The sequence below is a fragment of the Cupressus sempervirens genome, chromosome 1 (assembly GCF_028749045.1).
Source record: "Cupressus sempervirens isolate cs-2001-9-10 chromosome 1, ASM2874904v1, whole genome shotgun sequence".
Taxonomy (NCBI): domain Eukaryota; kingdom Viridiplantae; phylum Streptophyta; class Pinopsida; order Cupressales; family Cupressaceae; genus Cupressus; species Cupressus sempervirens.
In genome coordinates, this window is record NC_143118.1 from 23329703 (window position 1) to 23401791 (window position 72089).

The 72089-nt window shown below is 35.0% G+C and overlaps 1 protein-coding gene across 2 annotated transcripts; it reads left to right on the top strand.

The window, feature by feature from the left end:
* The first annotated feature begins 4393 nt into the window (after positions 1 to 4393).
* LOC149575979 (U3 snoRNP-associated protein-like EMB2271) lies at positions 4394 to 49813 on the top strand. Of its 2 annotated transcripts, XR_016360709.1 has the most exons (8): positions 4394 to 4976; positions 12303 to 12627; positions 12715 to 12939; positions 13532 to 13790; positions 14905 to 15083; positions 22857 to 22922; positions 49313 to 49456; positions 49556 to 49813. XR_016360709.1 is itself a non-coding variant. In XM_089816110.1 (7 exons), exons 1-7 carry the CDS (start codon positions 4519 to 4521, stop codon positions 49388 to 49390), a joined length of 1590 nt encoding a protein of 529 aa, XP_089672236.1. In that variant the 5' UTR covers positions 4394 to 4518; the 3' UTR covers positions 49391 to 49813. The 2 variants fall into 2 exon arrangements, 1 of the variants encoding a protein (XP_089672236.1); XM_089816110.1 differs by having other exon boundaries at positions 49313 to 49813.
* Positions 49814 to 72089: the final 22276 nt, after the last annotated feature.

The following is a 72089-nucleotide window of genomic DNA, read 5'->3' on the forward strand; positions in this document are numbered from 1 at the left end:
GTGCTATAGCGCCCACCGTGGATCTATCAAAACTCAGCGCTGGAGAAACAACAAGGAAAGGGAGGACCCACCCGACACATGGCCAAAAGGCGCTATGTTCCTATGGAAAAACAACATGCAACTTCCCATAGCGAGATAGCACCAATCGTTGATCTTCCTTAGATTTGACGATGGGGACTTGCGGGCCCGTAGAAATATTAAAATGCGCAAGGAAGAAATATCATAAGGTTAGCCTAAAGTATTTTGCGCCCTTTTGAATATTTGAATATTTAAAACTTGTGAACGTTACTACGTTGAATTCAAATGTGGTGATTCTGGCGGGAAGGCAAAAATGACCAACATGCTTCTTATTGTCACCGCAAATGCATAATTACAAAATTTTGAAATACAATATGCAAACCCACATGGGCACTTTCCTTTCAGTAATTTGCAACATAGAGCTATGAACTATCACCCAGAGTTGTCCTAGACAATGTACAAACATTCTTTAAATAGACATATTTACACCAACCGAGAAGTTTCTAGACCAATCTTATTAGATTTCCACAATCCATTAAACATATAATTTTTGCTTCTAGATTTGGTTGTGTTGGCTTTTTTTAGCATCAACATTTCATATCACACTCTGTGATCCATCATCAGGATGAGAGAATGCAAGAATGGAATAGTTCTAGATTTGATTGTGTTTGTTTTGTTTAGCATCAACGTTTCGGATCACACTCCGTGACCCATCATCAGGATGAGAGAATGCAAGAATGGAATCGTATATTCTTGCATTCTCTCATCCTGATGATGGGTCACGGAGTGTGATCCGAAACGTTGATGCTAAACAAAACAAACACAATCAAATCCATAAGCAAAAATTATAAGTTTCTAGACATCAAACCCCTACCCTTGAGACTAATTAACTTTAAAATTCCATATAGAATAGGCCCGATACACTTTTGACACTTATTTTGGAAATTTTGGTCAACCCTACTTCAGAAGGCCATAATTTTTGAACCGTTGCTCTAATTGGCTATTATAACCACTTTTCATAATCCTTGGCTTAAGATTTGCAAGGCTTTACACACAGAAGGTCAAATTGACCCCATTTCAAAGCTCATCTAGTGTCTCCAAGGGCTTCAACGGTGAGCTTGAAGTTTTTATACCAAAATTACACACCAAAAATACCTAATAAATCCACAAATACTTATCATATGGCACTAAGCCTTAATTGATAGGCTGATATATCCAAGATGAACATCCACCTCTGAAATTAGGACATTTCGAGCTTGTATGACTAATTTACTAAGTAGAAAATCTCTAGAAACAACAACTCTGCAGTAAGACAACCCTTATTCAATAAATAGAAAGGAAATATTTTTGGGTGATGCAAGATTGGTCTTACACCCACGATGGTCCTCTGTCACAACCTTGTGTAATGGACCCAAGAAGTTTAAAATAATAGGATCTAGTGCCATTCACTTCTAACCTTTTGAATTTATCTTTATCAACATAGAATCTATCCAATTTGCAAAAGATTGTTTTATCCCCTAGTTAAAGATTGGACTCAGTATACAATATAGCTTTGTTGTTAGTCTTATTGCTATCCAAACTGCCAAAGAGCTTGTGTTTATTGATCTTTTTATACCAAAAGTATCTGTCTGCACCATTCTAGTCAAAATGACACCCTTTAACCTCATTTTAAGGGGGTTCAATCATATTAATGTCATTTCCAAAAATCCATGAATTGTTTCTTAGTTGGAACATCCATTTCCACAACTCAGTTCTTTCTATGTGGTCATTTTCTGCATATACATTATAGGTGCCAATCTTTTCATGACTATATCTAAAAATGATCCAAATTATTTAGATTAATCCGTGACAAGGAGGACATTCCCAATTGGTAATATGTTTGCTCCACTTAGGGCCAACTAAAATGACAACCCCACTTTTCCTTTATGGCGAGATGTGGTGAAGTATTTGAGATCTTTTGAGATGCATTTTAGGGATACATCTGATAAAAATCAACAACTTTAATTTCTTGGAGAAGGATAACATCTTTTCCTCTATTCATCATAAGAAATCTTTTAATAATATATTTCCTATTAGGGGAATCAAGGGCCATGACATTCCATGACATACATTTCAAGTCCATAGGCAACCTTAAAAATCAATATCCATGAGTGTTATAAAAGCTCTTATAGAAGCTTGGGAGTTGTTTCCTTGGTATTTATTCCCTTTATTGTTATTAAAGGAGTCCTTCAATCCCCCTCTCTTCTTCTTAATCACAACCTCTTAGGGGTCCAAGTATTGAATAGGGGTTTCCAAAGTGTTTCTTAACCTTTTGATCCTTTCCCTCCCCTTCTTTTTTAGAGCATTAAAAATAAAAATGCTAGGTTCATCTTGAGTGGCATTGACGAGAACAATAATGATCTCATTAATATCTTCTTTACCTAATTTTAGTGCATGAAACATCTCTTAAGGAGCATCACTTGGCTCTACCTCTTGAATCTTAATGGTACCAGGGTTAGAAGAGACATAAAGGGGAAATGCAAAAATGAAATGCTTGCAAAGGGGAGGTGGGGGAGGAAGATTCAAGATGATCACAAGGGAGAAATTAGAGAGCTTTTTCTCTTTAGCATGCATATTTTGAAGGGCTTCCAAGCCATCACAAGAAACTACAATATTAGTATCGTTGTTTAAATTCTTAACCCTACCCAAAATCCTAGATTCGTTCTTAGTCACCTTGTGGACACTTCCAACCTTGCTACCATTCTTATCTAGGACTAAGGGTGAAATGACATGTTTTTCCAAAGATGCCTAGTCCATGGAGGTAGGATTTGTGGGGTGAGGAACCTTCACCTTTGGAGGATCTGTTACTAATAAACATAGGATCAAGGACCCTTGTGATTTTTTCAATAGAAAGTTTTTGAGCATTCTTAGTCCCGTGTTTAGGATGAGGATCATAGGGCTTCAAACCAATTTTTCAAGAGTTGGCCTTAAGTAGGGTTTGACCCCTAGGGAGAGTCTAGCTGGTGTACAAAGTGACAGGTTCACCTTTTTCGAGAAAGCAACTTTGAGGTGGTCAAGTTTTTTAGAAATGACCATAAAGTTTGATGGAAGATGTCTTAGAGGGGGTATGAGAAGCAAATTTAAAGGGCTATGTATTTGGAGTATTCTTGGCAAGATTATTAAGGTAAGAATTACCATTGCAAGTCTCTAATGATTTAGGGTTAGCAATAAGTTTCTTTTGATTAGTGGACAAGAGCTTCACATACGTCTTGTCCTACACAAGAAGCACACATTGATTCCTCCAAGGAATGTAACAAAACAAGAAACCAATTGATCATCCAAATCATTTCCCCCCCCCTTGGCGATGTCTAGACTAGGGTTGAGAGATATAAGGACCCTTGCATTAGTATGGAGGAGAAGATAATTAGTTTTTATCAACCCTTATAACATTTATAATGAGTTAAAGAGCACGAGGTATAATATTGAACAAAAATGGAGGAATGTTTTCATTAGAGAGCCACCAAGGGCAGGATAGGGCAAAAATCTCCTCTTGTATAGGTTATGGAGACCATGAGATGACCCAAAAGTTATAGGCACCTATCCTCCAAAACTGTCTTAATACTTTTCTTTTCGCTATTATTGTTTATTGAAAACCCCAAAACAATCCTTGCTGTAACATACGAAAGCATGAAAAGTGAAAAACTAATATTTTTCCCCACACTTTATGAAGCCACTCATTTTAAAAAGTTTGAGAAGGCAGATTAGTTAGTTCCTGGGTTGCTAGAAATACAATAGAGCTCTTTAATTTAGATTTTTCTACATCAATAGCCATGACCATTTGTTGGTTAGGTTTAAGCGTTGGTAGGTAGTTCCTTACACCCATTGAAGTCCTTGGTAGAGGTGGATGTGGTTGATCACTACTTGTAGAAGCGTGCTCCATCTAGGATTGAGAGGGTTTCTTGTAATGCTTCCTTGAAAGACGCATGTTCGACCACCAACGATTTTTGGAGACATTGAACACTTTGATTATGGTTGGCCATTGGGAAATAAAGACCCTATAGAAAAAAAAGTTGGATAAGGAAATAAATGCTATTAATAGAAAATGACCTTCTACACACAAGGAAGGCCTACTTGAAGATCATACTCAACTTACAACCAATAGATTTCTTATTTATATGTGAAACTATTTTTAAAACTAGTTATCAAAAATTAAATGAAAACAACTTCAAATTAATCTGAAAAGTATTGTAATATGTCTACCAATATTTATATAGTTATGTAAATTTGTAAAATTTATATAGTTATGTAGATTTGTAAAAGTATATGTTAAATAATTTTAAAAAAAAAATATTCCTTCCATCCAATTTAATTCTTTTCGGTCGCATAGGCAAGATTCAGTCCCCCAAAACCTAAAATTTATTTTCAGAGGTTTAAGCCGATGAAAAAATGCAGTGGCAGTCACAGAGTTTCTGAAGGAAGGTGCCGCCATTGTTAGAGCTGAAAGGATCAAGATTTCCGACAATGTTTAATATGAAGAAAAACCAGCAGCGCCATAAGAGCAATGTATCCAGAGGAGGAGGAAGAGGAGGACGAGGAGGAGGAAGTAACAGAAAAAGAAAAACTCCTGCAATTGGCAATGACCCATTTTTCAACGATAAAACCTTTAAACGACAAAGAGGGAAAGGGGAGGAGATTCACAGCAGCGAAGAAGACGACGACGATTTTGTTGACAGAAATGGGGAGGAAGAAGATGAAGACGTCGCCTTGGAAGATACAGAGACTGCTGATGATAAGCGACTTAAGTTGGCCAAAGCTTATCTGGACAAAATTAGGGAAATAACAAAAGATCAGGATGAGGAAAACGAAGAAGATGAAGATGAAGAAGGGCGGAGGGGTAAACGGGATTCGCTTGTTGCCGAGATTCTTCAGCAGGAGCAGCTCGAAGAGAGCGGCCGTGTGCAGCGTCTTCTTGCTTCGAGGTATTTCCCTTCTTCATTTAAATTTATTTATCGGATTGATAAAATTCTCTTTTTGGCTAAGGTAATAATTGGGAGGATGATTTTGAAGGTATCACGTGCGAGAAAACTTTTTCTTGATAAGAACATCGAGCAATGGAGTTCATGAAATCACTTGATTTTTGTTTTGGTTAAGAGACAGTCCTAAAGGTAGAAATTGAGCACGACAGCGTTTTAAAGAAGCAAGATAGACATTGCAAGGAGCAACAGAACTAGTGTCAGTTTACATGGGCAATATTGTGTAGTTTTCTCTTTAGGGACATTTCCTATTTTTGCCCTAGAACAATAGTTCCTATTTAGGTTGAAAACTGTATTGTATCTTAAATATTAAAAAATGATGAAATTTAATTATCATTCAACTCAATAATTCTGAAAAGAAAACTCATCTGAGTTTTCTGCTGTGTCATTGCTGATTGCAGTTCTCTTCCTTAATATTGACTTGTCTTTCACTCCTTAATAGGTCCTCATATATAATCCAAATTGCTGATCTGCTTATTCGATTTCCATTCCAAAAATGTCTTGAATGCTCCCATCTACAAATGCATTTTGCTCACCCTTGTAGCTTCCAGAGTTGGGGGACTCACACCTTTCCATAATGGGGCACTGCTTTTTAATTAGAGAAATGGCAGAAAAGCTTCTGATCTACAGCCATGGGCTGGTTGTCTGTGCAGTACATAGGCTTTTGGGCGGGGATTTTCTCTCATCTGAGCATTGTTGTTGTGTGAATATGGATATTACGACAATGTTTGTTGCAGTCTTGAACAATGTTGGTGAAGCGAAGGATATGGTTGCATTGTGTACGAAGCTTTTCAAGAAAATTTCCTTGATGAATTAGACCATATGCAGGAGAACATTGATGAAAAGAAGATGATCGCTTTGCTAAAAGTCTACTATGTGATATGTCAATGAGGGAAGGAAGTGAAGAGATATCCCCTTTGCTGGGTGGATGGTTCTAGAATTGTGTAGCGGTGGATGGTGGCAAGATGCAATACTTTTCTGAAGAAATTGATGGACCTACTAAAGGAGTGTGGCCTGGTTGGTTGCAGAAGTAATTCGTTTTGGAAGGTCTTGCTAGGGATGAGGAGAGTGTTCAGGTCAAAGATATCAGTGTTGCCTCCTCTAGTTTGGAGCTACTTGTGAAAGAGGATTTGGCCATTCATTCTAAGTGTGGCCCTGGATGCCTAGTCAAGGTTTGTGCTGCCAAGGAAATGCCTGGATGGGTTGTTGTTTAGTAGGATTTATAGAAGATGTTCGGTTGAGGGGTAGATGAATTACAGATAGAAGTAATAATCAGGACATTTTGAATACAGTCTCTTGCCCAATGATGTGATTTTTTAGATATTACTACAAGGGCGCTGCCCCTAGCCGCTATTTAATGATAAAAAATATTCCAGTCAACCCTATTAAAAATTAAATTGCTTTATAATTTCTTCTAACTCTACTTTCCCTTTTAAAATAAATTTCTTCTGTTTAATTCTTGTAGATATGGTTGGCGGTGGCCTATTATAATGAATTGCCATTATATTTTATTGTATATCCTAGGTTTATTTATTAAGAACATGATCTCTAGCATGGGCATGATATATTGCAAACGTAAAGTTGTATCATATGGTTGGTTGTAGTAGTTGTCTAAATTCCTTCAGAAATATGGAAACTTTTTGTTCCTTTGAATCTGTCAAGATGAGTAATACATACAAGCATGCAATTATATAGTCATAGGCATGAAGAGTTTTCATAGTTCAAATCAAAACTGTATTCATTAAAAGGCAACTTTCAAACCTAAAACAATCCTCAAATATAGTCGCATATGATTCTATAGAGGAAAACATGCAGAAATCATACAAGAACTGTGAAATGAGGTAAAAGGGGGTAGATAAATAGTTACAGAAGTCTGTGATAGAAGTCAGCTGTAGTGCTTGATGTATAGGAGCATTGCTTGTGGAGGTAGACTTGGCCATGCTGTAGATGTCAATGTTTCACATCCAAAACATGTTGAGGCTCTCGTTAATACTAGCGGTGAGCTTTTAGCATGTGGGGAATATCTCAGCTGTGCTGTATAACACTTTTTGGTGATTTATATACGTGGGGAAATGGTAGTCATATGGGTTCTAGAAGAGCTAAATGGACATTTGGAAGGAATATCCTCATCTTCAATTTCTTGGGGACCACGACACACTGTTATAGTAATCTCTATAGGCTAGTTCTTTACATTTGGTGATGTAACATGTGTTTTGGGTTGTGGAGAGGGCCTCAAGAAATGAGCCCCCTTGCTCCATCTGATCTTGAACTTTTGGTAGAGGAATTGCCCACTTTTGGCCACACTTAAAGAACAATCCATGGTTCTTACACGAGACCAAATCAAATAGCTGGAAATGATATTTTACAAGAGTTTCAAGAGATTGCCAATTATCACATTCATAGATGTATCTATGCAAAGGGATTGACTTTCAACATTTTCTTCTCACCATGTTGGCAAAAAATGCTCAGATAAATTAATGAAGATTGAAAAGGGTACAAGTGCCTAGGTTTTGAGGTATGTGACAACTAATTGCAAAAGACGAACCTCGTAAGGGATCCATTGAAGCCCATAAGTAATTTGTGGGATGAGGTAGAGGTATCCATATCATGGATGGAATAATGGAAACCTTTAGTTGTTGATCAATCAAAGTCATTGAAGTGACTTGTAAAAGGAAAATGCATCTAATAATAGTGGATTTTAAGGGGGAGATGAAGATGGTGCATGTGTTGATTACATCTTTATCTTGACCATTATCATAATAGACAACACCAATAATTGTAGAGTAGTTGGCTTTTGGTTGAGGAGCATTATTTGTTGGTTTTCGCGAAGGATCGCTGCAAATGTACTAAGCGCTGCCAGATTGGTATTTGTGTTCCAAATGCCAGCAACCTCTAATTTATAATGAGCAAAGGCTATGAAGAGACGGGGATGCACCGGGGACTTGGGCTATGAAACTATAATTATTATGCACTATTATCATAGTAACATGGAGACACGTCCCTCCCCTTTTGCCCCACATCTCGAAGAAGGGGATGCACCAGGTACTTGGGGACTTTGTCCCCCTATCCCAAGCGACACCGTCAATTTCTGCCACCTTCACTGAGGATGGGGGGATGTCCAATGTTTACTATGTGCTGATTTGACTATTTATGTTCAATGTTCGATGTTCCAACTCAATGCAATGTTCAAGTATTGACACTTTTACATCTTTATATCTTCTATTGCAATACATCTTTTCATAACTAGCATTTTAAGTATCGTATGTATAGTATATACAACGCCCCGTCCCCTGCCACCGTCTCCCCGTTGTCCCCAAATTGAGGCCCCTCTGTAAGCCCGTCCTAGGAACTTGCCCCCCAATTCTGCCGTCCCCCCGTCCCCGAAGGCGGTGTAACTATGACTATTATAGATTGCCCGTTTACAAGAAGCAACAAACTCTTATAGTTTATAATTAATATTACAAAGTAGTTTCAAAATATTAATTGTTATTGTCTATTAATAAATATTAATAGCATAGAAGCAAAAAATGACAAAAAATCACGATTATGTGTGATTAATCATTAGTTGGCATGTGCAGTGATTCATTCTCCCAAAAATCAAGGATTTTTGGTCAACGACTTTCAACTTTTTTTGCAATTTATTAGATGATTAATTGGCAAAAAGTGACAATTTGATAAGCAAAATAATTACGGGAAACTAGCGAAAACTCTAATAGCAATTGTGATGGGAAAAACTTGCAAAAATATGACGTGTTTCTCTACGAAATTGATGCGTGGCGTTCAAGATGCAATTGGGAAAGTGGGGTTGAAAGTTTTGCGTAGTCGCGAAGTATTGTAGATTCGGGAAGTGGCATGAGAGATAGGCAATTACAAAGAAATTTTTCCTCTCTGCATTGAATATATTGTATAACTTGATTGATAATATTTCTTTTCTAACATTGATTTTGTTTATGTGAATTTCAAATATTTAAATTGTTGCAATATGAAGCAAAAGAAGATCATAACAAAGCTTCCTTATTTGTTGCAATATATCTAAAAGAGCAGGGTAACATTGTTTTTCACTATCTATTTTAGAGAAAACAAAGAACCCGTCGATAATTATATAAATCACTTTAGGCTTGTCAATTATGACATATAAGTTCTTATGATTTATGAAATTGCTCAATATTTATAACTTAAATTAAATTTATAATTCACGCAGCTCAGTCTTTATGTTCAACATATATAGAATTGTTTTGTTATATACACGTGTATGTATCACTTCACATATGTGTATGTCATGCCAACTTTGTATACAATTGTTTGTTGAGTGTATATAATGAAAGGAACTTGAGAGAGTTCTAAATAATGAATTTTCCTTCTTATCAATTGATGAGATTAAGGGGCTTCCTAATGAATGCTTCATAAGGCACAATACTTGTTAAAGGTTTTGCAAACAGGGTTTCAAGCAAAGTAGCCTTAACTTTGGACGAAACTCCATGGTTAAGCATGTCTAAGCTATAATACTAGGATGAATGACCTCTCGAGAAGTCCTAATGCTTCACCTCTACGAGCTTCACCTAGATGCAACGAGTGGTTAGTGCTCCATTCATTTTCATGAGGGATGGGCTCTTGTGAACCACTACTCACAAAACATGGGTCAACGAGTTTAACTCAAAAATTATTAGCAATATCAAAATTTAACTTATGGAAAATATCTCCAACTTATCATTTGATGAGCTTAAGGGGCTTTATAAGGAATGTTTCATAGGGCAGAACACTTGCTGAAGGTTTTGTGAATGGGGTTGCAAACAAAGTGGGCCTAACCTTGGAGGCAACTTTGTGGTTAAGTGCACTTTGAGTTGGAATAGTACTAGGATGGGTGATGTTTTGGAAAGTCCCGATGCTTCACCTCTGCTCATCACCTAGATTCAATGAGTGTTAAGTGTTCCATTCATTCTCATGAGAGATGGATTCTTGAGAACCATTACTCAAGAAACTTGGATCAATGAGTTTGACTCAAAAATTACACTGATGAATTTTGATAGAGATATCATAGTTTGACTACTTGTGGAAAATATGGCCTACTTATTATTTGATTTGTATAAGGGGCTTTCCAATAAATGGTTCATAAGGCACAACACATATTGAAGGTTATGTAAATGGGGTTGCAAGCCAAGTGGGATTAACTTTGGAGGAAACTTCGTTGTTAAACACACTTGAGCTAGACCGCTATTAGGATGGGTGACGACTTGGGAAGTCTTGGTGCTTCACTCTTTATCACTTAGATGCAATGAATGCTAATTGTTCCATTCAATCTCATAAGAGATGGGTTCTTGCGAACCACTAATGAAACTTAGGTCAATGAGTTTGACTAAAAAACTACATAGATGAATCCTGATAGTAAATATAACGATTAGATTTTCTGTGGAAAACATCTCCCACTTATCAATTGATGAGTTTAAGAGGCTTTCTAAAGAATGATTCTTAAGGTACAATCATGGTTAATTGCACTTATGCTTGGAGTAGTACTGGGATGGGTGACCTTTTGGGAAGTCCTAGTGGTTCACGTTTGTGAGCACCACTTGGATGTAATGAGTGCATAGTGTTCCATTCATTCTTATGTGAGATGGAATATTGTAAACTACTACTCATGAAACTTGGGTCAATGAGTTTGACTCAAAAACTACACAGACGAATCTTGATAGCAATATCACAAATGAATTCTACTTAAATGAATATGAAGATTTTCGTAGCTTCATTCTGATTTTGAAAAATAAGAAAGGCCACATCATATTTTGTTGTTCAAATCATAGCTTGATTGAATTCTAAACAAACAATATCACGGTTAAAACTTTGAGTACTCCAAGTTTAAAATATATCAGGAGGTTGTGCAAGTGCTTTGAATCATTATGTATGTCCCTTTTCATCCATTCTATGGAAATGTCCTTTAATTAAAAAAGAAGCGCAGTTCTTGACTGCTTTTCTTGAGTTTTTCACATTTTTTTGTCTATATCTGATTTTTGTCGATTTTTTCCAAAATTCCACTCCTCTGGTTTGCGGATTTAAAAATCCCACTCCTCTGGTTTGTGGATTTACTCCCCAAACGATTTATGCTTTTATGGGGCTCTAAACCATGAGATACTCTGCTTTGGTTATCAGTAAGTTTATACATTGCAAGTTGAAGTTATGATTTTATAGTACCTAAATTTTTGTTATAGTACTTCGCATTTTTGCAGTACTATACATTTTTTATTTTAGCTATGGCCTTAGTGGAACTTAAATTTAGGGACATTGCAGAAATTATCTTTTTGGGACAAGTTCTGCACGTTTTTCTTTTGGGTGTGGATCCAACTCTAAATGATGCCATGGATATACAGCTTAAGCTTTTGCACCAGAAATAAGTACAGTTGACTGTATGCCGTCAAATTACAATGATCTTTTAGTTATTTTTATTGGTGTCTGGAGTTCTCAACTGTATATTGGTTTAGTTGTGTATTATTGTTGATGCGACAAATAAGAGCAACTTGATGGCCTGGAGATTCAAACCTCTTGTGTTTAAATTTTTTATTATAAGAACTTTTTTTCTTGAGGTGATTCTTTGTGTTTATTTAGACCAGGGCTTTTATTTTAAAGTTTTTGAGTTTCATTCACCAGAGAATGGTTCAAACACTTAAAATTAGTAGTTATGATAATCTGAAATATTAACAGAAGATTGTTAATCTAAAAATACTTGCTTGTTTACTTGATTGTCAATGAAATATTAACAAAATACAATTTAAAGATAATTTTTTCGTAGATGTTATGATAGCTTGCTGGTGCATTTATCTTTTCTCTACTTCCAGAAAAGGCATTGTATTCAACTGAACTGCCTAGTCGTTTGATTCTGTTACATGTGTGCATACTTCATTCAAGGAACAAGTCTATGCGCATGAATGTTTATAGCTGTTTTAGTTTCTTTTTTTGATGTTTATATCATGAATTTTGAATAGCTATCCAGCCTATTGGTAATATTTTTTTTTTGCTAAAGAAATGTTGATAGTGTGGTTGGTGCTGAGTTTTGTAAAAGAGTTCAATGCATAGCCTCGTATGATGGTTTGAAGTAGTAAGTAATTGAGTGGACAATTATTCCAAATTCCAAATTTCTCTAATAAGTGCCACGGGAAATTATTGATTAGCCCTTCAAAATTTTGAAAAGAATTCATTTAGTAAATGGAAATTCAAGACAATATGTTGTGGTATGTTAGTTTGGTTCCGTATAATAAATGAATGCTAAAGGTCAATTCTCAACAGGGTTGTGAAGCCTTCCAATCAGGTAGAGTGGCGAGTTGTTAAAAGACACAAGCAGTCTGTAACAGCTGTAGCTCTAAGAGAAGATGATTCAAAGGGTTTCTCAGCATCAAAAGATGGTACTATTTTTCATTGGGATGTTGAAACAGGTGCAAGTGAGAAATATGACTGGCCTAGCAAGGAAGCCTCTACAAAAAGTTTAAATAGGAAGCAGCGCAGCAAACATATTCTATCAATGGCTATCAGTTCTGATGGCCGGTACATGGCTACTGGAGGATTAGATCGTTTTGTTCATCTATGGGATACCCGCACACGAGAACATATTCAAGTACAAATTTCATAACCTCTAGTGCTTATCCATTATTAATCTGGGCAGAGCAATCATTCAATTTTTAATCTTCTCTATTTACTGCAGGCCTTTCCAGGTCACAGGGGAGCTGTGTCTTGTTTAGCTTTTCGGCAAGGTACACAGCAACTCATATCTGGATCATTTGATCGCACAATCAAATTGTGGAGTGCAGAAGACAGATTGTACATGGATACTCTCTACGGTCATCAAAGTGAAATCCTAATGGTAGATTGCTTGCGAAAAGAACGAGTTCTTTCTGTTGGACGTGATCACACATTGCGTTTATGGAAGGTATCTTTTAATGTATTGGTGGAAGGATTTAGGCACTTAGAGATATCCTGTTTCATATATAATTTTTTATATAGCAGCTCAAGTTTACATTAAAAAATAATGTCACTTCTTTTGAGGTGTTTGATGATAGTATTCTGAAATTTTTGCTATCAGTATGTGTTGTGTGTCATGAAACAAATACCAAGATCTGCTGTAATTTGCTTTGAAACTTCTTGTCTAGAAAATCTGAATGATCTTATGGTGTAGGTGCTTAGCTCATCATATCATTCTCCCAATCTAGTGTCTATATTATGGAGCATTCCCGTGGTTGTGAAAAGTTCGTTTTATCTTTCACAATATTTTACCCCTTTTTTCTAGCTTCCCTGTATAGTTTTAGTATTTTATTTGTTGACATTATATAAAATGATGGATCATTTATTACTAATGATGTTCAAGGCAGATAAACTAGAAATTCCCATCACCATCCATTCAGTGGCTTCAACTTTTATGATGAAATCTATTTATGGCCTTTTTTCTTTAGAGTGCTTGTGTGATGGTTATGGTTTACTGATTATTTAATAGATTCTCCCCAATGACTAACTTTGGTGTGCAGATTCCTGAGGAGACACAGTTAGTGTTTAGAGGACCTGCAGCATCTTTAGAATGTTGTTGTTTTGTCAACAATGAAGAGTTTATATCAGGTTCTGATGATGGAAGCATAGAACTTTGGAGCATGATGCGGAAAAAACCGGTTTTTATTGCAAAAGGTGCACATGGGCATGCGGGTATTCAACATCTCTCAGAGAATCATGGCGCTGAGGAAAAGCCAGAAGAAATGACATCATCACAAGTTAATGATGGCAATGATATTGGTAAGCAATTTGTAAATGATAATTGGAAATTTGGGTTTAATGTCATGCCACTGTTTGATTAAAATGCCAACATTGAACAAAAATAATTGATCTATTGAGAAAGGTTAAAAAAGACAACATTGAACAAAATGAATTAATTTGCATAGGAAGGTGCAATTAGCAATTATGCTAGGCAAAATAAGTGTCACAACTGCAGCTCTTCAAACTTGAAGTCTCTCTCTCTCTCTCTATACTATTCCGGAATCTCTATGGTAGATATTTTTTTAAAAATCAAGGATGAGTGGACTGTAAAGACAACCCCTGTAACTAGCCAAATTTGTTGCAAGAGAAATAATGTCATTTATTCAAAGAGATATAATTAATTGATAAATCATTGGTGCCTTTATTATACTGTTCAGTTGGAGAGAAATTGGGTTGAGAGAGAGTATTGGGTGTTTGATCATTTTGCTGCATAGATATTTACTGGTCTGAAATATGAGTAAATCTTCTGTATCAAGCGCATCTTATGATATTGTATTTGTATGTATGTGATCTGTGATAAACCAGATTTGAGTGAGTTAGTTAATCTCATTTGAAGAACTTTTATATTCTGTATCTGCATAGTTGAAGTGATTGAACTTCGTATACTACTGACTGATCGATTGTTTGGTATTGATAATCAGAAGTTTAAGAGCCCTGTGTATTTGTTTTAGCTTTCTATAAAAGGGTCTATATTTTGTGGGGCTGGATTTTCCACCCCTGAGTAGGAGGGTTTTCTCAGGATAAGTTATTGTGTCATTTGTTATCACATTCCTGTATTCTGGTTCGAAAACATTAACAACCAGAAGTCGTAAATAACATGTGAAAGTACTAATGACTCCTTTAAACCATCTAAGCTCATTGGTAAATTATTCCTCTGATCAGGCTGACACTAACCTGCAAAGCCAACACCAATTGCATTGTAAAAAAAATCCAAAATGGAGACATTACACGACCTGCAAGTTTGGACCTTGTTACTGCTTTTTGGATGTCTATGTTTTTAACACGCTTTTGTTTTGGTTCATTTGTTTCTCTTTCTTTTCTTCTCTAGTTTATGTGTTTAAAACATTGTGTTGAATTTTTTGCTTGGATGCAGGAAATGGTAACGTAACACATAAAATGGGAAGTAGCTCTTCTGTAGAGTCCTGGGTTGGAGCTCTTGCAGTGTGTAGAGGGAGTGATCTTGCTGCATCAGGGGCTGGTGATGGAATTGTGCGATTGTGGGCTATTGAGAACAGCAGTAAAAGCCTTAAAGTTGTGCATGATATACCTTTGGTAAGAAATGAGATCACCTTTTTCTGTTCTGAAGTCAATGTCAGATGAGAAAAGGCCTAATTAAAATTTAAATAGCACCAGTGAGCATATTTTTAGTGGGAAGTTCATATTGCTGAAGTTAAATGCTAAGGTTATCTAATTCGACTCATTAAAAGATGATTGTCTTGCACTATTGCATATTGCAAATATATGTTACATTAAGGGCTTGCTTTTCTGCCTTTTTAACTTCTGATGTAAAACTTTCCTTGCATTTGAGTGCATATTGTTAAGATTATAGCTACAGTCGGATTGATTTAATCATAAGATACAATGTTGATATAATAAAGATTATATATGTATAGTGCATAGAGGATTATCAAACAACAAAAATGGAAGGTATCTGCCGGCAAAACAAACTTCATCTCAGCTATGGGAATGAAAGAAGATAAGGTATCACAATTAACCTACTACCACGTATACTCGAGTCAATGGAATATAAGGATTGACTCATCAAACAAGACTTACATTGATACCTATTATTGAGCATCCACACTATGGAAGAGAATCAGGTCTACTATCATTTGAAGACTTGTTCTACAGACCATATTTTAAATACACAGTGCAGAAACTAGAATTGAACAAAATTCTCTTCACACAAAAACCTACCATTGCTGAATTGTAAAGGAAGATGAATATTAATAGAAGTTATCTCAGAGATTCATTCGAATGCTCCAGCAATATTCTCTATTGGCAGCGTTGGTACTATAAGCATCAATGATTAGACTCAATTCAGACATCAATATATATTATCCAGTTTTCTATAGCTTAGGATGACACCTCAATCAATTAATAAAAATGATTGATAGAAATAATCAAGAAGGAAGGAATCACATAAGTCAGGTCCAGTCAGAATCAGCGACCAGTATAGAACCTCACAATTATATATCATAAAAAATCTCAGTTTCTCTTTCAGCTATCAGACAGAAATTCAACTCTAGGGTAAATTCATTAGTCGCAGATGACTATGATGGAAAAAGAGGGATTACAATTTATAAATCGAATAATATCCCATATGATTGGAATATAATCAGACAATGAATATCCAACCAGGGAATACACATGGAAGAATACATAGTCAATGGTACGAATGAAGATTCAGACTTTGTGTCTATTCAGCATATGTCAGAAACTACTGATGATCATTATATACAAATAACATGCTAACAAAGCATAAGTATCGACCCAAGGAATAATATTAAATCAACTATTTTGGGTATTTGCTGAAAGGTGAAGACACAGAAGAATTTTGTGATGCTTATTATTGATATAATCACCGAATTGGAGAAAAGGGAATCGATTCATCACTTAGAACATACGGTCAGTATTTTTGCCACATATAAACAAACAATGATGGGGGTCTCATAGGAAGTCGGTCCATTTCTTACTTAGTTGAGGAGTTTAATGAAAAATCCAAACTGATCCAAATTAACACAAGGCACTATTAAAGACTGCAATTGTATCATCCCAATCTATGATAAGTCAATAACCAAGATCGAACTAGACAGCAATCATATTTGAGGACATTGATTATTGTGAAGAAAATGGTTTGGAAATGTCATCATAACAAAAATATGGTCTCCAGTTGTATAAGAAATTGATAGCATAATTTTAGTGATAAGGAAGTATGAAATGGGAATGTTGATTCAATGAGTAAGAGTGTAAGAGTGTAACGTCTATTGTCAAAATAAGATAATTATATTATCACCCTAAACAAATTGAGAGAAAACTTACCAAAAGGAAGGGGTCATCACAGCGGTAGCTGAGATAGGAAATACGTGATCCAGTTGAACAATGTTTTGTTAATAGGGATGGTAACAATCATGTTCATCTTCAGAAGAGACAAATATCATTAAACACTTCTAGAATATATCTAACATAAAGTCAAATTTGGAAAAATCTGCATATTTGGAACAATGTTCACTATCGCACCATATGATAGAGGGGCTACATCAATATTATGGGGGGGATATGACCATTCACCATAATACTTGTATCATGCATGGAGGCTTATGATGGATTTGGGGATGTTTTCAATAGCAGTTACACATTTTCTAGACCTGTCAATCTGAAATGACTTGAACACCTCATAGTGTTACTAGAACTTTTCATGTGATACAGAGTCTCAATCCATTAATGTACCTTGCAATTTTCTCAACATCATCATCCACATGTCCAGATCTGATGTCCAATCTATAGAATTCCTCGGTATATTCTTTCACAGTCATGTCCCTTTGTTTCAAATTTTGCATCTTTCTCAATAAGCTAACTTGGTAATCAGCAGAAAGGGATTTGTTCTTTACCTTGTTCACCATCTTTGGCCAAGTTCTTATCTTCTCCTTTCCTCTCCTTTGTCTATTAGTTTGCAAGTGCTCCCACCATAATGATGCATGACCTTTCAGCCTAGTGACTGCAATCTTCACCTTTCTGTTATCAGGAGTGTTTTCATACCAAAAGAACTTCTCCATATCAGAGATCCAATCTAGCACAGTATTTGTATCCAATTTCCCATCATAAGGGACAACTTCTACAGCAGGCTTTGAATTTGCCCTAGACAATAATTGCAACAATCTTTCCTCATCTCGATCTTCTTCAGATTCTGGATTATGGTCTGGTGTTGCTGCTTCATCATCACTTACATCTTCAAGATGCGCTCCTCTCCTCTGGGCTGTCTCCACATCATCTAATCTGGGTGCAATTTGTCTTAACTGATTCAATATAGCGTTATCAACATTATTTCCTCTACCACGAACCATCTTTACAAATTAGGTTCCTGCAAGATCGTAACCCTCTGCAAGTTATAGGTCAAATCCACAGATCTGCCACCCTACAACCAGATCCAAATCAGGGTTCTACACGATCCAATCTCCACAAGGATGAACTTCGGGCTCTGATACCAACTGATGCAGGCAAGGGATGAATAACTAGGGCCAAAGGCACACCCAGCTATCAAAACCACCCTACAAGAGTTAACACAACGGAAGCAAACACGAGGAACAACACCAAGGAGAGGGAGAACAAGGATATATTTATTGATTCATCAAATATTCAGCATACATGCCCAGCTGTAAGGCCTTTTGGGTTACGACCAATTACAAATGTACAACTTCCAGATCTTCAAATCAGCTTTTTAAATCCACATATCTCTTTTCTATTGAACTCTCCCCAAAAGTCTACCTTAACCCTAAACCTAAACACCCTACTTATACTTGCCAAAATGGCTTACGGATAATTCTAGAACATGGAGAAACCACAAGTCGGCCCTCATCAAATATAATTTGACTATACCAAAATTAAATGTGAGCGAAGTCGGCCCAATTGGAACTAGGCAGAATGAACTAATGTGCAGGATTATAAAGAAACCCAGGATGCTCCTGCATCACAAGTTCTCTACAATTGTATTTTTCCACCTCTCCCACTCTATTTCACTTGTTTAGGTTTGTAACTTTATCCTATTTTTCTTATGCTTTCTTATTTTCATCTTGATGATGGATAATTGAGTGTGATTTGGAACATTGATGCAAAATTATTCGACACAATTTAATCCAGAAACTCTTATAGGTAATGTTAAATTATTTTGATAATTTTGTGGATATATTACTTCAAAATAATTAAATTTATATAAGGCGATTGTAATGTTGATTTTGTTTTTTCAAATTTGTACCCTTGCATAATCTTAATTTTATTATTACAAACCCAAATTAGAACCTTGTGACTTAGCGTCAGCTCGTCGTTATTCCATACTGGAATTGAAATTTGGATCTTTGAGCCACATATTTTCTAATTCAAACGGGCATTGATCTAGGTTTTGATCTTCTTTGTGTAGTAGCTAAATTGAGAAGTGGTCAGATCCAAGAATAACAAGCATACTTTATGCACAAGTGGGAAAGATTTCCAGTTGCTACTGATCTAGTATCTTTAGTTATATTAAAAAAACTCAAATGACGATTTATCCAAGTTAAGGGTGCGTCTTTTAGTTTAGTGTTTGGTAAACTTGCTCCATTTACAAATAATATAAAGTCCAGTTATGATTGCTTCACCTTCTTAACAACCGCTAAATTATCTCATTAATAATATATTTTTGTTGAATTCTAATGTCCCCTTTTTGAAATAGGACCTAATAATAAGTAATAATAAAATAAAATTATAAGAGAACAAAAAATAATTTATATATAAAAATTTAATAATATTAAAATATAACAATACAAAATTAAGTCAATAAAGGTTCAAAAGGCATTAAATGAAAAGTTGTGACTCCTTCAAACATGACATATATAAATAGAGAAGAGAACTTCATTAGAAAGGGGAGAGAAAGGAGTAAAAAGGGAAAGGTATGAAGAAAGGAAGAATTAATAGAAGAAAAAAAAGGAAATTAAAAGATAAGGATGTGACTCCTTCAAAGGGCAAAAGTTTTGAAGGGTTGGGACTCTTTGAAAAGGTACTAATTACTAAGGCTTGTGACTCTTTCAAAGAGGCCAATTATGAAGGGTTGTGACTCTTTTAAAGGGCATAAATGATGAAGGGTTGTTATATTAATTGATAGGCTAATGTTCTCTGCAACTTGTGGTGATCTATGATAGGGACATTACAAGATGCGTCTAGTCTTGATTGAATATTCTTGCCTCTTGTGGGTTAAAAACTTAAATGATAAATTAATTACCCTAAGGGATGGATTTGGTTTTGGTTGGGCGTCCTTGCCTCCTGTGGGCCAAATGATGAATTGATTACCCCAAGGGATGGTTTTGGTCCCGATTTTATGTTATTGCCTCATGTGGCCTAAGTGGTGAATTGATTACCCTAAGAGATGGTTCTGGTCTTGGTTGGACTTTCCTACCTATTTTGTGGACCAAGTTAACTTTGGCTACATTATATTCATGTGTTCCCTCCATTTTTTTTATGTGTATGTTTTGTGTTTTAATGTTATGCTTTGTGTTTCGATATATTCACTTGTTTTCTTTGTGAATGCTCCATGTTTTCACGCATTCATGTGTATGCATCATGTTTTCAAGTGTACGATCCATGCTTTGCTTTATGTTTTTAGTTGATCTAGAAGAAGAGAATAACTAAGAGTGAACAAAAAGATATGAATTTGTGGTATGCTATCATGCGAACATTGGCATTTGCAAATTCAATTGACACCATTATGAGATGGGCTTGATCTTTTTTCTAGAAGAAGAGAGAAAAAATTCTCTCAAGCTTTGTCAAGTTTCTACTATTGATCATAATTCACTTTCAAAATAAGGGAGAGAACACATATGATAATAATTGTGCAGTGGAAGGTGGATATGGATGAGATTCCATGATCATTTAATCATTGCTTGAGGATGAGCAAATTTGGGAAGGGCATGTAACGTCCCCTTTTTGAAATAGGATTTAACATAATTAAATCAAAATATAAAAGGATAAAAATAAAATATAAAGTAATAAAATAAATATTAATATATAATATAATTAATTTTAGTTAAGTTGGTGAAGGGTCAAAAGGCATGAAATGAAAAGGTGCAACTCGATCAAACATGTGATATATAGTGGGAGGAGAACTTCATTTGAAAGGGGGAGAGAGTATAAAATGGAAGGTGTGAAGCAAGGAAGATTAATTGAAGAGGATAAATAGAAATAAGAAGAAAATAAGGAAGTGATTCCTTCAAAGGTCAAAAGTCTTGAAGGGTTGTGACTCTTTGAAAACGTGGTGATTTTGGAGGTTTGTTACTCTTTGAAAGAGGGCCAATTTTCAAGGGTTGTGACTCTTTCCAAAGGCATAATTATTAAGGGTTGTCTCATCCAAAGAGGGGTAAACTTTGCAAAGGGAGCCACGATGAAGAGGTGTGGTTCAAGCTCACATTGCAAGATATGAAGGGGCAAGTGTTTCATTTGAGGACATTTAGGGAGAGCAATTTGGGGAATATTATATTATTCTCAAAGGCAGCATTGATAAGTGTTGACTCAATTCTAATGAAATGTGGTGACCCTTTTACCAATAAAGTATACAAGAGTTATCATTCCAAGCCAAAATGGAGGAATAACAGTAAAAGAGTGTTATGCAGATTTTGAGAGTAGACTGAGTAGAAGAATAACATTTGATAAAGGAGATTGATTTAAGAGATCAAGCTGATATGAAAAATTGGACTTTCGGTATTCATACAACTTATTTCATCTTATTTAAGTAAGAATTGCGACTCTAACTGCTAAGAATTACAACTCTAACTGCATTTTTGCTCTTGCTTCATTTTGGATTTGTGAATTCAGAGCAAACTATAAGTTGTTCTGAAAAAGGACATCACGTGAATAGTATCAATAAATATGATAATTATTTTCTTGAATCCTTTTTTAATTGTGGAAAAATATTCGATTTGATATAATATTAGTTCTGAAAGGGGACATTACATGAATGGTATCAATAAAGATGATAATTTGTTCCCGAACTCTTTTTATTAGTGCATATAGTTGGGCCATATACATTTGATCAAGAAAAATATTCAATTTGAGCAAAGATATAGGTAATACTACTAATTTTACTCATCACTAGTGTCGTTCTTTTCAAGTGATTTCATGTTTGATAATTGAGGATCTCTTGTTGCACTTGTTCCTATTCTTCTCCTTGTATTGCATCCGCTTATCTTTCATTTGGAATTGGGTGGGCTGTTTGCTGATCGATTCCTTGTCCTTTTCTCATTTCTCCCTAGGGGTGAATATTCCCCTACTTTTTTTGCACCTCCAAAAAGATTCAAGGTGATATCAAAGGTAGATTGTCCTTATATATCCAAATATCCCCCTAACAAAGTATGATTTGTATGCAATATTATTTGCAAATCTCCATTTCTACCTAATTATTGCCAGGTTTTGGGGTTTGATTTTGTTTCTTATTTCTCGAGAGACTCGGTTCTTCCAAGGCTAGCAGTTGTTTTGAATTCTTTAGCAATTCTCTTTGATTTGACCACATTTTGAGCAGTTAGGGTAGAACTCTGACAACCCTTGACTTCATCCTTTTGTATTCAGCTCCTTTCTTAGGTCCGGATTCCAATTGAATATGGCATTGTGTGGTAGGTTTAGGAAGGCACAAATGTGCACATATAACCAAAATCATTTTATGATTTTATTTTATCAGCCATTATGAAAGTGTATAGGTAATTGTCTAGTCCTACCAGGAGCAAAGAGCTCCAGTTTTAGAGTTCGGTTATACATTCTAATCCACAATTGTGTATTCAAAACATTGTGGTTAGAAGGGTCAAAGTTTGGCTCCTAATCCTTGATGTAGAATCCAGCTCGATCCATTAGCCAAGGTGTCCCTTATTGATTTTTTTTGAATCTTTGATTCACACTCAACTTGGAAGAAGCCTTTTGCAGATTTTGGACTTTCACCTCTTGCCCTTCCTCTTCTTGCCTCCTGAGACTTTCCTTCAATTGATATATTATTCTGCTTTATTGCTCCATTTTTTTGTGCTCCCAATCTTTTTGTCATTTCTCTGCATTTTTCCGCTCTCTCTCTCTCTCTCTCTCTCTCTCTCTCTCTCTCTCTCTCTCAGATTGATATTTAATTATATTCTTATTTTAAATTTTTGGGTCTTCAGGCTGGTACACAATCACGATTCCATTAGTATTATGTTTTATGCTATATTTCTTGTTTTGTGCATTTCATATGCTCTGAGGCTATACTTTATTTTGTTTCAAATATTAAGCCTATGTTCATGTTATGTCAGTTATCTGAATAGATGCCTTGTTGTGCTATGTGGAAAACAGACCGGATTTGTTAATTCACTTACGTTTGCACAGTCTGGACGATTTCTTATTGCTGGAGTTGGGCAGGTACGCTTTTTATTTTTATACGCAATCTGAGTTCAGTATGATTCAAAACCATTGTATTTTTTATTTTCAGCTTATATTGAAGGTTTTTATTTGTTGTTTCTATGGTGGGCAACAACAGCTCAAGGTTGAATTCTTGTCTGTTTTTGTTCTAACTTCTAATATTCAACAATCTAGAAGAATGCCAAAATTTCTAACATACATGCATTGACATTGCATTTTTTTGGTAGGAGCATTCTTCTTTAATGATAAACGTGGTCTTGCATTTATGTGGTTGCACCTAATACTTCCTATTCTCCTACTGCTGAAACATTGATTTATAAGGGGTAGTCTATTTGTTTAATTGCTAGATTAAATGTGCATCATGCCTCTATCTCCCTAGCTCAAGGTTTCTTTTCTGATAAAGATTCACGTACCCATATACCTTGTATCTTGATTTACCATTTCATTAAGCTCAAGTATTGGACGACCGTGAATGATAAATAACCTTTTTTGTGAACACAAATTCATAATTGTTTGCACAACTTGTTATTTGGTATTTTTATGAACCTTTCTCAATTGATTAAAATTTTGAATGCAATGTTGGACCATTTTTATACCTTTCTTGAGCAACAGCAACACTAGATATCTTATGGACATGCAGATATCCAAGGTAAATGCAAGTCGACCTACACGTTTAGGTGAACATGTGATGTCTGTCCCTTTTGGGATTTACTTGGATTAAGCCCAAAAATAAAAAATCAACTTCAAGATGAGAATGCATAATGCTCAGTGACATAAACTTGTAATAAAGTTGCCCACTCTAAAGATCCTAATTGGAATTATTTTTGGTTTAGGATCTGCACTTGTCAATAGTCACTAGAAACTTATATTACTACAATAAATATTAATAATCCATAATAGCTTTTTAATTACATAAATCCATATTAATATCTAATTCCACATCAATTTCATTTTGAGCAATTATATTCCAATATTTAATCATATTAGGAATGTATTAGGAATAGCTTGCATACTGCAATCCCAAGGATAATTGTTTTTGTATTCTGAGAGCATGCGCGGAGCTCACATCCATCCATCCCAGGTGGCCTACTTGATAAGACTCTCAAGCCCAAGGGCACTCAATGCCCTTGGTCCATATGTATGACAAGCGTAAGGTCTCCTCCATCCCTCAGTCCACCCTGGAGGTTGCTGTCCTTGTTCTGACTTGGGGGCATGCAACTCGCCTCAACCCATGAGAATGGCTCCAACCATCTTAGAGTGGCATACTTGATGGGGCCTCAAACTTAGGGGCACTTAATGCCTCTGGCCTACAAGCATAACAGTCATCTTGGTGGGCATGCTTGGGTCTCATGAACTTCAAAATATGTTCCTAAAGGAAATTTCTTTATCATTGCCAGCAAAATATCTCTTGATGAATTAATAGATTTATTCTCAAACAGATGTAACAAGTACACACACACACACTCACACACCCCTATGCACGCACGCACACACACAAGTTGCTGCTCTCTATTTGTATTTCCAAATTGATGTCTGTGATGATTGATTGAATGAATTCCTTTGATTTGTTGATTTGAGGTATTGGTGGATGATGATCTAAGATTGTTGATTTAGTAAAGTGATGGTTGATTGCTGGATTGTTTTTATCTTATTCACAAGATGAAGTGATGATTGATGATGATTTGATTGACCTAACTGATTGTTTGTTTGCTTGATTTCTTTAGGGATTGTTGATTGATGGATGAATGGAGGATTTGTTTTGTTGGATTTTGGAGTGATGATTGAACATTGAATGCTTGAAACGATTTCTCATTTATACTTCATTGGTGAAAGAGTCACCTCCTTTCATAAGAATTGGGTCACAACCCTTCTTTGTGCCTTTTGATAATAGTACCAAAAGTATCTAATAGAAAACTGACCTAGCTATTTATCCAAGGTTAGAAGATTGTATTTGGGGCTTGGTAAGTGCACTCAACCCTACACCTGTTAACGATGCAATTCAAAAAGAACTTAATGTAGTCATCATGCTTACGAAGGACAAGAACTGTACAAAGACTCAAAATCTCCTAAGCCTTTTAGTTTTTATAAAGACAAATGAAAAAACCATTGATGCCTTACAAAGAAAGGAAAGAGTCTATGAAAAACAAATTGTGTTTTAAGTGCAAGGAAGAAAGGGAATAGGATATATTTGTAAAAGACAATGCGAAGACCAAAATTTGTATTTTAGCTACCAATAACAATTGATACTAGGCACGTGTGGAAAGGAAAGTCGAGCATGCTGTATGGAAGCATTATTTGGCAAAGTAGTATAGAAAGGAGGGAAAGAAAACCCTAGCAAATGAAGATGGGGTGAAGAAGGGAAGATCATGGGAACTTAGCCACCATCTCACAAGCCTCCAGATCTTGGGTAGTGGGGCATTCTACAACTTGATCAACAAAGACTTAGTTGCAAAATTGAAATTGGAGATTAAGGACTTCAATGGTTTTACAATGGGTCAATTTACCAAGATAATTCCCTGAGTAGAAATTACTCCAGGGAAACACCCTAGCGAAGAGGATTTCCGTGTAACATTAGATGCCAGTGAGAGATTGGGTACTCGGATACGCTCCTTGGGATGCTTCATTTTTGACCTTCCAAATTTGGAGATATTTTTCCAACATAATGGAGTAGTAGTCACTTTGAGAGGGTTACTTGATAGATCACCAAAAGTAGTCTCATCTCAAATGAAGAAGAGTGGTTTTTTAACCACTAGGGTTGTACCAAAAGGTCGACCTGCGAATACCCGATACAACCACTAGACTTATAGAAGACACATGAGTCAGTTAAACCATGTTGCGAATCCAGTGAGGGATGTTGGCCTATTGCTAATTTAGCCGATAGGCTATTTGTAGGAACTTTGTTCCCAGAAATTAAATTTTTGACGAAAAAGTTGTCAGTTTGGCCGAAAAATTGTAAATCTTTCCCATTAATTATTATCGACCAGTTTTTATCTCACTCCACTTTTAACTCTTGTTTTGATATTTATTAGTTGTTATATCCACTTTTAAATATTGTTTTTCTTTTTCTATATATTTAAAAAAAAAAACTATTACTTGTGATCTCATATTAGTTCATGTTGTGATCTCTATTTATTTAATTTTTGATTCTCAAAATTGATTTTGGTTTTAGCTTTTAAATTATTTTATTTTGTTCTAATGATCGAACATTGAATGCTTGAAACAATTTCTCATTTATACTTCATTGGTGAAAGAGTCACCTCCTTTCATAAGAATTGGGTCACAACCCTTCTTTGTGCCTTTTGATAATAGTACCAAAAGTATCTCATAGAAGACTGACCTAGCTATTTGTCCAAAGTTAAAAGATTGTATTCGGAGCTTGGTAAGTGCACTTAAGCCTACACCTGTTAACTATGCTATTCAAAAAGAACTTAATGTAGTCATCATGCTTACAAAGGACAAGAACCATACAAAGACTCAAAATCTCCTAAACCTTTTAGTTTTTATAAAGACAAATGGAAAAAACATTGATGCCTTACAAAGAAAGGAAAGAGTCTATGAAAAACAAATTGTGTTTTAAGTGCAAGGAAGAAAGGGAAGTAGGATACATTTGTAAAAGACAATGAGAAGATCAAAATTTGTGTTTAGCTACCAATAAGAATCGATACTAGGCAATTGTGTGGAAAGGAAAGTCAAGCATACTATATGGAAGCATTATTTGGCAAAGTAACATAGAAAGGAGGGAAAGAAGACCCTAGCAAATGAAGATGGGGTGAAGAAGGGAAGATCATGGGAACTTAGCCACCATCTCACAAGCCTCCAGATCTTGGATAGTGGGGCATTCTACAACCTGATCAATAAAGATTTAGTTGCAAAATTGAAATTGGAGATAAGGACTTCAATGATTTTACAATGGGTCAACTTACCAAGATAATTCCCTGACTAGAAATTACCCCAGGAAAACACCCCATCAAAGAGGATTTCCGTGTAACATTAGATGCCAATGACAGATTAGGTACTCGGATACACTCCTTGGGATGTTTCATTTTTGACCTTCCAAATTTGGAGATTTGTTTCCAACATAATGGAGTAGTAGTTACCAAAAGTAGTCTCATCTCAAAGGAAGAAGAGTGGTTTGTTAACCACTAGGGTTGTACCAAAAGATCGACCTATGTATACCTGATACAACCACTAGACTTATAAAAGACACATAAGTCAGTCAAACCATGTCGCGAATCCAGTGAGGGATGTTGGCCTATTGCTAATTTAGCTGATAGGCTATTTGTGGGAACTTTGTTCCCAGAAATTAAATTTTTGACTAAAAAGTTGTCAGTTTAGCCGAAAAATTGTAGATATTTCCCGTTAATTATTTACCGACCAGTTTTTATCTCACTCCACTTTTTACTCTTGTTTAGATATCTATTAGTTGTTGTATCCACTTTTAAATATCATTTTTCTTTTTCTATATATTTAAAAAAAAAAATTACTTGTGATCTCACATTAGCTCATGTTGTGATCTCTATGTATTTAACTTTTGATTTTCAAAATTGATTTCGGTTTTAGCTTTTAAATTATTTTATTTTGTTTTTTATATTAGTTTATTTTTTTCTTTAAATATTATTTTTAAGTTTCTATAATTTATTTAGTCAATAAAATATTTGTTAGAGATGTTGCTATTTTTTCATATTATTTTTTTGTATTCCTTTTATTAATTTTTCATAATAGATTTTTTGAAGGGGTTTTTTTAAATGATTTTTTTTCATATTTGATAAATTGAATTTAAATAAATAATATTTATTAATCTATTTAAAAGATTTTTAATAAATATTATGTTATTTAAATTGAAAATTATTAATAATCTAATTTGTTCACAGAAGATTATATTTTAAATCTCCATTTTTAACTATTGTTTTTCTTTTCCTACTTATTTTAAAAATAATTACTTGTGATCTCCACATTAGCTCATGTTGTGATCTCTATTTATTTAGCTTTTGATTTTTAAAATTGATTTTGATTTTAGTTTTTAAATTATATTTATATTAGTGTAGTTTTTTTAGTTTCTATATTTTATTTAGTCAATAGAATATTTGTTAGAGATGTTAGTTTTTCATATTATTATTTTTTTATTTCTCTTATTAATTTTTCATAATAGATTTTTTGATTTTTTTTAATTTTAATTTTTTTTCATATTTGATTACAAAAAATTTATCGGTTAATTATTATTATTTGTGGTTAAAGATTTTTTATTATTAGTTAAGCTTGAGTAGATTTGAACCCAAAACCTCCCAATTAAGAGGCTCACAATTTACCGTTATGTTGTAGGCTCTTGCCTTCATATTTGATAAATTGAATTTAAATAAATAATAATTATTTATCTATTTAAAAGATTTTAGTAAAATGCTATGTTATTTAAATTAAAAATTATTAATAATCTAATTTGTTCACGTAAGATTGTGTTTTAAAAAATAATTTTATTATTGAGCACCTATCAAATTATCGTTGCAAGCACATGTATGCAATTGCTAGTAATCCCCCTCCCAACATTGCTCATTGCGACCTGCAAGGATTCAAACTTGTGACCAAGTTCTGATATCACTTGTTAACTGCTAGGGGTGCCGTTGCACCAAGTGATCGACTTGTCAATGCCTGATACAAACTACTAGACTTATTGAAGACACATGAGGTTGTTAAACCATGTCGCAAATCCAGTGAGGGACTATTAACATGGTTTGTGCAATGTATGACTATTAACAAGACTTTTTCCCAAGGGAAGATAGTTCACATTGATATCCAACCCATGTAAAAAGAACATAGGAAGGTATTTGGTGATATTCCTCTAGGACTACCCCCAAAGAGAGGATTTGAACCTTTTGCATCCATCCTGGTGCTAGTTGAGAAAGTCAATGGCACTATGAAGATGTGCATAAATAAAAGGGTGTTAAAACAAAAAGACAAGAAAAACTCCCCTACTTTATCCCAAGAATTAACAGATTAATTAATGAATTACACAAATCAAAATATTTTTCCAAGATCGATTTAAGGTCTAGGTACCATCAAATAAAAATGAGAAAAGAAGATATTCCCAAGACGACTTTTAGGTTGGACACTTGAATTTTTGGTCCTACCCTTTGGCTTGACCAATGCCCCTGCAACATTTGAATTGTGCACGAATAATATATTGAGGAAACAACTAAGGAGGTTTCTATTGATCTCCGATAATATCCTTCATTACAATAGGACATGCAAAGAACATATGATTTATACTATGTTCCCCCAAGTTTCCTGTACAGGGACGGTGTTCGATGGCAGGATGGGTTTTCAGGACGGCAAATTTTAATGGTGATTTTGGGGATGGGGGGGATGGCAAACGGGGACGGCTATATATATATATATATATATAGAAAAATTAAAAATATATGTTCAAATTTGCAAATATACACATCATTCATATGAGCATGTCATTTAAACATTATAGAACCATAACATACAACATTTGAATGCCATCTAGGAAATAATATCCGATTTTAGTACCCAATTGTCAAAATGCATAACAATATCAGTGAACGCTGAACAATAAACATTAACAATTGTCAATATCAAAATGTCATAATGATAAACATGATAAATCTGAAAATCAAAATCAAAATATGCCCAAAGCTATAGGCCCAAAGGATAGAGGGCTGCCATAAAGTAATAAGTATCAATGTATCATAATCATGTTTTTTTTTAACTTAAAAAACAAAACATAGAAAAATGAAGCAGCTTGGTGCTCCTATTTTGCCTCTATTGCCTTTTAGGGCATTTGGATGGGTGGGGCCAACCTAGCCGACCAAGTTGGAGGCTTTAAAATATTTTTTTATGTTAAAACTTTTTTAATTTTATGTAAACAAAAAAGGGGGACGGCCAGCCATACCTAGTACGGAAAGGGAATGTTCGGAAAGGGAACGTTTGGACGTTCCCTTTTCGTACTGGGTACAGCTAGCCGTCCCCCATTTTTTCCCTCTAGCGTCCCCAAGTTTTCGAGATGTCCCCTGCATTTTTTCACTTTTTGGGGACGGCTAGGGGACGTCCCCTACTTGTCCCCCTCGTCCCTAGGACGTTCCTGTCCTCAAAATGTCGGGTTTTAGGCCGGGTATGCATCCCCGGGGAACATAGGAATTATATTAAGCGAGTTCTAAGCATTTTGTGACAAGAACCACTATACACCAAGACTTGCAGATTTGAATATGGGCTAGAGGAGATTTTGTACCGTAGTCATCAAATCAATGCACGTGGAGTGAGTGTCGATGAGGATAAAATTAAAGCCATCAATAAATGGTCAACTAAGAACCCTAACACATTTATGGGGATTTGTGGGAATATGCAATTATTATTGATGGTTTGTAAATGGATTTTTTGAACTGGCCACTCCACTCACAGGCTTAACTAAAAAGGGCGCTTTTGTATGGAATAAGCGACTCAATAGGCTTCTAAGAAATTAAAAGAGGTATAGGAGCTTATGCCCTATCTTAGCCATGCTTAATTTTACGTTCTTTCATAGCCATCCTTGATTTTACGTTCTTTCAAATTGGTACTCCATCTATGACAAGAAGAAGTTAGCCATCATGCATACCCTATAACCTAGTCAAGACTATTTGGTTTGTGGGAAGTTCCATGTCAAAATAGATCATAATAGCTTGAGATTCTTTATTAATCAAAGCACCTAAATGAAAAACAATATACAAGCCTATAACTTTTGATCTTGATTATGTTTGTCCCCAGATGCCCTATCATAAGGATCCCACCTTAACTCCATGAAAAACATTGGAGCCAATTAGAGGAATGACATCATTGCGAAATATGTTAAAGACACACAAGATGATAATATTCTAGAAGGAAATATGCTCAATGAAGAATACAAAGTAGTAGAAAAACTTTTCTTGTACAAGAATAGGCTTTCTTGGTACCCAATTCTAAAATGAAGGACACGATTATTAAGGAATATTGTGGCAACTCGTTAGCCGGTCACCATGGATTTGACAAAACTTACAAAAAAGGGGAAAATACTTTTGGAAGGGACTTAAAAAAAGATGTCCTTTGATGTGTACAAAAATGTATGACTATCAAAGAAACAAAACTGAAGAAAGTCATCCAGTCATGTTCCTACAACCTTCATCCAATCCAAATGAAAAATGGGAATTATCTTTATGGAATTCATAATCTGGTTACTCAAGGTTGAAGGAAAGGATTGTATGTATGTAGTGGTGGATTGTCAAGCTCTGCAAATAGTTGAAACTTCTAACCGCATGACCTTGCAAGTTATCAGTGGTAAAGATAGTTCCTGAGCCTATCTTGGTAAGTTCTCTTCCATTTAATAGGTACTAAACTTACACCCAATACAAGCTACCATCCCCAAATAGATGTACAAACAAAGATTGTAAACAAGTGATACAAGGATACTTGAGGAACTATGTCTCTAGACAAGAAAATGAATGGACAAGATGGTTGCACCTTGGTGATCATTGTTATAATACCTCCAACCACATGTCATTGTTCATCCAAGAAAGTTGAGTACCAAGGGCCAAGGACTTTGCACAACAAAATATGGATATCGCGAAGACTCTCAAGGGCATCTAGCATCGTACCTGGAACTAACAAAAGATCTATACCAATTGGAATTGCATTGAGAGAACGCTTGAAGTTGGAGGTTTGGCTTTCTTATGGTTACAACCTAAGTTATCGATTCAGATGCGGATATAGGATGTAGGATTTTTTTGGGTACGGATGTGTTTAAATTCTTTGCATATTAATAAATATGCAAAGAATTTAAGAAATTTATAAATACAAGAACTTAGAGTTAGAAACATAGAAATAGACAAACATACATCATTTGATAGTATCGTATGATGCTTTACCATTGATCAAGATTCAAGATTATTTATATGTCAATTAAATAGTTCAAACTTCAAATTTAACTTCATAGCCACAATTATTCATGTTCTAGACTCCATGTCCAAACTACAAAATCAAAAACATAGTTCACGATTCAATGTTCACTAATCAGAATCATAAGGATTCTCAAAAAATTCTGGATCCTCCTCATCTCCAACATTTGCAAGCTCCATATCATTTGAACCAAGAATGGTTCCACTTGCACTAGATGCACCCTGTGTCATAGACCTATCATCACAATCATCCACCATCTTAGTAAGATCATGAAGTGTTGCATCCAAGTTTGCACACTGAGGGAGTACATCCCAAATTTTGGCTGCCCCATCCAAGTATTCATCATCCTTATGTGACAAAAGATGCAAGCTGGTATGAATGTAGACCAAGTCCTCAGCTTTCTTTGACCCCAATTGGTTGCGCTTCACTGAATGGATATAAGAGTATGTAGCCCAATTCCTTTCAGCAGCATAAGAATTCACAACTCACATTGTGTTCACAAAATTAATTTTTAAACATACAAACGAAAAGCAAATGACAATATGATAGATGTTAAACACTAGATTGTAGAATACAAGTTGTATTCTAAAAACAAAAATCAAAACTTACTTGTGAGATGATTTTGATTGCAAGATGTTGTAGATGTTGGTATGGCTGATCATACATGTACCACCATGTGATTGCTCCCATTTCATTTTGGTCCTTAATTGGAAATGGAGTAAGTGTTGCTCCGAAAGCAAATAGTTAAACTCTAGCCTCACCTTTTCATGCATCTCATCATCTTGGAAGATTCTTGCAAAAGCTTTGGAGCACCCATTAGCAAACTCTTCATCACCATATGGTGCAATTCTATCTGGCATTGAAAGTATCGCCTCACTATAATACCTGAGAGATAAAGCATATGCAAGGGGGTGCAATGGGGTAGTCATCTTCTCCCAATGATGAAGAATTACTGCTTCTGCTTTAATGCATAAGGCTTGACATTCTGTAGGGTCACTCTCATGTGCTTGTATAGAATGTTTTACCATCTCAATCATGGTGTCCATGCCATTGTACACATCTGCCAAGCAAGGTGTATCTGTATCGGCAAAGCGAAGCATAGTCATGATGGGCTCGGTGATATCTAGTACGTATTGCACACGAGTCCACCAACAATCATCCAAGATCATACCCCTAATCTTTAGGGCTCTTTCTGTATTTGAAGCCTTCCACATACCCCATTGAGGACAAATGACTATTTGGCTCAAAGCGTCTTGCACCTTAAGAAGTCGTCTCATAACAATAGTATGAGATGCAAAACGGGTCTTAACAACCTAAGCAAGTGAACAATATGTCAATTGACAATAAAAGTGTAAATATTAACTAAATTGCAAATCCATGAAATTTAATAATTACAAAAAATTAATTTACCTTCAGCAACTCCAATTTTGAGTACGTTCTAAAAATGGATTGTGATTTTTTTCCAAACATTTGTGTGTCCTCTCCCTTTTTGTATATTTGATTCACCTAATCTATTTGAGTGCCAATCTCTTGCATGATCAAGTTGAGGGAGTGTATAGTGCATGGTGTCCAAAAAATATGGTTATACCGACCCTCAACCAAAGCACCAACTCCCCTACAATTTTTGGCACTGTTTGTAACAACTTGGACCATATTCTCACTACCCACCATATCTATGGCCTTAATGAAAATATTAGAGATGAATTTTGAATCCTTCACCTCCATCTAACAATCAATTGCCTTTAGAAACATTTCCCGTTTGGGGGACACTGCAATCACATTAATTAATGACCTGTTTCTTGTATCTTCCCAACCATCAAACATAATTGTCACACCCAAAATTTTCCAAGCACTTCTAATGGGTTGAAGTTCTTTCTCTATAGAAACTCTCTCCTTTTGCAAGAGTATGGTACACACGTTTTCATACCCAGGACTTGTGTAATCATTTGGTGCTTCTTTGATGACTCTTTCCATTTCCTTCCAATGTGGTGATCTTACCAGGTTGAACGCAAGGCCATTAGCATAGAGGCAACGTGCAATGGCTTCATTAGCGTGGTCTCTTGCCTTCATTTTAAATGTAGAGTGCAATGGGCCTCTTTTTTGGGCTGATGCACTATTTTCTACTTCTTCCTCCTCTCCCAGTACAAGTACTTGCATGAATGAACGTTTGGAGGATACAATTGGTTCCGGTTCAATGGGTGATTGCATTTTGTTCATTTTTGAGGAAGGAGGTTGATAATAACTTTTTTTTGATCTTTTAACCAAACGATCGACAACTTCTTGTTCTTTTATGAACGAAGCTATCTGTGCATCAAACAACCCCTTCCCCTCTGCACCTTTGCATATTCCAAAGGCTCTACGAACTGGGCCCATAAAATGAAGTTTTACTCGGGAATAAGAGCTATTAAAAGGCTTTCTTTTGTTACTTTGATAATAACTACAACTCCAACTATAGGAGCCACCACTTGAAACCTGTGATATTCTTGTTGCATGTCTTCATAGAGGAGACCCTAAATTAATTTTGAAATTATCCCCTCCTTCCCCTGCCATTGAACTCTGACCTTGCCCTCCCTCCCACTGAACTTTGACTACTAGTGGTCCTAACTACTGGTGGCAACCATTCTTGCACAATACAATGTAGTTTCTTTCTATAATAAGAAATTAAATAAATTTAAATAAATAAAAAAACTATGAATATCAATTATCAAGCATACAAGTAAAAAACAATGATACAAAACCATTCGAATAGATACCTAAACTTGTTTCTAAATTTCTTTAGAAAAAATAAATTGAAACAAACATGGAAGATTTCTTCACAAACTTCCAAAGATTCATCAAAATCTCAAAAAATTTCATTGAGACACTCAAGAATAGGATAAAATGCTTACCTCTTTGTGTTTTAATGAACTTGTGGAAGTCAACTCTCGCCCTACGATGATTCCTCTTTGAAAATATAATTAAGTTGCCTTCAAAAGGCCAAAATGGAAGCCAAATGAGAAGAGCAAACCCAGCTGCAACAAAATGATAGTTGAATGGTTGAAAGGCCTCTATTAGGGCCGTTTTAGGGTTTGGCAAATAAAATGTTATTAAAGTGCTAAAACGTACATGTTTTAATTTTCTTGTAAAAGTGAAAAGTCATTGTTTTTTTGTTTTTCTGGGCTGACGCACGTGGATGTGACTGGAATTTCCCGGATGCCACCCACAGGCATCCAAAGGTGGACGGAAGCCTACAATGCCTACATTGGTATCCTAGGTTACAACCACAAATAATTTTCAATCAAGGCTAGTGGAGTGGAAGCTCGATTTTTCGGATAATACAAGATTATTAGAGAGATGTGATAGCTTTAGAATTGGAATTGTCTGGAAATATTAGAATCCACAATATATTTCATGTTTCCATCGAAGGCAAATTTATTTTTGAAACTTGAAATCTTCCTTGCTATGCGGGAGAAAAGATTATAGAATAAGACTTCCGAGCTATGGGGAAGAAAAGATAAAAGAATAAGACTCCCAAATTATTGGTTCAGTGGAGAAAGGCCTGCCTATAGAAGATGCTACATGGGAAAGAGAAGATCATCAATTGTCTGAATTTGAGATTGCTCGAGGATAAGCAATATTGGGAAGGGCAGACTGTCATGGCCCCGCAATAACCTAAAGTAAAAACAAATATTTAAATTGATAATGAAGATATATGTATTCCACCCAAAAAACTGTTACTCTCCTCCAGTGAAGGTGGTGATGGTAGTTCATCGTCTACAGCAGACCATGGATATTGATGATACATTTTTGTCAAGCAGCAGTACGCAATCGATTATGTATTAAGAATATTACTAGTTGTGTTGTGAATAGATGTTAGAGATAGTCATAGTTAAGAGCAACCACCTAATTAAGACAAGCGATCAAGGCCAACAATTAGTTGGAAACAGTCACAGTACATTCGGGAGAAGGTATACCATATGTTGGTTGACAGATTTATCCTTCAAAATGAATGATACAGAAAGACTCAGAATGCCCTAACAGAAGAACAAACTCAACCAACAGTTGGAAAGACTATCATGGAATTGCTAGCTTTCCTCTGAATTGAGAGCTACAGCTCCCTCCTAAAAGATATTCAACGAATTAGTTACTGATTATTTCTTTAACTAGAAGACACGAAGGCAACTGACATTCATTCATCAATACGAAATGAATGTGATTACATGAAAGATTCAGAGAAAAATAAACAAATGATCAACAGATCACATATTCAATCTTCCCTATTACAGAGAAATCAAAAGGGAATTTAATATCTCTATCTGCAAAACATGTATACATAAACCAACAGATTCACATTGCAAACATCTACTTGACAAGATGATACAGGATAATATTAAAAAACATGAAAGAAACAACCAACTGATTTATTTCAATCAGAGAAGTAAATATCTGGACCAAAACATCTAGGATACAAACTTCTCTTTAATTTTCAATACACAACAAAAATGATCCTTGGATCACTTTTAACCCTGCCATTAAAATCTAGCTGCAGAAAACACAAATATAATTCCCCTTTCTCTCTGTTACAATCAGAACTTCGAAAACCATCTTCTCTTCCCTGTAGCCTACAGACTTTCGAGAAAGAAGCAGCCTTTTCTGGCCCATCTTTTTCAATAAACAGATTCCCCTGGAAAACATTATTCAGTTTTGCAACTGAATCTTGAAAAGGTCCCTCTTCATTGGTTTCTCACTTTTCCCTATTTTAAAATATCTGACCCTTATGTTTACCTTTGCTGTAAGGAAATATCATTTTATTTTTACCAATTCCTTTACTATTGACAAAAAAGTCTGCACCCTTGCTTGAGGTATGACCCTCAAGCGACCTTGTGTAACATGGAAACAACCTTCAAATGTGCGACTTGCGCTCTGAGGCTGAATGTTCGGAGAAGGCTGGCTTCCTTACTATTATGCACCTAAACTAAAACTGGGAAGGAAAAGGGACAAGGAGAACTGAAAGAGAATGTAGAAAGGGAAAGGGGGTGATGCTCCGAGATAGAAGTGTGGTCACAGCTCTGCCTATGACTGCACTACACAACAATGAAAATCCGGAATACTCTAGTCTTGACTCTATTCTATGTCAAAGGAACCACATGCAGGTTTGGAACTGATTGAAGTGCTGAAAGGAAAGATATTTCACTATGCAACAATTACTAATAGACTTAACACAACATATGAATCAAGAAAACAGAAAGGAACTATTCACTACAAGGCAAATACATGCACTAGAGAGCAGAATGGTAAGAATAGGTAAGAAAATGACAAGTTTTATTAATGGAAGGCAAAGTTGCAGTTACAATAACAGTGCACAAGGCTGCTGTCATGAACCAGAGAAGAACAGAGAAGAACTCAGAAAAAGTATTTACAACTTGTCTTTATAGAGCAGGCATAACTCGGATCTAAACTATGGAGTTCAAACCCCAACCTAAGTGGAGTTGAATTGCAGAGAGCAATAAATGAATATCAGAGTAAAATCTGATCTTAAAATCAGCTTGCTGTAGTGAAGTGACAAGAAGGGCAAAACAAATGCACCCAGCCGTAAGAAATCAAATCCCATGAGATTTGATCATTACATTCAATAAAGAGGCATGGAGATGCAAAGGTGTTGTGCAAACAAGGCCTAAGAATGTAGTTCAGCATTAAAGAACAATCCTTGTAATGTGTCATGGCCGCAACAAATGAATTCACACCACTGTTAGAAAACGCGTGATGGGATAACATGCACTGTTAACCTGCAGCAAAATTGTAGAGTTAACCCGCGTGGAATAAATCTGATTTGCCCCAAAAAAGATGAATCCTCGATGTAGATCTTCATTCTGAAATAGACGGCCCAAATGCTGCAAGAAATCTCCTCAACAAGTGAATAAAACCCAACTGTAGATCAAGATCTTCATAACAAATGGATGGCTGAGATGCATACATAAATTTTAAAAGATGCGTCCAGATCTAAGGCAGCTATGCAAAAATACAAAAACCATTGGATCAAAAGCAACCCAACATAAGAAGAATTTGCCATGTGGCATGAATCAGTTGGTCAACACATTCCCAATTGCACGGTGGAGGAGGCAGCATGCGATTTCATGAAAGCAAAAGGGTAAGCCTTCCGAAATAGCAAATTTCGTTATTTTGGAAAGAGGAGCAAAGTCATTCTCTAAAATGGCGAAAATGGTTAACCCTGACAGAAAACGTGTGTTAACCCGCAACTTGACAAATGAGACGACCTAGTTCACTAGGTCAAAGAACACACTGAACTAGCTCGATTGATGAAGGAACCGAGTCAATTTGGTTCATGAAGAGACCGAGTTAACACAAAATGTTAACCCCAACCTAATTATGTGTTAACCCACAAAAAGAAAATAGTCCATTGAAGATATCCCTGATCGGTTATTGATGGTGGGTTGAATGGGAGGCAAAAATGGCTAACACTTACGTTAACTCTCCCGTGAACATAATTTTCACCTTTAATGAAAAGATTTAATCTCTTAATAGATATTAAAAATTGCTAATTTGGGTGAATATAGTTTCACTTGAGATCGCAAATATATATCCAGGTTTCCTGTCCAGTGAATTTCACCTTTCAGAACTTTGTGTAAATATTTTCAATTGAGTAGCAATACTCACTTGGCATATTGTTGGGCCTAGAGAGAACTATAATTTTTTAATTCTCAATACAATACTTCATGCAAAATGTTGCCTTTAATCCCCTTTACTTCTGGAAATGGATATAATTTTTAATTTTTTGATGTACCTTTGCCAATCAAGGGTAAATTTAGGAAAGTTGAACCCACTTTGTGTAAAGTTTCTGCTAATTCTTTGTTCTTTCAATCAAACTATTAGTTCAGTCTTGAATTGCTGAGAATGGTCTTCTAAATATTATGAATATTCAAATTGTTGAGGAATTTAACACTTATCTTAAATGTAGATCCAATACTCTACAATCGATCTTGATTGAATTAGAATATCTCTGATTTAGAATTCGTTGGATGTAAAATGCTTAGAGGAGCAGACTGCTGTAATTGTGTGTCCTATAAATTGCATTTACAACCTACTATATATCCTTTCTAAAGGGTATGTCCCTTAGAGGGACATAACCCTTCCTAAATGAGCACTAATCAAACTCCTTCCTAGTCTGCGATTCATGAAGATATAATTAATAGCACTTAACAAACTAATTGTTAGTTTGGTTAAACATTATAATCTTGTTTCCTAAGAAGTCGCTGGCCCTTAGAGTCATATATAAAATGCTAATTTAGAGATATATTATACTGAGAAGAACATTTATGGTCTGTACTATCAAACCTGTAGGTGATCAGGTTAACATTATTAACACTCCCTCTTAAACTGATAATCCTATAGAGAGATATTATATCTAGCAATACCAATACAGAAGAATTAATACTCTCTATCTGTTTGATTCTTCTTAGTATATGGTATCATAGAACACATGATACAAAGTCATATTACTAAACCTGTGGTATGACAAATCACTACTACTAGTGATATTATACAGGATAAATCTGAAGAGTAATCTCTTCGTTTATCCAAATTGTGATTTCATAGAAACTAGTATCACAACAATATCCAGAGTTTAAGATCTATCAAAAAACAGGATAACCTCAGAGAAGAATAAAATTCTCCCTTTATCCAATTTGTGACTCATAAACATAGCAATGTCTACATCACAATATGATCTTGAACTCATCTAGATCTTACAGTAGAACTCTTATGTTTAACACATTATCTAAGAGATAGTCATCTGTCATAATGTTTTGTACAAGTGTCCATTATTTTTCAGAGATCATCACCTCTTAAAATAATGAATACAAATGGTGGAGCCATAACAGTCGATAGCTTGACAAAAATAAAATTATTTTATTAATAATCAAAAGAGTACAAATGGATTACAACTCAACCATACCAAGTCTCCTCTCGAAATGTTCTATCTTTACTCTAGATAGAGGTTTGGTGAGCATGTTTGCTGTCTGATTTGCAGTACAAATGTATTCCAATTTTACAGAATTCTTGTCTATCATATCTCTTACATAATGGTAAGAAATTTCAATATGTTAAACCTGTCATGGAAAACTGGATTCACTAAGAGTTTGATGGAACTCTGATCATCACAATGAATAATCGTAGGATTCATGGCTTGCCCAAGTAAATTAATAATCCTACAAGTAACTTCCTCAGCCAGACTGCTTCATGAGAGGCCATTGCTGTTGCAATGTATTCTGCTTCTATGGAGCTCTGAGCAACTAAAGACTGCTTTTTGCATATCCAAGATATTAGAGTTGATCCTAAATTGAAACAGCATCTTGAAGTGCTTTTCCCTTCTTTAACACTTCCACCCCAATCTGAATCGGTGAATCCATGCAAATCTAAAGCAACTTTCTCATATTTGAGTCCAAAATTAAGGGTGCCTTGTAAGTATCTCATAGTGTGTTTAATCGCAACTAGGTGAATCTCCTTTGGTTCACACATAAACTGATTTAAGGCATTAACTGCATAGCAAATATCTGGTCTTGTATTTACGAAGTACATAAGTGATCCAATCATCTGTATGTAGAGAGTAGAATCTATGGAAGGTGATTCTGCTGCTGCTTCTTTAAGTTTATGTAAATTAGTCTCCATTGCAGAAGACAGACTTGCAATTCCACATTCTAAATCTGTTCAAAATGTCTGATGTGTACTTCCCTTGATTAAGTATGATACTGTCAGAATACTGTCGTACTTCTAATCCTAGGAAGTAATGGAGAAGCCCCAAGTCTTTCATCTCGAATTCTCTAGTTAGATCTTTCTTGCATTGATCTATAAGATGATCATCACCTTGATTAATAAATCATCAACATACAATATCAGAATTACCATATCATTTTTATCTCTTTTATAATACAAGTTTGAATCGGCTTCATTCTTGGAGAATCCTAAGCCGGTGAGATATTTATCAATTATTTCATACCAGGCCCTGGGAGCTTGTTTAAGCCCATAAAGAGCTTTCTTGAGCTTGCAAACAAAAGCGTTAGGATCATGAGTTTCAAATCCTTCCGGTTGCTCTAGATAGACTTCTTCTTAAATCTTTCCATTTAGGAATGTTGTTTTTACATCCATCTGATGTACCTTCCATCCCTTTGATGCGACAATTGCTAAGACTGCTCTTACGGAGGTATATTTGGCAATAGGAGCAAAGGTTTCTTCATAATCAATCCCTTCTTTCTGAGAAAATCCTCTGGCTACAAATATGACTTTATACTTCTCAATACTACTGTCAACAACATGCTTTATTCTAAATATCCACTTAGAAGAAACAACAAGTTTTCCTTTAGGTCTTGGAACAATTTCCCAAACATCATTTTTTATGATAGATTGGTATTCTTCTGTCATAGCTTCTTTCCAAGCTATCTGTTTAATAGCATCAGAGGGATTGGTTGGCTTTGTTTTGGATAAGTCACTCATGTTAGCTGTATAACCAGAGAATCTTTTAGGTCTTTTGCTTTCTCTGACTGTTTCGGAAGGTGCAACAAAGTCTTGGGCTGCTTCAATTGTTTTAATGGCCCAAAGTGGTCTTTTCTTTGAATTTTCTTTAAGGTTCATATTTTGAATTTCATCTTTGATTTCTTCTAAGTTCTCCCTCTGGGACCCAAAGTCACTATTTCTTTCAAAAATAGATAAAGAAGAAGGTTCATCAGAACTTATGACTCTTTTGAATGCAAGATCTTCGTCAAAGATTACATCTCTGCTAAGTTCAATAGTTTTTTGTCCAGGTATGAAAATCCTATATGCTTTAGAAGTTTCACTATACCCTACAAAAATACCTTTCCTCCCAGAGGGTTCTAACTTGGTTCTATTTTCTTTTGGAATATGGATATATACAGGACGTCCAAAAATTCTAAGAGGACTTATATTGGGTTTTACTTTAGTAAATACTTTTTCAGGGATTTTATCTTAAAGATAGGAGTGAGGGCTTCTGTTTTGCAGTACAAGAGGCTTCTGCCCAAAGATAGTATTCTAGATTTTGGTCAAAAATCATAGCCCTAGCAGCTTCTATAATTGTCCTATTCTTTCTTTCTGCTACCCTGTTTTGCTCTGGGTTATAAGGAACAATGTACTCCCTCTTAATTCCTGATTCGTTACAAAACTTTTAAACAAGTCTGAGGTATATTCTCCTCCGTTATCAGTTCTAAGGGTTTTAATTTTATGTCCTGAAATTTTTTTAGTTAATGCTTTGAATTCTTTAAATCTTTGTAGGATTTTTTCTAATTCCTTGCATTTTAAAAAGTAAATCCATGTTTTCCTAGAGAAGTCATATATGAACAAGATATAATACCAAAATTCTCCAAGAGAAGGAATAGACATAGGTCCATATAAATTGGAATGAATTAATTCTAGTACATTATTTGTTTTTCTAGTACTATCATGAAAGGGACTTCTGGTGCTTTTACCCAGAGCACGCCCTTTGCAAATACTAGGATGGTCTTTATTTAATTTGGGTAATCCAGTAACCATCTTCTCCATAGTTGATAAGGTTTTAAAATTTAGATGCCCTAATCTTCTGTGCCATATTTCATTTGTATCTATAGCTTCATGGACTAGGGCTTGAGTGGATTGACTAGATTCTGTATTTAATTCATACAAATATTCTTTTCTTTGACCAATTAACTTTGCTTTTTTGATAGAAGAGTTATTAGCCCAAGTTAATACTTTGCCATCTATGAATGCAACATTATGTCCATCATCTTCAAGTGCTGTAATTGAGATTAGGTTTCTTTTAATCCCTGGTACATAGAGTACACCTTTAAGAAGAAGAGTATTTCTTGATTTTAGTTTCAAAGTACAATTTCCAATTCCTTCAACGGGGTGTGTTGAGTTATCACCAATGTTAGCTTCACTATTAACCTTCTCTGATAAAAAATCTAGAGTTTCTTTGTATCTCGTTATATGTCTAGAAGATCCACTATCAATTACCCATGCTTTATTTGAAATTTCATTTGATAGAGAGGAATACAAAACACGGTTCTCAGGATCATTAGTATCTTCTTCTTTAGTGACATATGTACAATTTGCCTGTTGTTTGGAATTTTTAAGACAATTAGATCTATAGTGTCCAAATTTTTCGCATTTGAAACTCTTTATTTTAGATAGATCTTTCTTGGGCTTCACATTTTTTTGATTTCCCTTTTTCTTCTTGAAATGCTTCTTCTTGCCCTTATAAGAGTTTGTATTAAGAACGTAAAGTTCTTCATCTTCTACTTTTGGTTTCCCTCTTTTCTTTAGTTTTCTAGATTCCTCTTGAAGACAACTATTCTTGAGTTTGTTAAAGTCCAGAAGCTGATCTCTCGCACTTATTCTTTGTGCGAATGTCTCCCATGAATCTGGCAATCCATGTATAGCCATAAGTATTAATTTTGTGTCACTAATGATGGTTCCTATGCTTGATAGTTCATCTCTAATGCCGGCAACTCTTAGGAAATAAGAATTTATCGATTCTCCTTTCCTTATTTGAATGTGATTTAGTTGCCTTTTTAGTGCAAGAACCCTGGTTGCATTTTTTATTTCATATGCATTTTGTAATACGTTCATCATATCAAAGGCAGTTTGATGTTTTGTAAGCATAGGTACAATATCATTTTTAACTCCATCCAAGATGATTTGAATAGCTTTTCTATTTTCTTTTCGCCATATAGATTTGTGAGGTTCAACTGGGGGTTGTTTGGATGCTCCCTCAACGAATTGTTTAACATTGTTCTCTTCAAGAATCATCAAGATTCTGAATTTCCAGGCTTCAAAGTGTTCTTTTCCATCAAACTTGTCCTCAAGTCTGATTGTGTATGCCACTGAAGATAGGAGAAAGCTACTAAATATATATGAAGTTTGATAACTGAGTTTTGCAGAGCCCTAGAACCGATAACTTGGCTCTGATACCATGTAAAGTTTCTGCTAATTCTTTGTTCTTTGGATCAGACTATTAGTTCAGTCTTGAATTGCTGAGAATGGTCTTCTAAATATTATGAATATTCAGATTGTTGAGGAATTTAACACTTATCCTAAATGCAGATCCAGTACTCTACAATCGATCTTGATTGAATTAGAATATCTCTGATTTAGAATACGCTGGATGTAAAATGCTTGGAGGAGCAGACTGCTGTAACTGTGTGTCATATAAACTGCATTTACAACCTACTATATATCCTTTCTAAAGGATATGTCCCTTAGAGGGACATAACCTTTCCTAAATGAGCACTAATCAAACTCCTTCCTAGTCGGCGATTCATGAAGATATAATTAATAGCACTTAACAAACTAATTGTTAGTTTGGTTAAACATTATAATCTTGTTTCCTAAGAAGTCTCTGGCCCTTAGAGTCCTATATAAAATGCTAATTTAGAGATATATTATATTGAGAAGAACATTTATGGTATGTACTATCAGACCTGTAGGTGATCAGGTTAACATTATTAACACTTCGGTTTGGAGTGTGATCATCTGGTGTGTGTGCACAAGACACATAAAGCCCCATGACTCTGGAAGCAGCTTGCACACTGTACTGGTTGCATTTGTGCAAACTATGCTTCCCTGTGAAAAGATCGGAAATGTGAAAGAAAATGGAAAAAGTTGAGCTTCTCTGCAATGACAGTCATTACAGAACTCTATTGAAGATCAAGACCAGATTGAGTATTGAGATTTCCAGTATTTAGCATGTTTTCAATAACTTTGATAATACTCCCAGAAGGAGCCTTATCCATTGCCTTCTTTGCCTTATTTATATCTTGAAGAACAAACTCAAAACTTGTATCCTGCATCTCCCGCAGAAGTTGCGCCCTAACCTTGAATAACCATTCATGGAGCTTCTCCTTTACCAATTGTGTCGATTCCTATAATGGCATTATGTTTGAGATAGTGTATCTTAACCTGCGCAATTCCTCAGCACAAATTTCAACTTGAAGTTGTAACTGGTCTGGAGTATGTAGAGAAGAGGCAAGGAATTCAGGACATGATAGATATCCAAAGATTTTTCTTGAAATTTAGTGATATTCTGCTGGCTGCAAAGTACCCTATAAACTTGACTCCCTTTTGTACTACATCTTTCCATAAGTTCCTGAGCCTTCTTCAAAGAAGAATATAGTTCTTCAAATACCCTGACAACTGATCCCGTCAAAGCTGTCTTTGAGTCCTTAACATCATCCAGCAGAGGCTTCAAAAGCTTCAATCGTTCAACCAGACATTGGCAATTTGTATGATCTGCCCCAGTCTTTCCATTCAGCGTCACAATTTCATGAATTGCTTGATAAATGTCAGCAAATAAAACATGTAGAGTATCCATAGGCCTTACACTGTCACCTTGTACATAATGACGATCTGCAATGTTTTGAGCAGAAGGAAATCATAGCATTGCCATGTCATAAAGACCACAGTCTCTGAAAAACAGCATCCCCCTGGGCTTCAAAATCAATAAGCATTCTTTTATGACATGTGACATTCTCTTCAAAGGTACTGAAGACACAGTGAATATCTGTCACTGTGTCACGAAGTCCAATCCACCGGTGCAGTATAGCCAACTGGGAAATGTTCCAATAGAGAAGTCACAACAGAATGGTTTCATGATGTGCTTCAGACATTCCAATTGCAGCAACCACCATTTCTTGAGCTCTCTCTAGAGTAACCATGATACAGTCACATGCATAGACAATTCAACCACTATTTTGCCTCATAATCCTCTGTTTTTGCAACTTCGGAGATTGACCGTAAGAGCTGGAGCTCGGCATTGGAGTTGCATGCATTTTTTTTGAACTTAAGAAAGAGCCCGATCCTCTGCTTATCTCAGCTATTCCAAAGCCTTTATAAACTGCCGGGAGAAAATATAACTTTGGGCGTTCTTGTCGGGCTTTTCTTTGAAACTCACTAGCCACCCAATAATATCTACATCATAAATTAACCAAGGATTATAAGAAAGAAGTGTTTCTCCTACTTCCCAATGTTCTTTGCATAGTCGATCATAGGGCTATTCATAATGGACTCCAACATTTGTCAATTAAATGCCATAAAATTTGTCCATTGCATCATATTTATGGATCTCATTTTTAGTTGTGATTCTAGAATAATTTTGCTAAAACAGTGACCTTGAAACAAATCAAGCATGGGGTAAATATAATGCCCATCACGCTGCCCATTTTGTGAATCGGTAACTTGATCACGAATTCTGCCAACAATGGATCAAAGATGTATTATGAATCCAATATTCAAAACAATGCAAATAGCCCAATCACGCCTGTATAACAGTTATAACCATACAAGAGGTCACGATTTCTGATCATCTATGGGAATGTATGAGTATCCACTCAAAGTAAGCAAGAATGGTTTACAATATCAATTGGCTAATTTTTGTTATTGGACGTTCATTTGATGGGAAGTGGGAATGTGTGCCGATATTCTATTGCTTCTAATGTATAATTAATAATGAAGATTCCAATAAGCTTAATCTACCATTCCATCATGGAGGGGAGTGTACATATAGGGATTGTAAGTAGTATAAGATCCATTTGAGAGTGGTAACCCTGAGTGGGGCAGGGAGGTTGAATGGTGGCTGTCACTTTCTCGCTCTTGGGCTTGATGGATAGGTTCCATGTGCCCTGTACGATCTCCCATGGTGCTTCATAATGAGGATGGGTTCTTTGAAAAAGCCTTAAGGAAATCTCGTGTACATTAGGATTATATAATAATGATTAGAATTTTCTTTGGAACATTGTTGAACTATGTGTTTGTTTAGCTATTGATAACTAACTTGGTGCGGGCTTTAAACCAAGGTATTAATCCAGACCTCGTTTAGGGGTCCTAGTGAAAATTAAGTGAAGTTCTAATAGGGAACATTATGCTCTCCCTCTCCCTCTCTATCTCCCTTTTCCCCTTCTCTCTTTCTATCTCTCTCTCTACATCTATCTATTTGTCTCTCTTTTCCTCTCTCGCTCTATCTGCATCTACTTCTAGACATGTCTTAGTCTCTTTGCCCATTCATCTCTCCTCTCATCTCTTTCTCTCCCTCTCTAGCTTCCTCTTCCTCAACCTCTGTATCTCTCTCTCTCTCTCTCATGGACATCAAAAACGTATGTCAAAAATAGACCAAAATTTTCTCCATTTCACCTTCCACTCCTCTTTGGCGTACCCATCACACACCAATAGCAATTACTGGTTAGTACCAATGCCAGAAGAAAAAAAGGGCAGAGATCACTGGGATCGAACAACCTTAAGACATTTTCACTGCCTAACTCTGATGTGAGATGGCAATACATACCAAATTGTCTCAAAAAACAGGATAATTTTTTTCCATGTTGTGCATTGTGGTGCTAGAAATCAACTCATGCATCTCAGACAAGACATAGAACTGCTTGTACCAAATTAAGTAGTCTATCATTAATTTGCAAACATTTCACCGTCAAACCATTTTTTTTCGTAGAATCTTTTGGAAGTTTTATGCTACACTGACAATTTTACCATAAAATTTGTAATTCTGAAAACACTGCGGTTGAGTTCAATATTTCCTGAGCTCTTTAATACGTGTCTACTAATTACACAGATGCTGAAATCAATACACATTAAGGTTGAGTTTATCCTGTTAAACATTTGTAAGTATTACTGTACAGAAGCTTCATTTTAACCAATGATAGAAATGCTTGCAATTGCCTTGTGCATCTGCACAAAGGTTCAATTAATGTTCTGCATTCAGCTACCGTGTCTGATTTTGAAGATAAGTTTCTATCAGATTAAAGGCTGGAAAGAATTGTTGCTGGCTTTTAACCAAGGTTGCTGACTGATTTGTGGGTCAATTCAATAGAAATAAAAATAAAATTTAATAACTAAATAAAGAAATACTAACACAGATCAATAAAATATTAAAAGTAACACTACAAGAAATTTGAAACGGCAAAGAGGTCAAAGGATTTCAGATCTAGAAATAAGGCCTAAAAACCACCCTTCCATTGACGGACATATACTCCTCTGTTACGCATTACTATTTTGTGTTTCAGTTTTACTGCACGAAACTTCTTCTTATGCTTAAATTGCTTTAATGTGTGCCATTCTTCCGGCTGGTTACTGTTCACTAATTCATTGTCCTTAAGTTGTTGCACTGTTTCGAAAGGAGAGTTTAATCATGTCTTACAGACTCAAATAATAAGCTTAAAAAGGCGAACCTTGAGACATGCATTCATTCATGTTGTGACTTATGGCAAAGAGGATACATAATTCTCTGCGAAGTTCTACATACAATATATAAGTGTTTTTATTAGGGTTCTAGGTTACTTCCAATAGTTTCATGCTTCCCAATCGCTTTATATGATTCTACCTTTATATGCTAATTTAACCGCATTTCTATTGGGACATCTTTCATTGCAACTTGTTTTTTGTAATTAGTGCAAGGGAGTAGTACTCATGGCTGTGCAAAGATTTGGGATGGAAGATTGTCACAAAGTGTTAAGTGAATGCCGCCTTTGTCAAGGCTCTTTAAGCAATGATGTTGGGGTGATATTAGAGTGGATGCAAAACTCCATTAATGGGTCTTAAATATATCTTTATATATGTATTACTGATACTTTAAGATGTATGTGGGCATGTTTTGGAAGAGGGTAGCCAGCTCATCTCACATGTTAATTTTGTAGTAGAATTTATAGGTAGTCTAAGGCCATCACTCTATTATCAAATTTATATTCTGTTCTCCTTTTTTTCTTAATGTTGAGTATATTTTGTTGTTACAATACTTGGAGGATTCCACTCCAGTATTGCGTTTGGTCTATCATTTTGTACATTTTTTAGATATATCATATCTGTTTATCATTGAATATTTTGCTTAAATAGAAACTGTAAGATCGTAATTCCAATGCAGCATTCACCTGAGTTTTTGGTTCTGCAGCTTTTTGTCTCCATTCCTCTAAAATTGCCTACACCAGACCCTGCATGGAATTATCCGAACTCTGTACATTTCAAGCTTTGGCATTATCGGTGGTCACAAGCATAATTATGACTGATTTTTTTGATTTATCTATGCTCATCGTACCTACTTAAATGCTTACCTTGTTATAAAAGACTGCATTGCACTATTGTTAATTAGTTCATGGCTTGATTTTTTTGGTGATACTACATCCAATACATTTAACAAGTTATTACATATCCAAACTAAATGTACTGGATATGGTGTTACATGTCTTTGGGAAAGGGAGGGCTCTGGTTTCAATAAATCCTATTTGCTCCTATACTTTTGCTTCCTTGCTTGTTGATTTATAGCTACAAACCAATGCTAAATGTACAATTTTTCACATTCATCTGCATATCTTTTCATTTTGAATTTTGTACGGATTCCTTCATATATTACAATTCAAGTTGTTTTATCAATCATTAAAATCAACAGTTAGAGCAAGCACTAATTATCTAATTGGAAATTTCTTAAACAGGAGCCTCGGTTAGGTAGATGGGGTCGCATTCAAGCTGCTCGCAACGGTGTTGCTTTGTACCCTATAGATATTTCATGATGAGCATGAGGAGAAAATTGGAATTATCGTATCATATCTTTGTTGCTTCTCTCAGTGATATGCCTGGTATGTACATTAGTGTATAGGAGAACTTGGTGCATGTTTTGGGAAATCCTTTATAGCAACACATTCTCCTGATTTGTCAATGTTTGCTTTATGTCTAAGGTCGTCTGCTGCATTTCAAGTTTCAAGCACCAAGATCGTTCTGACCCCTAACTGTGGCCGACCAGAATATTTTATTCGGGAATATATCAAATGTATTTTTAGGAAGTTGGCTTGGCATGAGACGTAGTGCAGAGAGAATTTTCTAATTTTGTCCTCTCAATCTATGCATTCTTTTATTTGTTGTAAAGCCAATGTAATTTTGTAGTAGATATGAAAAAAATTGCTTAATGATTTAATCTTTTTAATACACCTCTAGAAGTTGCCTTCTTGAGGTCAATTTTGAGAAACCTGAATCTACATCAGGTGCCATGCAAATTCGCCAGATTTTATCAAATTTTAGGCTATATCTAAATGGGCCTCGCAAAATAATTTTACATAGAAGGTGAATTGTATGGCCTATCAGTGCATGTCTCATTATTTAGTGGAGTTGGATTCTACTGAACATTATGTATTTTGGCATTTCTCATATTTAACTTTTCTGTAATACAAAAAATGTGCTCGATCTTTACTTGTATCATAAAGAATTATGTCATCAAATTGTCAAACAAGGTGACTGACACATGAGGTTGGTAGTACAAAATTACATTAAAGTCGCAAAAAATTAAAGAATGGATTTCACAACATAAAAATGCAATGTGCTGTAACATATAACTCATGAAACCATAATCAGGAGCTGGTGATAAATTGAATGGCTGTATGTTACTGCATGTGTGGCACCTTTTATGCTGAAATCAATCGTTGTATTATTTTTGGCATTTTAACGTTATGGTGTTATATAATGTGTAATGTAGATCAAAGTTAAATATGTAGTTCTTTGTCAGCTGAAGACCACATTGGACTGCACGGATGGCATCCTTTTCAAGTTTAAATCAATTGGTGTCAATTTTCATTGTAACTATATGTTTTATACTTTTTGCAATTTAGATTAATGTTAAATTTGGAGTTCAAGTGCAATAAAATAAGCAATGGGCACTGTATGGCACACATGCAAGGAGTTACAATTCACCGTGGCTATTAGAGAATACAATGAGTGCCGGTCACGACAATAACCAATAGTATTCCACATTACACAAAGAAGCGAAGTTCCACTCAGTGGTAGAGAACTGCACATATCAGAATATTGCATGTGGGGTGAACTTTATGATTTTACATTTTGAGCTTATTTGCATGCTATTTCCATAGCTATACATTTGAAGATTGACAACATTAGTTGGCTTTTGATTTGCATGCTTTTATGCAAAGTCTTGTTGAGTCTATTGGTGCAAAAACAGTGACAATCACTTAAAATCATTGTTGTTGATGTGTAAGGGCATGACATAATTTGCTTCATCAAATTGTAAATGATGACACGCACACACAAAAACTAGGCAAGGTTAGTTTCTCCATTCATCAAACCTTGAGATGAATAGATTTAAAGGCCTGGAGCAAAGATGAAGGATGACAATAATCCAAATTTTTTGCCCTAGGATGATGAAATAATGTTAATATCATATTCTTTGAATGATACAGAAAGTGAAAAATGAATTGATACTTTGCCAATTGTGGATGGTAGAGAACTTGTGCTCTTGTAAGAGGTCAAAAGTTCAAATCTGTAGTGGGGAGGGGTTGTACACCTTATATTAAAAGCATTAATATAAGCACAATAAGAATAGCAATCGACCAAAGAGTACTATCCTAGGGTGATGAAATAATGTTTTTGATTAACTAAAACAGGGTTTGAAGGGTGCTTGAAACCTTGTACAAGCCTAAAGTTTTCAATGAGTGCATAAACAAAAGGTACAATAAATAAATGTAGAACTAGTCACCCCCCAATCTAAGGGTAACCATGGTGACAAAAAGCCAGTCACCAGCCAAAAGAAAAGATCCAGCTAGGAGGCAGGGCCAGATACATCACGATTTGCCCTTTGATTTAGAGCTTCCCTTGCATGATCGAAGATTCATTTTTAAGGAGCAGATGGCCTAGTTTTCTTTCTTTTTACTGCATTCCAACTATCCTCCACCTTAGTTGCTTCAGCAATCCGATCTCCAGAAGAAACAGAACAATGGAACCCAAGAGAATTCGAGAAAACAACAATCTCCCTAGAAGAACCCAAAGCCAATTGGCCCCCCACTGAAACAGGAGGAAAGTCCAGAACAAGGGCGGGGCCAAGAGAGGGAACAGGGTCCTGGCCCCCAATAGGACCACGAGGAACAACAAACTCCTCCACCGAAGAATCATCTGCAAGGGAGACATTCGTAGACAAGGGTAGAACAGAGGAGGTCTCCAAAGAAGGGGCCACAAGAGAGCCATTTGAGACAACAGTCGTGGCAGCCACCAAAGAGTCCTAAGGAGAGTCACCATCCCCAACAGAGGGGGCTTTGAGGATAGTGTAATGATCATTCGACACATTCTTCCACCAAGGAGACTTCTTCTGTCTAGGTTTTTCAGAGGAGCAGCAAGGTGACCGGTCTTGTGGCACTTTCTGCATCGAAAAGGGATACCTTCGTAATCAAGACACTGGATCCAAGATCCAATTAGAGAGGCCAAACAAATCTTCGCTGAGAGACCTTTGGAGATGTTGACCTCAACTAGGATCCGAGCATAAGTGGTGCTATACACATTGGAAGAAGCATAAGTGATGAAATAATGTTAATATCATATTCTTTGAATGTTAAAAAAAGCTAAAACAATGATTCAATGCTCAACTTTAGATGGTGGGAAACTTGTGTTTTTGTAAGAGAGGTCACGAGTTAAAATGTATAGGAGATAGGGTTTGCACACCTTATATTAGAGGTGCAATAACATGTCTCCTAGATATTTAAGTATGAGGTAGTCTTGTATAATGGATTATAAATGACCTATGTGTTATGCCATTTCAATGTTCAAAATAAAATAAAGTTCATCCTTCATAAACATAGCATACAATTTAAATACTCCAACTCTAGATGGTGAGAAACTTGTGTTCTTGTAAGAGAAGTCACGAATTCAAATGTATGAGAGATAGGGTTTGTACAACTAATATTGGAAGTGCAATCAGATGTCTCCTACATATTGAAGTATGAGGTAGGCTTGTGCAATGGATTATAAATGACCTATGCTCTCTCATTTCAATGTTTAAAATAAAATAAATTTTTTCCTCCATAAATATAGCACACAATTTAAATATTCTCACAAGCCAATCAATTCGTGACTACCAAATAAGTTAATTAATATATATATATATATATATATATATATATATTTTAACATAATTGATATTTTACATATAAATTTTAAAAAAGTACAAATAGAATCAAACCTAAATTAAATAATTTATTATTATCATTTAATAATAAAACACCAGACGCACATAAATCAATAAAGTAAAATAAGGATTGTAACATAACCATCAATATTTTTAAATATATTGATGTACATATATACCTGCTTTATGTTTTGTGCCTTACTCTTTTATTTAAGATTTGTACTCTTAGTAATTTCTCTAAAATCACGTTGAATATGGGCAAACTAATATTTCTCTTTTATACACCTTTCAATTAATAAAGTCATCCACCTAAATAATTTGTATTCATTGGATTATTATTTTCCTCATCTCTATCTACGTCATAATGTCTTCCATTATTTGAACTTATCTATCCTTCTCGAGATATTTAGTTTTGAATAATTCTTCCATTCGAAGGAAGATTGGATTGCCTAATCTTAGAAAGGTACATATTAAGACCGATGTTGACATCCCACCGCCTTTAGTCCTTTAGTGGATCTCTTTACTATGGTTGGAGAATGGAAAGTTATCTTGCATTTATAGATATAAATTCTTATTTGTTTTATCAAGTATAATTAGTATCAAATTTGAATAATTTCTATAATGTAAGTATTAAAAACAATATGTAAAAAGATTGTTTTCTTAGGATGTTTTTATTTTAAAGTTTTTATAGAGCACATCAATATAATTATTCAAGTAATCTAACAATATCTTAAATTTACTATATGATCTGGATTTGTGTTGATATAGTATCTAAAGTCTTATGTGATCATTTCTTTTGAAAAGCTTGGGGAATACTTGATATTTAAAGATAACGCAAGGGACTCAACAATGGTGATGCTAATCGACCAAGGCTTGTATGAGTTTCTTGTTCACTTAATTTTTTGACATTCTCTTTTTGCTATATATCAATGGATCACTAATATCCAGAAGCTTATTTTGAAGGAAATCTTAGAAATTTATCCTTGTGTTAGTGGCTTCTCAATTGTGTATTGTGATCATATTGAGGACTGTAATGCAATTCTCCACAATCTAAAGGCATGGGAACAATATCTTTTGGTCAAACTGTGACCATTTTTTTGATCTTTCTGTAGAATCATTCTATATTCAATTTGGTTTGGGTTCAACATCTCCCACTACATTATTGTAGTGATTCTTGTTTTGAGGTGATTGGTGATGCATTAGGTTACATTTGGATATTGACAATTACTCCATATTTCATCCACAACATTTACACATATTTTGGTAGATTTAAACATATAAAAGGATCTACCACAAAATTAAAGCCCAGCGTGGATGACCAAATTAGGTTTCTCATGTACTAGCAAAGAACTACACGTTTGTTGTTGGTGATGTTACACCATTAGGCATGTGGTCATTGATTGCCCTAATCCCAAATCCAATGAAAAGTTTGTTGCAACTCGGTGTTAAGAGGTTGCCCCAAACCACTACACAGTTGACTATCCAATTGAGGTTACACACATTGCATCTAAGTTTGAGCAAGGACAACATTTCTCAGTTGAAAGTGAGTAATGATCTTAAGAGATCTAACATGGATGCTTGCACTTATCTTCATTGTGATTTTGTCATTTGTTGGTTGGTGATTCTTATTGTATGCTCAGACTTATAGGACTTAGAGATGACATACAATTTCTCAGGCAATGTGTTATGCTCATGTGTTGTGTTATTCTTCCAATAAATCTTGTTTATATGTAAGATTAATTATGATTGTTGATAGTAGTTATAATGTTGGATAATGTGTTCCTGACTTTATTTATGCGAACTAGGAAATAGAGCTATATCCTTTGATTACACCAAGGAAAGTGGACCCACTTGGTTCAAGCTCATATTTGATTGAAAAGGTTTTAGCAGAAGGTGAATTAGATACTACTTCATTGAGTTGAAAATGACAATTTAAAATGACTAAAATGGATCTCAAATTGTCTAATACATTAGGCACATTACTTTATGGTCTAGAATCAATATTTATAGGGTCAATTAAAGATTGGCCTTTATTAATTTCTACATCTTTGAGCTCATTCATCTCAAAATTGATATCCTCATGTGAATGAATTGTAACAAGGATTCTAGCTATAAACAAATTTGATTCTCTAACTGTGAAAGAATTGATCATCAACAAATTTCTTGTCTTTGTTCCTCTTAGTTCTTGGCTCTTTCTTCCTTGGAACATCTGGTCTAACTTCCCCAATCATTCTATGTATAACATCATCAATTTTGCGGTAACTTCCTTTGCTTCTCGATTGTGAAAATACTTATTCTTCTTTTAGCTTGCTCCAACATGTTACATATCTCATCGATAGTGATTAAATGGAGTATTATAGGTAGTGATGCTTCACTAATCTTCCAATTTTTGTCTAAAGCAATCGATCTCTCCTCCAATATACCATATCAATGCTCGAGTAATTGATCTTCAATTTCAACCAAGGTTCTACTAAAATTTATCAATTGATCAATAACTCATTTCTCTAACTTTCTTTTATCCTCTTCATTAGACAATTGATTACACTTTAATAGGAACTAAGATACCATACTTAACTACTTTATCAAGTATTTTAAAAATTGTATTTTTATTCTTGCCCACATCAGTTTATCAATTGATAATACAATTGGCCCAAACACAAATTAGTATACTGAGAGGGGGAGGGGGGTGAATTAATATACTATACTAGTTTCAACTTTTTTGCTTATATCACACTTCACACTAGTCTACAGGTTTGTGCTTGCTACAACTTAACTAGTTAGAATTAAGTAAAAACAATGAACATGAACGTAGCAACACATAACACAATATTTATCTCATGGAAATCCGGCTAGGGTAAAAACTACAGTGTGTAAGTCGATCCTCACAAAGCTTGCACTCTCCTAAAGTGCGCCTGGTCAATCTTATCTGTGTTAAAAGATTACAAAGACATTGTTAAGGGATTTTGATGAGGCCTATAAAAATCTTGCCCTATTAGGAGCAACCCTGTCAAAGGACTTTGGAACACAAGTTAATGTGTCACCCTGTTAGGGAATTTGACGCAAGAACCCTGTTAGGGTCCACTCTCAATGAGATTTTCTGTTATAGAGATTAGTAAACAATAGGGATTGATCTAATAAAATAGCTACTACACTTAGCTTGGAAATAGATCCCTCTTCAGCCATTCTGACACATTTGGAACTATGCTCCATCTTCTCTTGGCTAAACAACTTCATACACGATCACTTGTGGACTTGGCTCTGCTCACTCTCGCACATGATCACACTTGTGTTGTTTTGGCTCACTAGATTATCCTCAACACATTCTTAGGTGTAAGATCTTCCCTCACTTTGTCACTTTCTTCACACTTTTAGATTACACTTATCTTGACTCTTTGGCTAATCAATCAACAATCTCGTTGCAGTAGTGCGTCACTCTTGTTAGATGTAGTATGTTTGTATAGGAGTCATGGGTGTCTTGTGTCTTCGATGACTTTCTTTTGTTGGAAAGAATTCAAATTTGAATTCTTTCGACCGTTCCTTGATATGTCAACCCCATCACCATTAAGTGCAATGATGAGTGCAGTTCTACCCACTTGGTGACATCGCAGTCATTAGTATCTTGCTTCATGTTTTTCTTGCTAACTTGGCCAAGCCATCTTTCATAGTCACTAGTTGATTTGACATTCTTTCTGCTTGACATCCTTCAACAGATTCTCTCTTCACTTAGCATAATTCCATCTAAGTGGATCTCCTTTGTCATTGCCTCTACTAGGCTTGTACTTCATCTTTCTCTGATCACCCCTGTGAACTAGAGTCACACCTATAAGATTAATGTGCCTTTTTGGCCATTACTTCCTACTAGTCTTGGTTCCTTCTTGTGCCTTGACATCAATGAAAACATCTTCATAACATCATCATTACTTCCTACCAATCTTGGTTCCTTCTTATGCCTTGACATCAATGAAAACATCTTCATAACATCATCATTACTTCCTACCAGTCTTGGTTCCTTCTTGTTCTTGATCCTTTGTGGGTTTACTTAGACTTAAGGGTAAAAGCACAAACATGTGTCACCCTTTTATAAAGGAAAATGATATCAAAATTTAAACTGTTCAAATTTAATGACAGAAAAGGGACATTTGTGTTTAAAATTTGAAGATGATGTAAACTAATGAAATGTGTAAAATTGGATGAAGTTTATGCCCATAATTTTTTATTTTTTAATTGAGTGAAATTTTTATCATTTTAAAATTTTTTTAAGTCTATTTTTAAATTATTTTAAAATGTTGAAAATATACAGTTTCGTTCGCACCAAACAAATATATGCAAATGATCATATGTTGGTCTAATTTAAACTATGTTATAGTGGACTTGTATACCTAGAGGACAAAAAAAGATTTTAAACTTATATGTTTCAAGTTATAAGTGTTCAAAGTCGAACTTGTCAGAAATTGACAGTTTTTTTTCCCGCCAAACTTTTTCTATCAAATATACACATTTAAAAAAAAAAAATTACATATTCTTGAAGATGACTCTCTCCTGGAGAGGTACACATAAAGTTTTTATTTTTTGAACATGATTTACTATTTTTTTTCTTTTTTTGAACAAACATTTTGTTGAATTTTAAAAGACCTACTCGTAATATTTTATAAATATAACATACTTAAAATAATCAAAATACCACAAAATTTATATGAACATAATCTTGACCCCAAGCTCGTCAAAAGGGTATTTTTAGTTTTTAGAAAAACTTCATTTTGTATGGAGAAATTAGTATTGAAAGTGAAAAGTTTCGAGAAATTGCATCTTTTGTTTGTGTGGCTGCCACTTAGGATGACACATAGACAGTTATGACCAAACCCCTTTCGACCGCAACTCTTTTGGCTGTAACGGTTTCGGCCGTAACCCTTATCGGCCCCAAAAAATCGCTACTGGTTACATTGGTGGTTTCATATAAAATAATTTTCTTTTAATTTCAATTTATAATAACTGCACAATAAATTGCAAAATTTAAAGGAGCATTTTCAAAAATAAATATTTTTTTGAAGCCGTGTTTATCAATTGTTTCGTGGAGTTTAATGACAATTACAAAGGATCGTCAATAAGGTATTTTTTTTCACCTAGTTATTTTTATGTACTCTATATTGAAGTATTGAAATATATTTCTAGTGGAATCTAAATTAAAGGATCGTCAAAGTATTGAATAGGTAATAAAAAGGCTAGATCAAGGAAATATGACAGAATAAGAGATGACAAAATGAAGGGTCATACAAAACGTAATCAAAGCCAACCTATCGAAGTTAATGAAGAAGATGAGATTCATGAAGAGGACGAGATTCATGAAGATGAACAAATTGATAGTTTTAATGATAGAAACATATTATTAGGTGTAGGAAATTTGATGGATATGGATGAGGACCTATTTTATAGTCGAATTCCATCTACAAAAATGGCAAAAGAGAACACTATTAAAAAGCATTGTCAAAACATGTGGGATGAATATTTCAAAAACAAAAGTATATTTGGAAAGACACAATTATTTGTCAAGTTATTTAGGAGAAAATATATGAGGCCTGTTTTGGAGTTGTTGGGTGTTGATAACAGGAAAAACCATGCACATAATGTTAATAAAACAATAGTTAAAAATTTGCAAACTGCTTATAACAAAATTGACAACACAACTCAAGGAGGTGATTTGAGTGCTACATATAGAGCGTTGATGACTATTATATCTAGTAGAAAGTTAACACATAGAAAACAAGTACGTGCAATTTTTGATTTACTACATATATCTAGAACTATTCAAAGATACATTAGGAGGAGAAATATGTTAGATGAAAACATTGAGAATATTTGGGTGAATATTTGCAGAGCTCCTCGAAAAGACAGAATTTTTGAAGATATAAAAAAATATAGATTATTGAATTTGGGACCACATCGTCTCGTGTTTCTTCCAATAGACATGATACTCTACAAATTAAAGATCAAGAGACAGGGGTAAAAATTGAACATCCAAAACATTTTATAGATATAACACAAAGTGAATTATTTCAAATATTCAAGCAAAAATTTTCAAATGTGAAAATATGTTAGAGAATGTTTGAGAGCCTACATCCTTCCTTTGTATGCATAAATAAGAAACGTAAAACTTGGTGTTGTCAAAACCATATTGAATTTGGTCTACACTTGTAATCATAAAAAAAGGTTATGCCAGTACTTGATCCAAATTTGGTCATCCTTAGCAGTACATCAGAATTTGTGAAGTCTATGTTTCGTGATATACTAGAAGATTTAGATGAGTTCAAAGTACAGTGCATCATAAATCAATGTCCAGATTATGGAGATTTATCTAAATTTCCATCGCAAATTGAGAATATTGATGAATCAACAACAGTTTCATGCATGAGATATGAATATGAGACATACCAAAATAAGACAGGAGTTGAATCCAAAAAAAATGTATTGAAGGAGAGTGAAATGCGGTATGATGAGTTTGCGAACAACTTTCGTCCATTGATATATCTACATATCCAACATTGTCATGGTGCACGATGGCAAGCTAGACAATTTTGTGATTCAAAAAATTGTTTTCCACTTGGTTGTATTCTAGTTGTAGATTTCTCTGAGAACTATACATTTTCACCTCAAACAGAGCTTCAAGGAAAATATTTTCATTTTGAACAAGTTGCAATATTTGTGCAAGTGGTTTATAGACATGCAAAATTTGAGGTGGATGAGATAGAAAGTTCGGAGAAAAATGAACACATTATCATCAAGGAGGTTCATTTCTATATTAGTGATGATAGAGTTCATGATAGGAGCTATGTTGCTCATTTTTTGCAATGATCTCTCAAGATCTTAAAAATTGTCGAATAAATTTTTCAGAGCAATGGATCTGGTCTGGTGGTTGTGTAGGTTAGTGTATGTATGTGTACATTTTTATTTAACTTTAAATTCGAAACTTAAATTGATTTGTACACATATTTCAATTTGATTGCTATATATTTTTATTTTTAATAATCTCATTTCATGAACTCACAAGACAACTTAAATCTGCAAAAGGATTTAATTGGTTAGCCATGCAACTTGCTAGAAGAAATGTTAGTTTTTTGTGGAACTGCTTTGAAAGTGGACATGGAAAAGGGGAGCACGATGGAGCAAGAGCATGTATAAAGTGCGCACTTAAACAACATGAATTTGTAGGTACATATGTACATACATTTAGTGTGTTCTTGATCTACTTATAGAATATATACATGTATAAATTATGTCTAGAGAGACACACGTGCGCGCGCACACACACACACCCACACACACAGATTTAATTTTTTTTAAATTATATATACATGCATGTTACACATGTAGAAGTTATGAAAACCAACTTCATAGATCACGAAAAACACCTCCATGCAAATACCCTGTACTGAAGAGAAGCCAGAAAAGGAAAAAATAGAGTTTGGAAAATCTCAATGGTGTGAGAGCAAAATTGTATTCCAAGTTATGAAAACAAAAAGTACAAAAGTTCAACCTTAATGGTGAACGAAACCCTAAAGGGAAAGAAAACTAGGTTTGCACATTATAATTAATATAAAATATTAATTATATGCACCTAAGAGAAAGCTTAAGTAACTAGAGTAATAAAGAACTTGATTAATTAAATCAACATGATCTATAAATTAATAAGAGAAACAAATAATTACTCTAACACCCTACCTTAAGTAAAGCTCAGGAGGAAGCTAACCTAGCATGCCGTCTTTTATAACAAGGTAAGCATTTAAGTAGGTATGATGAGCATAGATAAATCATAAAAATCAGTCATAGTTATGCTTGTGACCACCGATAATGCCAAAGCTTCAATTGTACAGAGTTCGGATAATTCCATGCAGGGTTTGGTGCAGGCAATTTGAGAGGAATGGAGACAAAAAGCTGCAGAACCAAAAACTTAGGTGAATGCTGCATTGGAATTACGATCTTACAGTTTATATTTAGGCAAAATATTCAATGATAAACAGATATGATATATCTAAAAAATGTACAAAATGATAGACCAAACACAATACTGGAGTGGAATCCTCCAAGTATTGTAACAACAAAATATACCCAACATTAAGAAAAAAAGCAGAACATAATATAAATTTGATAATAGAGTGATGGCCTTAGACTACCTATAAATTCTACTACAAAATTAACATGTGAGATGAGTTGGCTGCCCTCTTCCAAAACATGCCCACATACATCTTAGAGTATCAGTAATACATATATAAAGATATATTTAAGACCCATTAATGGAGTTTTGCATCCACTCTAATATCACCCCAACATCATTGCTTAAAGAGCCTTGACAAAGGCGGCATTCACTTAACACTTTGTGACAATCTTCCATCCCAAATCTTTGCACAACCATGAGTATTACTTAAATTAATTGTATTTTAAGTATTTTAGTAATTAAATTAATTGTTTTTTAAGTGTTTTAGTAATCAAATTAATTATTTTAAAGTGTTTTAGTAATCAAATTAATATTATTTTAAGTGTTTTAGTAGTTGATTATTTAGATTAGTTAATTTTTTTAATATAGTTAGATCATATGTTAGATAAAGAGCTATATAGTATTTTTTAATTAAGTATTTACTTAATTTCATAAATGTAGATTTTACATCAAACATAGAAAACTCAAGTTGAGACCTAGATAACTAAATTAATTACATTTGAGAAAAAATTAACATAGTAGAAACCTATATAGATAAAGTTAACATGCAGTGAAACATTAGGTAGAACTAAACTATAATAACTTAGATAGTTGTTCAAACTTGAAAACTTAAAATTTAACCAATTTCAAATTTAGAAAACTTGGAAACTATAATTCAACATACATGTACATGAAACTTAAAAAACTTGTTCAGACCTCAAGATAGCTAAAAATTAGTTACATTTTAGAAAGCATTAACATAGTAAACCTATGTACTTTAACATGTAGTCAAAAATTAGGTAGAAGAAAGTTGACTTAATTTCAAATTAGTTTTTTATCACACATGCACATGTGCATATTTTTTGTTCACATATATGAGCTAGACACATCAAGTTGATATATATTTATAAAAGTGTGTTAAATAAAACGATGATCTATATTTTTTAGTTACATTCAACTTTATACACGTTTTAAATTAAATTAAATTTTCAATTTTATATTTACTTACATATATCTTAACTCTGCATTTATCGGCATAGATCTTCTTTGCATATCATTATGACATCTGGTACTAGTGGTGCACCTACATCCTCAGAGGAGGCTAGTGTTCAGGGAGGGGGTCATAGTGTTGAGTCAGGTACAACATGTAGACCTACATCATCCTCTAAGGAGAGACAACATTTATTTAGAGACACAGTTGCTAGATTATCTCATGCTGTAGAGTTTCTTGATTCTACACTTTTGGCTTCTACCACTCTCCCTAACAGGGAGAAAATTGTTTCTATGAGAGATGAGTTATGCCATATGATTTAGACGATAGAGGCATACAACCCATATGATGAAATCAGTATTGAGACTTTTTACTCTTCTCTTTCTCATAGTGTCACTGGCACTGTGAAGTATACACAGATTGTTAGAGAGGTCTCCATCGCTATGGTGAAGAGTATGTTTCCCTTTTATACAAATAGGTCTAGGCTTGGAGGTTATTTGGCTTTGAAGTGTATGGATTAGCTTGTTGCACCATTTATATATCCTCGTTGGTTAGTTACTCATCACAGGTGGCTATAGATGGATGAGTTTCCTCTTTATTTATGCAAACAATTGTTTGCAAAATTTTATTTACATCATGATGTAGATTATACAAATTTTTCAAGTCATGTTGGACAGGGCCTCGATAGATTATCAGAGAGATTTAGACTTGCAGACACCCCTACACCCGTTAGTAAACGAGCAATGATGGGTCCAAACCTTTTGGTCATGCTAAGAGCTCCACAGATGGTTGTTGTAGGTATGACTATTCTAGATGATACAATCCAACTCAAATCTATTCTAGCATTGCCACAGTTACTACACAGTTACAGGAGATGTCTTCAGATCGATGTGGTAGATATATGTTATGATCTCGTGGTACCATTCTGAGAGCTACACCCTCTAGCACAGGAGTTGATGATGTGTATGTGATAGCAGATATAACATCTCCACTGAAGGTTTCTGCTATATTAGATGTGGATGAATTGTGTTGTATGGCATCCTATTTAGCATCTGATCTTCTTGGTTTATATCACTCTTAGTGACATTGGTGGACACATCAACCATATTCTCTCACGCATAGCAAGATCACTGGGTTCACAGAGACAGGAGGATATCCTTGCACCTTCTACAACACCTGCTCCTATACGGGGCCCTACAACACCCACCCCCCACCTACTGCTCAGGATCTTGTACCACCTCCTAAAGCACCCCCCCATAATCAGGCCCCCACAGTACAATGAAGTTTATTTACCACTATGCTTTCAGATGAGGTAGTCAACCTGGACCAAGCTACTTTATCACTTTATGATTCAGATATCAATCAGATTGGCAAAGCATTACATGATGCTATGGTAAATATAAATTTATATATGTTTAAATTTACTTGTTACTATAATTTACACTTATAAGTTTAACGTGTACTTGAGCTTTTATACATGTACTTAAAGACATACATATATTCAAGTGATTCAATCTGACTTGTGTACATACATTTGTTCTATAGGGTCTTAGTGATAGTGCGTTGGATTTTTGAGATCTTCAGACCCCAATAGATCCTGCACAACATGAGTCACAGGTATGTTGCATTTTTTAATATATATTTGATTCATATATATATATATATATATATATGCACATACATAATTTTATATAATATAACAAATTTTGTTCATTTGACACAGGGTTCAGACCCAAATCATAGTGCCTCTTGGGATCATGGATCAGAGGGGAATGTGGTTAATCTCATTCTAGATGTCTATTTCATTGATTTGTTGGGACATTATATATATACATGTTATTTCAGATACTTTGATTTGGAGACCTTGATGTTGTTTATATGTTATTTGGATACATTTGATGTGCCATTTTAGAGACAATTGATGTGGTATTTTGGATACATTTTACATGGGTCCATTATTTCATAGATGTGCTATTTTGTAGATGTACATGTTATGTTCATGTTGAATGTATTTATGTTTTCAATATTGATATTTTTATTTCATAGATCATGTGTTATTTTGTACATGTGTTACAACATTTAATCAATAAATTGTATACATATTTAAGAACATAAAGCTCACTAGTAAAGAATACATGTGTTACAAGATTTAACCAATAAATTTAATACATATTTAAGAACATAAAGAGTATTAGTAAAGAATACATGTGTTACAACATTTAATCAATAAATTGTACACATATTTAAGAACATAAAGAGTACTAGTAAAGATTACATGTGTTACAACATTTAATCAATAAATTATATACATATTTAAGAACATAAAGCTCACTAGTAAAGAATACATGTGTTACAACATTTAATCAATAAATTTAATATATATTTAAGAACATAAAGAGTACTAGTAAAGAAAACATGTGTTACAACATTTAATCACTAAATTGTATACATATAAGAACACAAATAATACATACAAACATAAAGAATGTAATACATGAGCTATAGAATCTAATAAGAGTGTGTTTAATTAGTAAAGGGGTTTTCCTAATTGGATGTCTTAAGGGGAAAGTTCTTAGAATGGGATGTCTTAAGTCGTTGTCTTAAGGGGAAGTCTTATGGGAGGGTCTTAAGGGGAAGTCTTATGGGGAGGTCATAAGGGGAAGTCCTAATGGGATGTCTTAAGGGGTTGTCTTAAGGGGAAGTCTTAAGGGGAGATCCTAAGGGGAAGTCGTAATGGAATGTCTTAAGGAGAGGTCCTAAGGGGAAGTCCTAATGGAATATCTTAAGGGGTTGTCTTAAGGGGAAGTCTTAAGAGGAGGTCCTAAGGGGAAGTCCTAATGAGATGTCTTAAGGGGTTGTCTTAAGGGGAAGTCTTAAGGGGAGGTCCAAAGAGGAAGTCCTAATGGGATGTATACATATATATACATCAAACCATACACAAGATATAAATAACAATACATGTAACTTATAATTTGTACCATATATCCAAGATCCATGATCAAATGTATATAAATTTATAAAACATATATCCAAAATGATGTGTATGTAGTAAATATGTAAGTATGAGAGTTGTATATAGAAAATAAGTACAAATAGCTGAACTAGAGCTCCACAAACATTTTATTGTTAGGATCCTCTCTATTTTTAATTATCTCTAGAATATTATCATGTTCTTCAATAGACAGTTTCCACTTTTGATTTCCATGATGTCCTCTTCTTGGTATTGTGTCAAATTGCAACTTTGTCGCTATAACTTGGTTACTGTATTGTAAAAAAAATTGTCCAAGCATGTATTCAATAAATTCAATACCACTATTGGTTATCCTATTTTGTTGATAATATGTTCCTTCAACAACAATTGATCCAATTGGATATGACTGTCCATCAACATCTATAGTTCCTTCTAGTAACTTGTGTTTTGCTTTTGTGCATCTTAGAAGATAATAGTCTACATTTTCTACATTATCTGCTAAGGCTTGGACAGCAAAAATATCTCCTACATTTACATAAAAATAGACATGTTTATAAAGTGAAAACTTTAATATATATATATATATATATATATATATATATATATATATATAAGTTTTCTTTAATGAGCATACATGTGTGTGTGTGTGTGTGTGTGTGTGTGTGTGTAATACATGCCACAAACCTGCCATAACTGAATTAGAAACACACTCATAATCAACTAAATATACAGGATCATGAATGTCAATGTCAATGTCAGCATCTTCAAAAGGAGGCTTTCTAACTATGTGCTTCAAATCCCAATGTGAAACATATCCATTCGTAATATTTTCAAATAAACTCATTGGATTGTCCTTCATGTAGTCATCACAAAAACATGATTTCTCTCATACTTTAATCACTGGAGGCTTGTGGTGTCCTATAGTCACCACTTGATGTAAACTTCTAATACTAGAAATCATTTGGCAATTGTAATGATTAGATTGATCTATATCTAAACATACAAATACAGATAATTTAATTTAAAACTTGAATTATAAAAATATACATATGTAAATATTATATCAAATAAATAATGTATATATAATATTTTCCTTTCACTTCCCAAAAATAGCACTTATTGTGTTCAATATCTCGAGTAGCAAAATGATCTTTGCACCATTCAACAATTTCATTCACACTCTTTATCCTATTACTTAAATGTGTTGTTAGAGTAATTATTTATTTTGCTTATTAATTAGATCGTATTGATTTAATTAATCAAGTTCTTTATTACTCTAGTTACTTAAGCTTTCTCTTAGATGCATATAATTAATATTTTATATTAATTATAATGCACAAATCTAATTTTCTTTGCCTTTAGGGTTTTGTTCACCTTTAAGGTTGAACTTTTGTACCTTTTATTTTCATAACATGGAATACAATTTTTCTCTCACACCATTGAGATTTTCCAAGCTCTGCTTTTTCCTTTTTTTATTTCTCTTCAGTACAGGTTATTTGCATGCATGTGTTCTTGGCGATTTATGAAGTTGGTTTTGACAACTTTTACATGGTATCAGAGCGTCCTTACTGCTTCCTGGTTTATAGAGTTTGAAGCCATGATTAGGAGTCAAAAATCCTAGCTTTTTCGAGGTTTTTTCCTTCAATCAAGAGGACATTTTTTTGGCTCACTTTGGGCCCAAATAGATGTTGCCATTACAGTCAGAATCCATATAAAATTTTTGTTTTTCGACTACTATAGCGTTAGGCAAATTTTTTTTGCCTCCTGGAAGGTCGTACAAATGCATTTATTGCAACAAATTAAAAAAATGGTTTAAAAAATGGTCGTACAGGCTACTCCACCCATTGGCCACCCCGCCACTATTGGAGCACAGCCTGCGCTCAGCTCATGCTCAGTCGACACCGAATGCGTAGCCGCAGTGCTAGCCACTCCAGGCCACCTCCGACGATCGCCCTCCAGCCACATCCACTCAACCCCATCGCTATCAACACTAGTGGCACCACCCAGATCTGCCACTGCCACTACAACCTCTGCCAGTGACACCGTTGATAACCCCTGCGCAGGCATGATGTAGGCATGAAATCATTTTCAGACTAGAATACATCAACATCACGACTGATTATGTCATCTTTTCGATGAGCCACATCATTTTTTGGCACCAATTTTTTTACCTTGCTAACATCATCAATCTGACAGTTGATGTCATCATTCTAATGGCTGAAATTTTTTTCAACGATGGTCATGTCTGTAATTTTCCAATGAGCTTGTCTATTGTAGCAACAGTTGCTTTTTTGGCCATAATTTGAGAAAATGGAGGTCTTTTTTCAATTCGAAAGAAGCATCAAAATGCTGGTTCCAAGACAAAGATAATGATGCTAGTTTCATTCCATTTTGAGTCTATTTGAGCTCCCACTTTTTGTGTTGAAGAAGAGGCTTCAATTTCCTCTCACTCTGCATCCGGAATCCAGGTTCTTTTCTCAATTTTTGTGCTTTCAATAGTTGTTGCTTTGGTTTTTGAGGGATATATTTATCTATTGTGGGGGTAACCATTTTCTTTTCTATAATTTACTTCAAAATCGACCCTTCTACTTTCGTCTTTTTCTCTCAATGTCGAACCCCTCTGTGGCCTGGCTAACGCTACACAACTATCACAATTGGAAAGCACACATGACTCAACTTCTTATGTCACGTGGCTTATGGTCATGTCTGGATGAAAATGAACCTATCCTGTAGCACCCTTTTGAGGTTCTTCAGCATAGGAACAAAATGGATGAGGCCATGGGATTGATTGCAGTGAACATCTCTGATAGTCTATTGTTTCACCTGGATGGTTTAACCACTCCTCAGGCTATTTAGACCAAGTTTCACAACTTGCTTGGCATAGTGAATGAGTTTCGGGTACTACAACTTGATGCAGAGTTGACTTCTTTGACACCTACTAGCTTGCCCACCATTGAGGACTTCTTGATGAAGTTTAAAACTCTACATACAGTTTTGCAAGGATGTGGGAAAAACAAAATAGATGATGAGTGTATTTTTTTTATACTCTCAAAGTTGCGAGGACAGTGTCAGTTCTTTTCTTCCACTTTCTACTCCACTATGGATGCCTTGGGTAACAGACATCAGATGCCTTCTTTTGAGACATTTTGTCATCAATTGACATGGGAACAGGCAAAGATCCAATAGATGGATGCCTCTGGCTCTTCCATCCAAGCATTGGTTGCTTAGACTTCTCAGGGGAAACCAAAAAAGAAAGCCAAACCAAAGAAAGATACACCAAAAATTGATGCCAAGCCTCTAGCTAACCCTTCCAAGGGTAAATCTCTTTTGAAGTCTACTGAGTCTACCTCCAAGACTAAGAAGAAATCAGCTAAGACCTACAGTTTTTGTGGAAAGGATGGACATCTCATTTGTAGGTGTTGGAAATGTTTAGAGGCTTTAGAGGAAGCCATGCAGGAGCATCACATTTTAGCTCCTAAGTTTTCATTCCCCCCCTGTAGGGAAAGATCACGCTCTTACTGCACGAGCTATGACTTCTGGGCCTACTTGGATTCTTGATTTTGGTGCCTCTCACCATATTACAAACATTCAACAGTTGGTTACCTCATGTGCTCCTTGTGCTACTTCATAGATTGTTGTTGGAAACTCATCACATCTTTCAGTCGTAGGTTCTAGTTATGTTGCATTAGCTGGGGGTTCTCTTTAGGATGTTCTTTTTGTCCTTGACATATTGACAAACGTATTGTCTATTTATTAGATTTGCCACTCTGGCTTTGGTAAGATAGTTGAGTTCTCACCACATGATGTGGTTATTCGGGACTTACTTAATTCTGAGTTGATTGTGGCCACTAGGAGTGTTGACTATGCATCTCACCTCTACAGATTTGATGGATTTGAGTCTTCTCATGACACAAGTTCTTTTCTTATAGCACATGCAGATCCAGTAAGTAGACTTTGGCATGAGCATTTTGGCCATGTCAATTACAGATATCTTCAGCAGATGAGCACACAGGCACTTGTTCTTGGGCTTCCCTAGATTTCCCACACAAATGGTGTTTGTTAGGGTTGTGCTCTTGGAAAACAACATAGGGATCCTTTTCCTCATGGACAAGCCACTCGTGCTTTGGCACCATTGGAGTTGATTTATAATGACCTCATGTCATTTCCAACTCCTTTTCAGGTGCTAGATATGTGCTTATTTTCATTGATGACTTCTCCAGATGTACATGGGTGTACTTTTTGAAGTACAACTCTGATGTCTTTGATTCATTTCAAGTATTTAAGACATTTATTAAGAAGTAGTCTAGTCTTTCTATTTGGCAGATATGCACAAATAATGGGGGGAGTATGTGAACCAAGCTTTCAAGGATGTTTTCTCTGAACATGGTCTTCAACATTAGTTTTCAATGCCCTACACCCCTCAACAGAATGGTGTGGCCGAGAGAAAGAACATAACCCTATGGGAGATGGCTAATTGTATGATTCAGTCTAGGTCCATAGGTTCATGTTTTTAGGTAGAGGCAGTCAATTGTGCCAACAATATTCAGAATTGGATGCCTCACAAGGCAGTTCAACTAATGACTCCTGAGGAGGCTTGGTCTCATGTCGAGAATGATGTATCTTCATTTTGAGTTTTTGGTAGTGAAGCATGGGCATTTATACCAGATGCTCAGAGGAGAGCAATGGAGCAGAAGAGCTGACACCTCATTTTTGTTGGCTACTATGAGGATGTTAAGGTCTACAGGTTGTTTGATCCTGATTCTAGAGAGGTCCCATTTCAATAGTGTTAGTTTGTGGTGACTAATCAAGAACGTATTGTACATACTTCATAAATTATTTGGTACTATTCGTAGATTCACCACTAAAGTAATGGCTAATATTTGCCAATTTATGGTTGACATGTAGTAACCCTAAAGCGATTTAATACTTGTATGAAAGGGCTTAGGGTTAGGGTTTTTTTATAGTTGTGATGTGAAATTGGTTCTTGCGGTGGTATTGAGCTGTAAGGGATTACGGATTGTAATCAGGTAGTAATCACTGGATCATAAAAATATCAGACTTGTTGTTTGGTGGACATAGCCCATGGATTGGGTGAACCACATTAAATCTTGGTGTCTTGTGTTCTTTTTTCTGTGTAATCTATTATTTTTCTGTTATTAGTTATATTTGCATGAAATTGTTATTTATGTTCATGGTTTAATGCTAACAGACGACATGTCCAGTTTAATGATTTCATGAACTCCATTGCTCAACGTTCTTGTCAAGAAAAAGTTTTCTCGCACGTGATACCTTCAAATTCATCCTCCCAATTATTACCTTAGCCAAAAAGATAATTTTATCAATCCAATAAATAAATTTAAATGAAGAAGGGAAATACCTCGAAGCAAGAAGACGCTGCACACGGCCGCTCTCTTCGAGCTGCTCCTGCTGAAGAATCTCGGCAACAAGCGAATCCCGTTTACCCCTCCACCCTTCTTCATCTTCATCTTCTTCATTTTCCTCATCCTGATCTTTTGTTATTTCCCTAATTTTGTCCATATAAGCTTTGTCCAACTTAAGTCGCTTATCATCAGCAGCCTCTGTATCTTCCAAGGCGACGTCTTCATCTTCTTCCTCCCCATTTCTGTCAACAAAATCGTCGTCGTCTTCTTCGTTGCTGTGAATCTCCTCCCCCTTCCCTCTCTGTCGTTTAAAGGTTTTATCGTTGAAAAATGGGTCATTGCCAATTGCAGGAGTTTTTCTTTTACTGTTACTTCCTCCTCCTCGTCCTCCTCTTCCTCCTCCTCTGGATACATTGCTCTTATGGCGCTGTTGGTTTTTCTTCATATTAAACATTGTCAAAAATCTTGATCCTTTCAGCTTTAACAATGGCGGCGCCTTCCTTCAGAAACTCTCTGGCTGCCACTACATTTTTTCATCGGCTTAAACCTCTGAAAATAAATTTTAGGTTTTGGGGGACTGAATCTTGCCTATGCGACCGAAAAGAATTAAATTGGATGAAAGGAATTTTTTAAAAAAAAAAATTATTTAACATATACTTTTACAAATCTACATAACTATATAAATTTTACAAATTTACATAACTATATAAATATTGGTAGACATATTACAATAGTTTTCATATTAATTTGAAGTTGTTTTCATTTAATTTTTGATAACTAGTTTTAAAAATAGTTTCACATATAAATAAAAAATCTATTGATTGTACTACAAGTTGAGTATGATCTTCAAGTAGGCCTTCCTTGTGTGTAGAAGGTCATTTTCTATTAATAGCATTTATTTCCTTATCCAACCCTTTTTTCTATAGGGTCTTTATTTCCCAATGGCCAACCATAATCAAAGTGTTCAATGTCTCCAAAAATCGTTGGTGGTCGAACATTTGGTTTGAAGCCCTATGATCCTCATCCTAAACACGGGACTAAGAATGCTCAAAAACTTTCTATTGAAAAAATCACAAGGGTCCTTGATCCTATGTTTATTAGTAACAGATCCTCCAAAGGTGAAGGTTCCTCACCCCAATATCCTACCTCCGTGGATTAGGCATCTTTGGAAAAACATGTCATTTCACCCTTAGTCCTAGATAAGAATGGTAGCAAGGTTGGAAGTGTCCACAAGGTGACTAAGAACGAATCTAGGAATTTGGGTAGGGTTAAGAATTTAAACAGTGATACTAATATTGTAGTTTCTTGTGATGGCTTGGAAGCCCTTCAAAATATGTATGCTAAAGAGAAGAAGCTCTCTAATTTCTCCCTTGTGATCATCTTGAATCTTCTTCCCCCACCTCCCCTTTGCAAGCATTTCATTTTTGCATTTCCCCTTTATGTCTCTTCCAACCCTGGTACCATTAAGATTCAAGAGGTAGAGCCAAGTGATGCTCCTTAAGAGATGTTTCATGCACTAAAATTAGGTAAAGAAGATATTAATGAGATCATTATTGTTCTCGTCAATGCCACTCAAGATGAACCTAGCATTTTTATTTTTAATGCTCTAAAAAAGAAGGGGAGGGAAAGGATCAAAAGGTTAAGAAACACTTTGGAAACCCCTACTCAATACTTGGACCCCTAAGAGGTTGTGATTAAGAAGAAGAGAGGGGGATTGAAGGACTCCTTTAATAACAATAAAGGGAATAAATACCAAGTAAACAACTCCCAAGCTTCTATAAG

Bases quoted from the DNA above. Each gene is read 5' to 3' on its own strand.
- LOC149575979 (XM_089816110.1), top strand. From the start codon at position 4,519: ATGTTTAATATGAAGAAAAACCAGCAGCGCCATAAGAGCAATGTATCC. The intron at 12,628-12,714 runs GTACAAATTTCA...TATTTACTGCAG, and splicing joins GCACACGAGAACATATTCAA to GCCTTTCCAGGTCACAGGGG. The intron at 22,923-49,312 runs GTACGCTTTTTA...TTTCTTAAACAG, and splicing joins TTATTGCTGGAGTTGGGCAG to GAGCCTCGGTTAGGTAGATG.